Here is a 72089-nt window from a genome sequence, read left to right as displayed (position 1 = left end):
CTGAATTGCCAAAACTATTAACAAGAAATATGTGGAGTGGTTGAAAAATGAGTTTTAATGACTCCAACCTAACTGTATGTAAACTTCCAACTTCAACTGTAAATGGAGTTAGTGGAAGAGTGAGGAAGGGGATGAGGGAGAGAAAGTAGGGGTGGGTGAAGGATGAGGGAGATACAGGGATAGGAAGATGGAGGGGAAGTGAGAGAAAAACAGAGATGTGAGAGAGCAAGAGTGAAGTAGCTGGGTGAATGCAGATAAGCTGTGCTGGGATTAACTTGTCTTGAGTGTGTCTCAGGGCCTGCGTGGCTGAGGGACAGGCACTCTGCTCCAAGGTTCTGTTACTTCTCACCACCGGCCAGACGGCCTGTCTGCAGCCCTGTTCACTCACACACACACACACACACACACACACACACACACACACACACGTGCATACATGCTCACACACACAGGTTGAGCTACCTAATATTTATCAACACGTACGCCAACTGAGGCGACATGAGTCAGCAGGAAATGTTTGACGCCATAACACACGCTCTAGTCTGGGTACCTCATTTCATCTGTCTGTTGGTGTCAGTGGTGAGGTGTGAGCTGAGGAAGGTGACAGGCTCCCGTGTGAACAGGCCGATACAGAGAGCTATTCCTGAACGTTCCCACGGACGGCTCTGGACCAAAGAACGCCAGTCGGTCCGGGAACGCTGTGCCTGATGCTGACAACATGGCATGTGACAAGTGTGCCCGCTGTCACCCAACCAGGGCTGTGTAAGGATCTCAGAGAGAAACACGGGACCTACGCAGAGCAACAAACACACTCATATACAGACGTTTCTCAGGTAAAGAAGATGTGACGCATGCAACAAACAGCAGAACACTGATAGAGATATGCCCCCCACAACGTCTACATTACAGTAAGAGAACTTACGAGGACATAAACCTTGTCCTCAGTATGTCAAATGTCCTCATAAGGGTCAATGTATTCAGCTTGGCCACAGAGAAAACAGATCCTTTTCAAACGCAAACACACACGCACTTACGCACACACACACATCCTCTCAGAGAGATACAGAGAGCAGATGTGCAGGTTACAGTCAGACAGTATCCATGTGACCAGGTGATAGTGTGTGTGTGTGTGTGTGTGTGTGTGTGTGTGTGTGTGTGTGTGTGTGTGTGTGTGTGTGTGTGTGTGTGTGTGTGTGTGTGTGTGTGTGTGTGTCTGGACGTCAGTGTTAGTGTCATCTCCACAGCAGAGCAGAGCACACACGTAGTGGTGAGAGGACACAGGTCCTGCAGGGCCTTTCCAGAGACTGTCCACCCAGTATAATGCTGGTCACTCAAGTCCTTGTTTTGATTGGATACTCCTGGTCTCCCATAACTAGCTGGTGAGAGAAGTGATGGAAAGTTAAAATATGTGTGTGTATGTGTGTGTGTGTGTGTGTGTGTGTGTGTGTGTGTGTGTGTGTGTGTGTGTGCACCCTTGTTTATGTGAACTTCTATTGTGTGCAGTCAGTGTATCACGATAACGATAAGTAGAACAATCATTTTATAACATCAATGTGACCCTCAATTACTTTTTATATCACCCTTAAAAGTACTACTTCTAGTTTGAATGTCGTAGCTATCAATTGTCCCTTTAGCAATTGCCAATATAAATGACATTTCAAACGTCACATTTCTGCAGTATAGACTTCTCATCATAATTATCAATATCAGTAAAATGTCTTCGATAAGTGGTCTGTTGGATAGTCACGATCACTTTGAGTTTATGGTCCCAGCTCTACACTGTCCATGCATCTTCAAAGGATGACCAGCCTTCCCTGTAGCAGCTTCTCTGTTTGTGTCAGTCTGTGACATGTCATCCTCTCTATTCTTCCCAGTGGCTTGGCCAGGGGACAGAGAGAGATGCAGTCCTTTGTGTCTGCCTGGTGTTGAACCCTAGTGAAAACACCGGGGATGAGGGAATGAGTTAAGTGATATTTCACTCTTTGCCTGCCCCAACCCCCGCGCACACGCGCGCCCTTCCTTCTCAATACACTCAGCAGCCCTCAGAGCTGGCTCACACACACACATATGCTCGGCCCAAAGCTGACGCTGACAGCTCGCTCTTTTGTCCATCACTCAATCGCAGATGAGAGCACAAACAAGGGAGGAGAGAGAGACAGAGGGAGAAAGACAGAGAGGGAGAGATAAAAGCCCTCCCCCTGCCTGCCGTAATCCAATTACAGGGCTGCAAATTTGATTGGCGCCCCCGGAGTGTGCCTTCAGCTGTCCGTCATTAGCGGCTGGAAACAGGGTGCTAGCTCAGGGTGCTGTTAGCAGGGAAGGGTGGGGGGACCGTGTGTGTGTTTGTGTGTGAGAGAGTGTGTGAGAGTGTGCATGTGTTTGTGCCTGTGTGTGTGCGTGTGTGTGTGTGTGTGTGTGTGCGTGCGTGCGTGCGTGTGTGTGCGTGTGTGACCAGGCCGAGAGGTCCTTGTGAATGCCAGAGAGACGCCAGGGATATCAACGCAGAGCATCCTATCTCCACAAGGAAGATCAGCGAGGAAGCCACAGACAGGGGTCTTATCTTTTATTGGCTGGCTCCTCTGTGGAGCTTATCTTTTATTGGCTGGCTCCTCTCTGGAACTTATCTTTTATTGGCTGACTCCACCCAAGGACAGCCCGTAAGCCGGACCACTGCCAGCATGACTGCCCCATGGCAGATAACTCAATCACCAGTCTGGGGAGAAAGAAGACAGCCTGTTTCCACTTCTCCCTCTCTTTCTGTCATTTTCTCGCAGTCTCTCACCCTCTCTCTCTCCATCTCAGTCTCTCTCAGTCTCAGTCTGTTGAGGGCTCAGGCCTGTCGTCTTCTCTCACGTCATCTCATCATGTTCCCCCTCACTTTTTCTTCTAACCAGAGGCCCAATGCCGCTGGCTGTTTATGTGTAGTATTATACTTCCTGTATGACTGTGTACTGTGTACCAGTAGGACTCATTTGCCAACTTACATCAGAATTCAGTCATTTTTTAAGGTAAATGTGAATCTGCTACTGTATATGAATTCAAGCCATATGAATGCTGAGAGCTAAACGAATGGCAGGCCTAAGTAGAGCTTGTGGTGCTTCTTCAGGTCTAACGTCTTCCCTTTGAAGTCCCAGAGAGTAAAGAGGGTCTGTTCTAGATGTCTGTCGTTATGTTGGGAGAGATGACCATCCCATCTGTCTTCATGTCATCATCAGAGAGGATGACATTACAATATCACACACACACACACACACACACACACACACACACACACACACACACACACACACACACACACACACACACACACACACACACACACTGATACACGCACATCAGCGTACACACATCAGTTATCTATAATGAAGACAAATTTGGAAAGTGAGAGAGCACTTGAGGTCCCTTTCCTGCTCTAACAGGAGGGGGGTGGAGGGAGATAAGGTAGCCCAGGGAGAGTGCTCTGTCTGGGGGGAGGAGGCCAAGGGAGAGTCGGGTGCTTACTGGAGCTCTTGTTACTCTCCCACCATTACTTACCCTACGGTACAAAACATTATGGCCAGATTCACGTACTAAATGCAGTATTACTAAACACAAGAGAGTGTAATGTTACAAAACAAAAAACCTTCATGTGTGTGGCTTCACAAACACAGGGAGAGGAGAGGGAAGCTTGTGTAGTGTATTGTAGTCTCTGTAGCCTGCCTGTCTCCCTGTGTTATCACTGCAGTCCTCCCCTTGTCGCCTATCTCTCCCACAGTCTACTGGACACATTCTCTCCTCAAGTCTGTCTGGAAAAGTTGGCTCCGCTTTACTTCTCTCTCTACTTTCTCCACCTTTCTTTCTCTAGATGCCTAATTTTTCTCTCAATCCTTCTCTTCCTCCCAGTCAGGTTGGCATGGTTGGTCTTCCTCTTCTCTCCTCTCTCTCCTCTCCATCAGACTCAAAGTTGTAGCCCCGCCCCTTGGCTCTCAGACTCTCGTGGGATTGGTCTGGCGCTGCCTGGCGCTCCTCTCTATCAGTGTGTGATGGAGCTGTGCAGCTCTGCACAATGTCTCAGGGCTGCGAGAACACACAGAGACGCACGCATTTCCTCTTTACAGATATACAGTCATCATCTTTAGTGTTCAACAGGAAACAGAAAGAATCACTGCTTAAATATAATTACTTTTCACACTACACTACAGTGTGTAAACCTGTTTTTCCATAGTCTAAAACACACCGTCACACACACAAGTCACACAAACCCGTCACACACACACACACACACACACACACACACACACACACACACACACACACACCACACACACACACACACACACACACACACACACACACACACACACACACACACACACTGACCTACCACAGACTTGACGTGAGTCATGCCACCACTAGTCTTCCTGTGCTTCGTCACTGAGGCGAGAAAGCCTTCCGTCAGCCTATCACCTTGTTCTGTGTGTGTGTGGTTCAGGAGTCTGGCCTATCAAATAGACTACAGACATCCCCCACACACTGTCTGTTACTATCTATCTAGTTCTATGGGACACTTTTGCACTAATTCTTCCAGTATTTCCCCTTAAGTCAGCTGATGTTTGGGGGGGGGGGGGGGGGGGCTGGGTCTATCTGTCCTGTGCCACAGTGGAACGTGTCACCCAGTCACTCAGTAAGGCTAGATAGCCCCGGCTCCCCGACCCACAGTCCCGCGGACCCTCTTATCAGCCCCCCTGGCTCCAGCGTCTCCCCACCAGGCCTGAGCCCCCCACCGTCCACGTCCCCAAAACACTGATAACAGAGAGGGGAGGGGGGACACTCCCTCCTGTATGGCCCCTTACTGTCTCCATCTCCAAGTGACATCATCAGAGCTGGGAATCGGTGAGTAACCATGGCGACAGCATCCATCCCATGGGGGAGAACGTTATGCTTATCACTCAAGAGCTATTAAATGAGAAAAAAGTTGAGCTTTAGGAAGCAGAGGCTGATGGGTAAATAAGTTAACCAAGCCATATCCTCCATTACACAGTGGTTCCCGTATTTCTCCACTAATAATAGTGTGTGTGTGTGTGTGTGTGTGTGTGTGTGTGTGTGTGTGTGTGTGTGTGTGTGTGTGTGTGTGTGTGTGTGTGTGTGTGTGTGTGTGTGTGTGTGTGTGTCATCCCACAAGCCCACTATCAGAGTTCTAACTTTATGGCAACCAATTTCATAAAACCCCATTGTGTAATGCGTTTCCTGTCCGTCTTGTAAGAGGGAGTTAATTAGCCAATAACGCGCCAGAGCTGTAGAATGTCATGGCGTGCTGTCATGGCTGATTTCATTACCTGTCCGGATAAGAGACGTGAGGCGATAGGGAGGGGAGAGTCCATCATTTAGGGAGGGTATTGACAAGAGAGGAGAGCCCAGGAGTCTTACTTCCTACCCCTAATCTGGGGTAGCAGGCCATTACAGCATCCTTCAGATACACGCAAGAAACACACACCACACACACACACACACACACACACACACACACACTCACGCACACACACACACACACACACACACACACACACACACACACACACACACACACACACACACACACACACACACACACACACACACACACACACACACACAAGAGCCCTCACCATGTAGCCTAGCTCCATCCTTATCTCCTTGCCCCGGTGGCATCTTGAGACACTAACTGTCTACAAATATGGAGAGCCAGGCATTGTCAACACCATCCCTGGCATCCTGATATGGCCCTCTGCCTCGCCCCCCTCCCTGGGAAAGGGTGAGAAGACACTGGCCCATCACTGACAACATTACATACCACTCAGGGTATGGAGGAGATAAGCAGAAAGCAGCACCCTCACCCCTACTCCCACCCAGCCCTAACCAGCTGGATCTTGGGGGAGACTGGGTCTATGGAGAGACTGGGCCTGGGGGGGAGACTGGGTCTATGGAGAGACTGGGCCTGGGGGGAGACTGGGTCTATGGAGAGACTGGGCCTGGGGGGAGACTGGGTCTATGGAGAGACTGGGCCTGGGGGGAGACTGGGTCTATGGAGAGACTGGGCCTAGGGCGAGACTGGGTCTATGGAGAGACTGGGCCTGGGGGGAGACTGGGTCTATGGAGAGACTGGGCCTGGGGGGAGACTGGGTCTATGGAGAGACTGGGCCTGGGGCGAGACTGGGTCTATGGAGAGAATGGGCCTGGGGGGAGACTGGGTCTATGGAGAGACTGGGCCTGGGGGGAGACTGGGTCTATGGAGAGACTGGGCCTGGGGCGAGACTGGGTCTATGGAGAGACTGGGCCTGGGGGGAGACTGGGTCGATGGAGAGACTGGGCCTGGGGCAAGACTGGGTCTATGGAGAGACTGGGTCTGGGGGGAGACTGGGCCTGGGGGGAGACTGGGCCTGGGGGAGACTGGGTCTGGGGGGAGACTGGGCCTGGGGGAGACTGGGTGTATGGAGAGACTGGGCCTGGGGGAGACTGGGCCTGGGGGAGACTGGGTCTGGGGGGAGACTGGGCCTGGGGGAGACTGGGTGTATGGAGAGACTGGGCCTGGGGCGAGACAACGTGACCTTTGGAATTGTACATCTTAAACCTAGTTTTCCGAATGCTGCATTTACGGGTCTGGTTTGAGACATGATAAGTCTTCTAAGCCCTCTCCCCTCTCCCTACTGCTCTGCAGTCCTGGCCAGAGGAGTGTGTCTCAGGCTAGGGTCAGGGGGGAGAGATGTCAGGACCAGACCTGGGGTCAGCCTGGCTGTCTGGGGGATAATCCTGCACCCCTAACCTCCCCCGCTAGGGCAGACAGGGGAAATAGAAAAGTGTGTGTGTGCGTGCGTGCAAATGTGTGCACAAGTGAGTGTGTGTGTGTGTGTGTGTGTGTGTGTGTGTGTGTGTGTGTGTGTGTGTGTGTGTGTGTGTGTGTGTGTGTGTGTGTGTGTGTGTGTGTGCACTCTGTGAAGGAGGTACACAGGGCAAAGGGCACATTGAAATATAAGGCGCCACATCTATCCATTATCACTCAATCATTCTACACCTCCATTTTCTAAGAAGTGAAAGAAGGAATCATCAGTAAAGCAACGATCTGGCAATCAACATACTACTATTTCTCTATAGACAGCTTGTATTTCTCAGTTTACTCATGTATAAAATACTTTTTACAGGCATTATGCTACCAGTCAAATGGTTCAAAAGTTGTGAAATGTGCTCAACAGCTGCAAGGACAACATGCTGCTCTGAAGAAAGAAACAAGGACATCAATGACAGGCTGACAGATGCTCTTGGTCCAATAGAACTCTGTTGTAAGCTCTAGTACAGTGTTTCCCAACTCCAGTCCTCGAGTACCCCCAACAGTGCATATTTTTGTTGTGGCCCTGGAAAAACATACCTGATTCTACTTTTTAACTAATTATCAAGCCCTTGACAAGTTCAATCAGGTGTTTTTGTCCGGGTCTACAACTTAAATGTGTGCCGTTGGGGAACCTGAGGACTGAGGTTGGGAAACATTGCTATAGTACACAGTGCTGGTGCGTGGGTAAAATCACTGGGGAAGCAAAGTTGGAAACAAAAGCCATATTACAACCTGTGTTGTGATAATTGCGTTGTTTGCTCTATAACCTGCTAGTTCATATACAGTTGTGGCCAAAAGTTTTGAGAATGACACAAATATTAATTTTCACAAAGTCTGCTGCCTCAGTTTGTATGATGGCAATTTGCATTTACTCCAGAATGTTATGAAGAGTGATCAGATGAATGTAATTAATCGCAAAGTCCCTCTTTGCCATGCAAATGAACTGAATCCCCAAAAAACATTTACACTGCATTTCAGCCCTGCCACAAAAGGACCAGCTGACATCATGTCAGTGATTCTCTCGTTAACACAGGTGTGAGTGTTGACGAGGACAAGGCTGGAGATCACTCTGTCATGCTGATTGAGTTCGAATAACAGACTGGAAGCTTCAAAAGGAGGGTGGTGCTTGGAATCATTGTTCTTCCTCTGTCAACCATGGTTACCTGCAAGAAAACACGTGGCGTCATCATTGCTATGCACAAAAAGGGCTTCACAGGCAAGGATATTGCTGCCAGTAAGATTGCACCTAAATCAACCATTTATCGGATCATCAAGAACTTCAAGGAGAGCGGTTCAATTGTTGTGAAGAAGGCTTCAGGGCACCCAAGAAAGTCCGGCAAGCACCAGGACCGTCTCCTAAAGTTGATTCAGCTGCAGGATCGGGTCACCACCAGTACAGAGCTTGCTCAGGAATGGCAGCAGGCAGGTGTGAGTGCATCTGCACGCACAGTAAGGCGAAGACTTTTGGAGGATGGCCTGGTGTCAAGAAGGGCAGCAAAGAAGCCACTTCTCTCCAGGAAAAACATCAGGGACAGACTGATATTCTGCAAAAGGTAAAGGGATTGGACTGCTGAGGACATTTTCTCTGATGAATCCCCTTTCTGATTGTTTGGGGCATCCGGAAAAAAGCTTGTCCGGAGAAGACAAGGTGAGCGCTACCATCAGTCCTGTGTCATGCCAACAGTAAAACATCCTGAGACCATTCATGTGTGGGGTTGCTTCTCAGCCAAGGGAGTGGGCTCACTCACAATTTTGCCTAAGAACACAGCCATGAATAAAGAATGGTACCAACACATCCTCCAAGAGCAACTTCTCCCAACCATCCAGGAACAGTTTGGTGACGAACAATGCCTTTTCCAGCATGATGGAGGACCTTGCCATAAGGCAAAAGTGATAACTAAGTGGCTCGGGGAACAAAACATCGATATTTTGGGTCCTCAAGAGGCGGGTGGACAAACACAAACCCACAAATTCTGACAAACTCCAAGCATTGATTATGCAAGAATGGGCTGCCATCAGTCAGGGTGTGGCCCAGAAGTTAATTGATAGCATGCCAGGGCGGATTGCAGAGGTCTTGAATAAGAAAGGTCAACACTGCAAATATTGACTCTTAATCAACTTCATGTAATTGTCAATAAAAGCCTTTGACACTTATGAAATGCTTGTAATTATACTTCAGTATTCCATAGTAACATCTGACAAAAATATCTAAAGACACTGAAGCAGCAAACTTTGTGGAAATTAATATTTGTGTTATTCTCAAAACTTTTGGCCACAACTGTACATTGACATTGTAGTATATAGGCCTAAAGACAGAGACAATAACAAGAGACAGTGGCAGAATAAATTCAACCACACCTTCATCACAGAGCAACATCTGTCCGGTGAAGTCCAAAAAGCATATTGCATTTAACAAACAGTTACATGACCTACAGCATGGTCAAGCAAGTTCATGTTTCTGACATTTTCGGACTACTAAACAACTATTGATTTAGAATCACGGAGAGTTACCTCAAGTCGCAAAGAAAACAGGAGCTGCCAGCACCAATTCAACTTCAATATTTCAACATCATCTAATTACCTATGCTAAGTCTAATACAGTTACAACTAAAAGATAGCAAAAACGATTTAGTCCAATCAACGTAAGCTAAATACATATGATGTGGCTGTCGATGGTTCTGATTTGTGTGTGTGTGTGTGTGTGTGTGTGTGTGTGTGTGTGTGTGTGTGTGTGTGTGTGTGTGTGTGTGTGTGTGTGTGTGTGTGTGTGTGTGTGTGTGTGTGTGTGTGTGTGTGTGTGTGTGTGTGTGTGTGTGTGTGTGTGTGTGTGTCCTTTTTACATCAGCAGATGTCACAAAGTGTTTATACAGAAACGCAGCCTAAAACCCCAAAACAGCAAGCAATGCAGATGCAGAAGCACGGTGGCTAGGAAAAACTCCCTAGAAAGGCAGGAACCTAGGAAGAAACCTAGCGAAGAACCAGGCTCTGAGGGGTGGCCAGTCCTCTTCTGGCTTTGCCAGGTAGAGATTATAAGATTACAAGGCCATTAATGCCAGATCGTTCTTCAAGATGTTCAAATGTTCATAGATGACCAGCAGGGTCAAATAATAATCACAGTTGAAAAAACAGCAGGTCTGGGACAAGGTAGCACATCTGGTGAACAGGTCAGGGTTCCATAGCTGCAGGCAGAACAGTTGAAACAGGAGCAGTAGCATGACCAGGTGGACTGGGGACAGCCAGGAGTCATCAGGCCAGGTAGTCCTGAGACATGGTCCTAGGGCTCAGATCCTCAGAGAGAGAGAGAGAGAGAGAGAGAGAGAGAGAGAGAGAGAGAGAGAGAGAGAGAGAATACTTAAGTTCACACAGGACACCAGATAAGACAGGAGAATTTCACCAGACAGGACAGACTACCACCATATACTATTGCAGCATAGATACTGGAGGCTGAGACAGGGGAAGGGTTGAGGGACACTGTGGCCCTGTCCGACAATACCCCCAGACAGGACCAACCAGGCAGGATATAACCCCACCCGCTTTGCCAAAGCACAGCCCCCACACCACTAGAGGGATAGAGAGACCACCAACTTACTACCCTAAGACAAGGCTGGGTATAGCCCACGAAAATCTCCTCCACCGCACAAGCCCGTGGGGGCGCAAGACCAGACAGGAAGTTCACGTCAGTGACTCAACCAACTCAAGTAGAGTATAGCAAAAAAGCCTAGGGACGGCATGGAAGAGCACTAGTAATCCAGTGATAGGATCAGAGGCAGAGAATCCCAGTAGAGAGATGGGAGCTGGGCAGGCAGAGACAGTAAGGGTGGTTCGTCAATCCAGTGCCTTGCTGTTCACCTTCGCACCCCTGCGCCAGACTACACACAATCATAGGACCTACTGAAGAGATGAGTCTTCAGTAAAGACTTAAAGGTTGAGACCGAGTCTGCGTCTCTCACATGGATAGTCAGACCCATTCATACAAATGGAGCTCTATAGGAGAAAGCCCTGCCTCCAGCTGGTTGCTTATAAATTCTAAGGACAATAATGAGGCCTGCATCTTGTGACCGTAGCATACATGTAGGTATGTACGACAGGGCCGAATCGGAGAGATAGGTAGGAGCAAGTCCATGTAATGCTTTGTAGATTAGCAGTAAAACCTTGAAATCAGCCCTAGCCTTAACAGGAAGCCTGTGCAGAGATGCTAGCACTGGAGTGATATGATCACATTTTGGGGTTCTAGTCAAGATTCTAGCAGCCGTATTTAGCTTTGACTGAAGTTAATTTAGTGCTTTAGCCAGTTAGACGGAGAGTAGAGCATTGCAGTAGTCTAATCTAGAAATGACAAAAGCATGGATTTGTCACGTCCTGGCCAGTATAAGGTTAATTGTTTTTGTAGTTTGGTCAGGACGTGGCAGAGGGTATTTGTTTTATGTGGTTCGGGGTGGTGTGTTTGTGTAAAGGGTGTTTGATTTAGTATTTCCGGGTTTTTGGTTGATGGTCTATGTGTTTGTATTCTATGGTTAGTCTGGTGTGTGTGTTTCTATGTTTGGTTAATTGGGGTTGGGACTCTCAGTTGAAGGCAGGTGTTGTCTATCTGCCTTTGATTGAGAGTCCCATATATTAGGGTGTGTTTGTGTGTGTGATTTGTGGGTGATTGTTCTGTGTTGAGCTTTGCTTTGCCAGACTGTTTGTTAGTTGTTCGTTTTTCGGTTTTGTTATTTTGTATGTTCATTTTTGAAGATAATTAAAAATCAAGATGAGCATTCACGTACCTGCTGCGTTTTGGTCCTCCATTTCTACCAACAACAACTGTGACAGAATCACCCACCAACTATGGACCAAGCAGCAGAAGAAGGAGCAGAGGGACTTCGAGTTGGACTGGCGGGAGAAGTGGACCTGGGAGGAAGTTCTGGACGGGGCCGGACCTTGGCACCAGGCTGAGGATTATCGCCGCCCGCAGTGGGAAATTGAGGCAGCCAAGGCAGAGAGGCGGAGGTACGAGGCCAAGTACGCGCTGAGGGAGAAGCACGAGAGGCACCCCCAATAATTTTTTTGGGGGGGGGCACACGGGTAGTTTGGCTAGGCATAAGAAGAGCCGGAAGCCAGCTACCCGTGGTTATATGGAGGAGCGTATGGGGTGGAGAGTGCTATGTTTCGCTGAGGAGCGCACTATTTCACCCATACGCACGCACAGTCCGGTGCGCGTTATTCCAGCCCCTCGCAGGTGCCGTGCTAGAGCGGGCATCCAGCCTGGTAGGAGGATGCCTGCGCAGCGCATCTGGTCGCCGGTACGCCTCCGAGGACCAGGCTACCCAACTCCCGCTCTACGCACGGCTACCATCAGGCCCCTGCACAGCCCAGTCTGCCCTGTACGAGCACCCCGCTCGTACAGGGTTACTAGTTCCATCCAGCCAAGACGGGTTGTGCAGGAGGTAAGATCGAGCCCGACTGTGCGCCTCCATAGCCCTGGGTTTCCAGCTCCTGTCTCTCGTGCGGACCCAGAAGTGCGTCAACCCAGTCCGACTCGTCCTGTTCCCGCTCCCCGCACTAGCCTGGAGGTGCGTGTACATAATCTGGTAAGCCCAGTACCAGCACCACGCACCAGGCTACAAGTGCGTCAACCCAGCCACGCCAGTCAACAGTCGTCACCAGAGCTGCCCGCCAGTCAACAGTCGTCACCAGAGCTGCCCGCCAGTCAACAGTCGTCACCAGAGCTGCCCGCCAGTCAACAGTCGTCACCAGAGCTGCCCGCCAGTCAACAGTCGTCACCAGAGCTGCCCGCCAGTCAACAGTCGTCACCAGAGCTGCCCGCCAGTCAACAGTCGTCACTAGAGCTGCCCGCCAGTCAACAGTCGTCACCAGAGCTGCCCGCCAGTCAACAGTCGTCACCAGAGCTGCCCGCCAGTCAACAGTCGCCAGAGAGGTCAGACTGCGCTGAACTGCCGGAGTGGCCAGACTGCGCTGAACTGCCGGAGTGGCCAGACTGCGCTGAACTGCCGGAGTGGCCAGACTGCGCTGAACTGCCGGAGTGGCCAGACTGCGCTGAACTGCCGGAGTGGCCAGACTGCGCTGAACTGCCGGAGTGGCCAGACTGCCCTGAACTGCCGGAGTGGCCAGACTGCCCTGAACTGCTGGAGTGGCCAGACTGCCCTGAACTGCCGGAGTGGCCAGACTGCCCTGAACTGCCGGAGTGGCCAGACTGCCCTGAACTGCCGGAGTGGCCAGACTGCCCTGAACTGCCGGAGTGGCCAGACTGCCCAGACTGTCCCGAGTTGCCAGACTGCCCAGACTGTCCCGAGTTGCCAGACTGCCCAGACTGTCCCGAGTTGCCAGACTGCCCAGACTGTCCCGAGTTGCCAGACTGCCCAGACTGCCCCGAGTTGCCAGACTGCCCAGACTGCCCCGAGTTGCCAGACTGCCCAGACTGCCCCGAGTTGCCAGACTGCCCAGACTGCCCCGAGTTGCCAGACTGCCCAGACTGCCCCGAGTTGCCAGACTGACCAGACTGCCCCGAGTTGCCAGACTGCCCAGACTGCCCCGAGTTGCCAGACTGCCCAGACTGCCCCGAGCTGCCAGACTGCCCAGACTGCCCCGAGTTGCCAGACTGCCCAGACTGCCCCGAGTTGCCAGACTGCCCAGACTGCCCCGAGTTGCCAGACTGCCCAGACTGCCCCGAGCTGCCAGACTGCCCAGACTGCCCCGAGCTGCCAGACTGCCCAGACTGTCCCGAGCTGCCAGACTGCCCCGACAGCCTGGAACGGCCTGAGCCGGAGCCACCTCCAGAAATAGGTGGGTTGGGGGGGTGGGGTGTAGCACAGTGCCGTCGTTGACGGCAGCCACCCTCCCTTCCCTCCCTTTAGAAAAGGGGAATTTTTTTTGGTGTTGCTTGGGGTTATTTTTTGTTAAGGTGCTTCTGGGGTAGCACCTTTAAGGGGGGGGTACTGTCACGTCCTGGCCAGTATAAGGTTAATTGTCTTTGTAGTTTGGTCAGGACGTGGCAGAGGGTATTTGTTTTATGTGGTTCGGGGTGGTGTGTTTGTGTAAAGGGTGTTTGATTTAGTATTTCCGGGTTTTTGGTTGATGGTCTATGTGTTTGTATTCTATGGTTAGTCTGGTGTGTGTGTTTCTATGTTTGGTTAATTGGGGTTGGGACTCTCAGTTGAAGGCAGGTGTTGTCTATCTGCCTTTGATTGAGAGTCCCATATATTAGGGTGTGTTTGTGTGTGTGATTTGTGGGTGATTGTTCTGTGTTGAGCTTTGCTTTGCCAGACTGTTTGTTAGTTGTTCGTTTTTTGGTTTTGTTATTTTGTATGTTCATTTTTGAAGATAATTAAAAATCAAGATGAGCATTCACGTACCTGCTGCATTTTGGTCCTCCATTTCTACCAACAACAACTGTGACAGGATTAGCTTTTCTGCACCATTTTTGGACAAAAAGTTTCTGATTTTTGCAATGTTACTCAAATGGAAAAAAGCTGCCCTTGAAATATTCTTAATATGTTCGTTAAAAGAGAGCTCAGGGTCCAAAATAAAACTGAGGTCCTTCACAGTTTTATTTGAGATGACTATACAACCAACTATCAACATTTATTGTCAGATCAAACAGCCGTTTCTCTGTTTCTTCAGACCTAGAACGAGTATCTCTGTTTTTTCTGAGTTTAAAAGTAAAACATTTGCTGCCATCCACTTCCTTATGTCTGAAACACAGGCCTCTAGAGTAGGCAATTTTGGGGCTTCACTATGCTTCATCGAAATGTACAGCTGTGTGTCGTCAGCATAGCAGTGAAAGTTGACATTGTGTTTCCAAATTACATCTCCAAAAGGTAGAATACATAGTGAAAACAAGTGGTCCTAAAATGGGACCTTGAGGAACACCGAAACTTACAACTGATTTGTCAGAGGAAAAACCTCTGACTAACCTCCTTATGTATGTGTGTGCATCTGTTCATGCAGGTAGAAAAAACATGTTGACTCACCCTACTTGTAGAGAAACGCCAATGCCTTCCTCCTCTCTTCCATGTTGATGAAACGGTCTATGACCCTGTCATACAGTACATGCTTATATGTTTTGTTGTCCTAAGATACCTGGCTAAAATGCTTGCTCGCTAGTCTAACTTGCTTTCATGGGCAATGACGAGCTAGCTAGAAACCTTAAGGATCCGCCCCTTTCTCCGGTGAGATAAATTCGCTAGAGGCAGAAGGTAAGAACAATTCTGAAACCCAGAGAGATGAAAGATAAATCATTTTATGTCTTTCTTTTTTTTAATCAATTATTTTTCCCTTGGCATCCATGAATACACACACCTGCTAGTACATCCCATAGATTTTTATTCGCAGACATTTAGATGATAGAATATTGGCTCACAACTTGTACATATCTTATGTGTGTCTGTCAGGTGTTTAATGGATATTATCTGGTGTTTGATAGATCTCAGTTGTGTGTGCATGTGCGCATGTATGTATCCCTTAAAAGACTGGACAGTTTTGGCAGTGTGAGTGTCTCCTGTCCGTAGATAGATCTTAGCAGTGGGAGTGTCCCTCTGGAGCCTGGTGAATGTTAGCAGTGGGAGTGTCCCCGTTGGGTGCTTATTTGGCACCTCTGGCAGAGTGCTAATGCTGCAGAAGCGTTTAACAGCTAAACGACCGGCACTAGGGTCGCCTGCGACAAGCAGCCCGGTCCTCCTCTCCCCTCCTCTTGCCAAGTGGTAATGGGAGGAAGGGGGGGCGCACTGTGCCGATCCCATGCCGGCCCCCTGCCACACTGGATGAAAGCTCCCGACGGCCGTCGTCGCAGTAACTAATTTGCAGAGATTTTCTGCTCGGCTGGAGGCACGAGGAAGCCTTCGTCTATCCCCCCCTCTCTCTCTCCTCTCACTCCTTCACTCACACACACTTCCCATTCGCCTCCGTCCACTCTCTCTTTTCATAACTACAGGTCCAGCCATTTGGTTTTACCAGTATGGTTGTCATGACAATGCCATGGTAAATTGTCTTTATACAAATATGTCAATCATATGTCAATAAAATGTCTGCATAAGGTTGACTTTGGCATAACTTTATAACATTGCGCCGACCACCATCTCTCATTTTACCTCATACCACACTTCCTCCACAGTAAACAACTTCCTCTCCGTATTTCGACACCTTCAACCCCCGGCAGTGAACACGCAGGGTTATCCCACTACCACCTCCTCCCAATATTCACTAATCACTACTAGAGCACCCTTTACAGTTCAGCTGGGGTCATGGGCAGGGGGAGAGGGAGGGGTTTAATCCCCCATTTTAACCCTAACCTGCAGCAGCCGTTTAATGGGGGTAAATATGGAAACGAGGGGTCATTTCCTGACCACAGAATTGCCTCAGCTGCATGTGGACTTGAGAAAGAAAGCTTTATGCATTTCACACATCTCTGTGCTCCGACATTCCTGTCACAGTCACACACACGGTGTGTGTACGCGCAGATACACAAAATATGTCCCACAACACCACTAAAAAAGGTTGTACCTGCAGTAGATAAACATGCGGATTAAACACAGAGAATCAATATTATTGATAGGAACACAACAGGATACATGATGACTGAGCTAAGTGTGTGACACACTATCCCAACGGTCCACAGGTTCATAATGGGGAGGCAAATGCAGAACTCATTCTGTGCATAGATTAAGGTCTCACGGTCTAACAGTGAAAGTGAATTGTGCAAAAATAGCAACAGGGGTTTCGAAATGTGTGTGTGTGTGTGTGTGTGTGTGTGTGTGTGTGTGTGTGTGTGTGTGTGTGTGTGTGTGTGTGTGTGTGTGTGTTCACAAACTGATGGTGTAACCAATTGCAGCTAAGACCTTGCAATAACAACATGACAAACAATAGCTCTTTTCTTGTGGCCATTTGGCTCAGTTCCAGTTTCCTCACTGTTATTTTGGCGGTATTACTAATCCCACTTTTGCCACCAGTCAGACAATCCACTGGCCGGAGGACTAAATGTGTGTGTGGGTGTGTGTGTGTGTGTGTGTGTGTGTGCGTGCGTGTGTGTGTGCGTGCGTGGTTGAGTGAATATACTGTACATGATTAATGCTAATACCAATAACACTAATGGTTGCCATTTCCTTGTAATCCAGTGAAACCAGACATTTTTGGGGATGAAGCAAATATCTTAATTTCTAAGTTTTTTAAACATTTCTTAAGAAAGTCAGACGTGCTGAAATATTCTCCAGATGTGTTTATGCTGAGTCTGGGTAATGATATTACAGCAAAAACAGTCACTTTTAATAACACACAGAGAGCGCCTTCTGTGACTGTGCATGTTCACTCTGTACCTGTGGCTGGGAGAGCCAGGTAAACAGGCTAGCGTTGGACTGCTCTGTTCGTCACTCAGGGCTTTACGCTGACACGGTCCCTTCACACACTGGACACACAGCCAGGGCTTGTGCTGCGAGAGCCTGGGGGTGAGAGAGGAGAGAGGCCCAAGGGAGGGGAGGGTGTGTGGAGGGGGAAGGGAGGCAATTGTACGGGAGGGAGGGGGGCTTTAAGTGAATAAAGGTTAAAGTCAGCACTGCTAATAGGGGCTCTTTGCACATGCAGCGCCTTTGCCTCCTCTCGCTGGGCCGGCTGTTAGCACCCTGGCTCCACGCTCGCCTGCACTTCCACACACTCAACTCCCACCACAACCCCTACACTCACGCAGTCACACACACACCTCAAGCCCTCGGCATCTTTTACACACTCAAACATGCACCACTTATGTACGTAAAAGGGAATATATCTCACTTGTTTAGTCTTTAATTGTTAATTGACTGTAAAACTTTATGATAAAGATATTCAAAGACTATTCTAAAAACCGGTAAGTTGTCTGCTTGAAATGTGTATGCTTGGAAAATTGCACGAATTGTCTGTAATACATTCTGCCAAATTTGTGCTTGTATTCCATTTCGCTGCATTGCCAAAGACAAAAAGGCACAAGAACTGAGATAGAAAAGTTTATACACTTTTCTACTCTCATACAATTTCACTCTAAAAACTATCCAAGCCAGAACACCAGACCTTGACCAGAACTCTTCAAGTTTGTAGTTTGTGTTTGAATGAGCTTCGTCATTCAGCAGGCCCAGCAGCAGTGCTCCCAGTTCTCCCAGGCAGAGACTTCTCTCCTTGTCAAAGTGAAAATCTGTGGAGGTGAAGTGGTGAGTTCTAAAGCAGAGGTCAAACCAATGGAAGGACACCGAGGTGAACGCCACAGTCTAACATGCGTTCCGGAATCATCCCACCTCGGCCATATTTAGAGATGTGTCTCCTCGCAGGCCGGCCCCGGGGGAGCGGAGGGCGATCCAGCTCCAAGGACCAAAACACAATTAAAGCTCTCCTTAAAGAGATGTAAACTGCAGCCAATCCACAAGAGGCTAGTGTTCCAGGCTAAGCAAACACCATCCCCACTGTCAGCTTTTAGCACCATGCCCTTACTGAAAAAAAACCTGGGTGTGTGTGAGGCTGCAAAAAGGATTAGGGTGTAGCAGGGCTAGTGCCCTTGTCCCTCCTGGACGTCTGTCACAAGCCTCCTTCAAAACACACACCCTCTCTCACACACACAAGTCCCTGTAGGAGCACATTAATCCACCTCTTAACCATCAAGCTCCTTTATTATTCATGGGAATGGCAGAGTCAAACATTCCCATTTAAAGATGCTACACTTGTTTGACCAGGAGAATGTCCGATAGTCATGTATAGACAGAGGGGAAGGCTGAGAGAGGGGAGGGGGAGAGAGGACGAGTTGGCCTTTAACATAGTGGGAGTCAAGAGAAAGAGGGAGATGGAGAGAGAAATGGCGAAAGAGAGAAAAATGAAGCAAGAAAGGAAGAACGAGAGACTAAGTGAAAGAGTGAGGACGAGAATGAAAAGAGAAAGAGGGAGTCATTATTCAGACTCAGACTGAGAAAAGGGAGGAGTGAGGAGTGAGAAGGACAGCTTTGAAGCTTACCGCGCAGTCTATAGCTTGACTGTCCTGACTTTAGCGAGATGATGCCACTTCCCTGTGTCCAACACCAGAAACTCCCAAGCTGATAGTGACCATGAGCGACACCTATAGGAACATGTGGAAAAAATCTGCTCTGAAGTCTGAGAGATTAGGAATTATATTGAGACCTCTCCATGCTTTGTCCTTGGCCACCATTCGTCTGCATCACGGTCAACCATCATTGCTTCTTGTGGCCCCAGTCCACAGTGACTATGCTCCAGACAGACCCATCCACCTAGCCATGCAGGATGAGCAGGAATCAAAGTCACTCAAGGCCATGCTTCCTTTCACCAAAGCCCAACTCACCCCTCCTTCACTCTGCTTGAATGGCAACTGCTCCCCTCTCCCTCTCCCACCCCTCCCACCCCACTCCCACCCACCCTTACTCAGACACACTTCCCCTGGAAACCTTGTCCCCTCATCAAACGTTTGATCAGTTATATTCTAATTCCCCATCACCCCCTCCCCGGACCCACCCTTCATCCATCCTTCCATCCTGTTATCCCAAAGGGTCAGGGAATGGTTGGGGTTAGATGTGGGAAGAGCAAGGGGGGGTGTAGGAGTCTATGTAGGGCGGTAAAAAGGGGAGACAGGAGTGGGGAGAAGACTCAGGAGAGGGGGTTTGAGAAGGCCCTGCATTTGAACTTAACCTAGCCATGCCCTGGGACGGACGTGGCAATTAGCACCAGGGATCAGCATCAAAAGGAACAACGCAGCTTGAAGCTTCTCTAATTAGTCATATGAACGGAGGCAACCGCTCTGCCACTGCATGCCTCAGTCTTAGCCTGGGAGGGAGGGAGGGAGGGAGGGAGGGAGGGAGGGAGGGAGGGAGGGAGGGAGGGAGGGAGGGAGGGAGGGGAGGGAGCTTTCTGCTGGAACAAGAGGGAGAGGCTAACCAAAGTCTTCTCGCTGCAGTCAGGGAAAATTATATTTATTTCATTCAGGGAGGACATTACATCTATTCTGTTCTTGACATGGGACTTAGACAGGTGTTAAGGAGACCACTGATTCCTCAGTTAGACTGCAAATCACTGTGCAAGCATTGGGTTAAAGACACTCATTTTTTATGTTTCATTCTTTTGGTCACCTCTTGTAAAACAGTTTACGATTTGTGATAGGTTCAAAATATTTCATGATAAATGCACAAATGAAAATAAATGATTTGTTGAGATGCAAGATATGTCTTAGGACACTATTTAGAACATGTTTCTGTTCTGGTTTATGGATGGATAAATGTGTATGCTTTTAATACCAGTCTCATACACAGAGAGCAATCAAATTGATTTGGAAAAGTGTTACGAAAATGCTAATTCATTAATTCATCAGATATTCCAATAATAACTCAACTAAATCATATTATGATTTAGTTGAGTATGCTAAACACACAAAACATAATTGGGCTGTTATTTTCACGTTTTTGACATTATGAGAACATAGGCCACTATCAATACAGTCGGGCTAAATATTAAGCTACCGTTGTGTCCTTATCACGTTATTTCAAGTGTATTCATTAATAAGCGTTCATTTTTACCCTACAAGCTCTGTAGTTGAATATTGGGTAGTGATGTATGTAAAGGCCTGGTGTGTGATAAAAGGGATTTACATGGACATGCAAGCGCATGGATAAAAAACTACTCTTTAAATGTATTCCATCTGTAGGCAAATATTCGCCCTGTTGCAATCGTCTGTAATCTGGTAAAAATCGTGGGGGCGGTGAACGGGTCCGGTCGGGTGTTGGCCGCAACAACCCATTTCATTACTGTGGCTCTAACATCGAGGGATTCAATTCAATCAACTGGCGATTATTTTCCTCAATTCCCCTCCTCCGGGATATACTATGATTCCGTGGCCACTGACCCTTACATGTGCCCCCAGCTCTCCACCGAAATAATTGCTGAAATCTTGTAATTGTCATATCCCTTAAGTGCCAGGGTTGTATCTGTAGATATCACCCACTGGTATATTGCTATCTGGAACGACCCAGTTGGTTCCTTACCACTGTGCACAAATGTCAGTTCAATGTCTACATTTGATTTACATTTGGTTGAAATTTCAACTAATCTGAATTCAACAGGAAATCAACAAAACATGTCATTGGATTAGGTAAACAATTTGGTAAAAAATAAAAGAATAATCCCTTACATTGATTACTTTTTTTCAAATCCAATCAGTTTTCCAGGTTGATTCAACTTCATCACACATATTTTTTGTTGTTGAAATGACGTGGAAACAACGTTGATTCAACCAGTTTTTGCCCAGTGGGTTGTTGCACGCAAGAAACCCACTGGCACGGATATGGAAGCGCTCTGTGGAAGCCCTCTGTGGAAGCGCTCTGTGGAAGCCGCGATTTCTGTTTCTGAGTTGAGCGACAAACACTCATTCTCAAATAATAATGAGCTAGATGAAAATATTGATCATATTGATTATATAAACAGTATAAGGAAAAGGTACCTCACAAATGCCGTTAGATGCTTCCCTCGTGATCACTGATGCACAATTTTGGGTAGACAACTTTGCGTGCATAAAATATTACTCAATCATGGCAAATTATAAATATGTAAACGTTGAATTACGAATGGATGTCTCTTTCCACTGTGCAGGAGGATCACCGCGGATGTTTCCACCGTGCAGGAGGATCACAGCGGATGTTTCCACCGTGCAGGAGGATCACAGCTGATGTTTCCACCGTGCAGGAGGATCACAGCTGATGTTACCACCGTGCAGGAGGATCACAGCTGATGTTTCCACCGTGCAGGAGGATCACAGCTGATGTTACCACCGTGCAGGAGGATCACAGCTGACGTGTGGACGGGAGGGAGAGTGCGCACCTTCGGACCTCCATAGATTGTTGGGGAATTTGACACGTTATATTGCTTATGTTTGTATTCCTCTTCCATTCAAAACATCGAAAGGACGAATGCTTAGGCTATACAGTACATACTTCTACAATCATCAATCATACACATCGATTGTGTTGATATTCCAATTGTTATGGGGGTCATATAAACTAACCTACAAAACGGGAGAAAGGTACAACAGGTCCATCTTGGTTTCTTCTGGTAGCCTATAAGACCGTAATAACCAATGACCACCAGCTAGCTGTTGGATATGCTCTGAGGTTTGCTGTGTCTTTAAGAGTCGCCTCCAGCCACCGGTCCACCGGCCCCCAAAGTGTGAATAATATTCGGTAAGGAGTTACGCTAAGTGGGAAAGCTTTTAGCACATTATCCACTGGCAATTGCAAGGTAATCAAATTTGCGAGCACAGGTCCCTTATTAAATATCTGCAGCATCGGATTTGCATTCGGGAGACGCCTTAATGGGTTTAGTGCCCTGTGGATCTCCTACCTCAGTGTTCATGTAAGCGCCGGCCCATCTCTCCGGGAGAGTGAGTGACATTGAGGATGAGAGGTGATCCCTCCACCCCGGAAAACACTGGAGTCAGCGCTTTTGAAATATAGGCTTTATTTATAGGCGCGCAGCCGACATGCGTCAGTGAGTGCGACAAGTGGGAGAATGGATATGCGAAAATAGGATCTCAACAACGACAGGGAGGCGGGCAGAGAAGGGGATGCAGGCGAGGAAGCGTTCCATGTTTTTGTTCTAGCCTGGCTATCTTAAGAAAAAAATGTTTTTGGCTTCAGCAAAATGTTAAATGTAGGTTTAAAGCTTAAGCCAAGCCTGCACTCTTAGAAAAAAAGGTTCTGGATAAAACCAAAAAGGGTTATATTGTTTGCTTCATATATGGCCTTATTTTGTAGGGTTATTTGATCAGAACCCCAGGGGTTCTTCTTCACTGAGGTTTCTATATGGAACCAATTTCGGTTCTATATAGAACCTTAAGGGTGCCAATAATGAACCAAGCATAGAACCTTTTTTGGTTATATCCAGAACCTTTTTTTCTAAGAGTGTAGGCCTACTATACACATTTTTAGGCTACATTATTTGGGAAAACGTTACAGATTGTCTGTAGGCTATGCTATTAAAGAGCATGTGCTATTACAATATTGTACAGACCTACATGTTATACCCAGGCTATAGCTATAGTAGGCCGAATATAGGCGAGGGCATTGCCTGCTTTTTAACTATTCGATCACATGTGAAAGTGCCCATTTTCCCTTTAAACAAACGTTCTTTACGTTTTTATAGCTTTTGGTTAAAAATAGAAGGCTGCTGGGGTGATTACAGCATTGTATAAATGCTATAAAAGTATAATAACAATATTCATCCTAATAGGCTACTTATACTGCTACTACTAATAAGAAGAAGAAGAAGAAGAAGAAGAAGAAGAAGAAGGAGAAGAAGAAGAAGAAGAAGGAGAAGAAGAAGAAGGAGAAGAAGAAGAAGAAGGAGAAGAAGAAGGAGAAGAAGAAGAAGAAGAAGAAGGAGAAGAAGAAGAAGGAGAAGAAGAAGAAGGAGAAGAAGAAGAAGAAGGAGAAGAAGAAGAAGAAAAAGAAGAAGAAGAAGGAGAAGAAGAAGGAGAAGAAGAAGAAGAAGAAGAAGGAGAAGAAGAAGAAGAAGGAGAAGAAGAAGAAGAAGGAGAAGAAGAAGGAGAAGAAGAAGAAGAAGAAGAAGGAGAAGAAGAAGGAGAAGAAGAAGAAGAAGGAGAAGAAGAAGAAGAAGGAGAAGAAGAAGAAGAAGGAGAAGAAGAAGAAGAAGGAGAAGAAGAAGGAGAATAGTAGTCCTACAATACACCAGAAAATGTCCAATCAGAAGAAAACAACATCGTAAAATAAACAAATGTAGGTGCAAGTCCACGTGCATAAAGCTGAAGGCGGTGAGGGAGTAAAGGGAGAGCGGCCAGATTAGGGACGCACTGGTGTGTGTCATAGCACTGATTAAGCCTGTGCTGCCCCTGCACCCTGTAATGCTGCACATTAGTGGTCCGTCTGAGGAGGCCTATTCTCAAGAACATTGAACACATGCAGGGTCAAATAGCCTACCATGTGTCTCGAGATTCTGTATCTCTTCCCCTCTCTATTTGTAAGAAAAAAAATATTGGTTTGTATCCTAGCTATTATTATAAATCCGTTTGAGTAAATTATTAAATGTGTTGCAGAATAGATTGTTTGAGCAGATGTTAATACGCTCCCAGTTGAAATGTGAATTTATATGAGATTATGTTAATTAGCCAGCCAAAAAGTTGAAAGATCTTTTTAAAGGTATAGGCCTATGAACTCTCAAATTCTGGAGCTATGGATTTGAAGAACTGTGTCGACATATTATACACATATTCTGATGAAAGGTTTCGTTAAATTTATCGGACTCAAATTACAACAACAAAAAACACAGCCTATAGAAATCAGGATACATTATTATGTATTATGTGAGAAAGTGTGGCCTATATTGTTCAAGAATCAATGGTTAGGTATAACATTAGTGTAAATGACCACTGAACACAGGACATCTTCCATGCTTTTAAATGTATTAAATGAATGATCATTATGGGAATTTGATGGGGCGAACAAATTGAACACGATTGCTGATGCACCTCAGAAATAAAACATAATACTTTTTTTAAGGTAAAAGCTATAATATTACGAAAGTTAGAATTTAGTCCTACATGTTGACGATTATGCAAATGCGGCATTTTTTTCTCAATTAGAGATTAGATATAATCTTATCACGCAATGGGCTACAATAACTCATCGAATCAAGCAACAAGAAAAAAGTGGGTCCAGCCTATCTCTTGACGTGTGAAGTGTCGGGTCGCGGTTAGGTTTCCTCTAGATTTGGGCTAATGGTCGGAATCGGAAGAAAATGTGTTTTTAATAGGCTGTTGGGCTTCGATTCAGTTTGCAGGACAGTATGTGACGTCGAGACTGAGGAGGCGATTGGCTGCGCACGATAGCGATGGAGAGGGGAGTGGGGTTGGCTAAAATTAAGAGCAGTGCAAAGATTCAACAGTCCGAATAAGACTTTGCCACTGGAGCGGAGACGCACAACGATTAGTCGGTTTTTAACAATGTGTTCAACGAGTCAAAAAAGGAGAGTGTTTTAAGTTTGTTCTGTAGTAGACTAAGCGCATACCTGTTCAAAAAACAGTCGAAGTAACTTCCATTTTTTTTCAGCGTTTTTGTGTGCAGCCTGCCAATAAAACTACAGAGCTCACTCCGCGAGAGGTTTGTGCTTTTGGACGTTTAACTTCTACTACTCTCACCATGGAGTACACCTCTTCCCCGAAGCCACAGCTCTCCTCCAGGGCAAACGCGTTCTCGATAGCCGCTATCATGTCAAGTGGAAAAACGAAGGACAAGGAAACGGATGAAAACACCATCAAGCCACTTGGTAAGCCGATCGCGCACAGTGCCTTACATAGAATTCAAATGTTCAATATAGCCTACAATAGAGCGTGATAGTTTTCTTTTTGGCTATATTGTTTGTTAGATTGTTTAAATCAATCTTGACTTCGATTATGCTATGGGTTGTCTATAGGCCTAGGCCTACTTCTGAATGCATAATGTTCTATGGGCCTAAGGGGAAATAACTGAGAACCTTCATTTAAGATGTCTCACATGAATATGTTTGTATAACCTTTCACAAAATATTGGTCCAAAAATCAGGCAGTGCATAACCCCGTTCATAGACTCAGCAAAAGTTTCAGTTCCAGGTTTTATTAGTTGCATGTACGCGACACGCATGGATATACATTGTCCAACGAAATTCTTACTTGCAGGTTCCATCTCGACAATGCAACAACAATAATAAATAATACAATATACGAACATAAAGCAATATTGATGGATTTTACAGATGTAGGCCTACAAAAATATGTATTCAGTAGGCCTATGCTTAACTGAATAGGCTCTGAATGAACCGTTTATTGTATCCAGTGTCAACAAAAAGTGTATTGACTAATGAAACAAAGATATCAACATTATATCAGAATGTTCTCTATCCAGAAATATCATGCTGCGTTGGCTGTAGTGGTGCTTGCTGATAATTGCTAACATGTTGCTGAATATTTGATTTAATCAAGTTTACTTTTCAATTTATCCAAGAAAAGGGTAAATGTAAGGTTTTCGTCAGATAAATATTAGAATTCAGTGAATACATGGAGACATGGGTTAGTAGACTAGACCTGTATGCAATTACTGACATAGAAATATACACGGACATTGCTGTTAGCCACGTTGCTGTTAGCCAGAACTATATCATTGTGAGTAAAAAAGCGTGGCCATTTGTAGCCTACTGAAATAACCAATATGTTGTTTTTGTGATTCAGTTGCACTTTTGAAATTTGTAGTAGGCTAATTTAATGTCGTTCAATGGAAAGCAAATAGAAAAACCATTCATCTTCATTTTAATGTATATTCTTGCATTTGTCAAATACCCCTCACCTGTATTGATAATTATTAAAATTTATTTGAATACAAAACATTGTATTGGAATTTATATATATATATATATATATATATATATATATATATATATATATATATATATATATATATATATATATATATATATATATATATATATATATATATATATATAAATTATATAGGCTACTAGGCTCGTTGGGTTTAATTGATACAATAATTCGTTCGACTACTTTCTAAAGCTAAATAATAATAACCAATTTATGACATTTTTGAAACAACTATGCCTATGCGTTTGTACATTGCTATAAACGTATATTAGGATATATACATATGTTTTAGCTGGAGTAAAAATAAACAAATGAAACCAGCATTTGAACATGGTGTTTTTTCATCCATAGAACAATTCGTGGAGAAGTCCTCCTGTAACCAAGGTTTGGGAGAGCTGTCTTCTCTAGATGGGCACGGAGATTTCAGCGGGAGCGCGCCTCCAGTGTGCACAGAGCCGCTGATCCCAACCACCCCCAGTGTTCCCAGCGAGGAGATGGCCAAAATCTCCTGCAGTTTAGAGACCAAGGAACTCTGGGACAAATTCCATGATCTCGGCACTGAGATGATCATCACAAAATCTGGAAGGTAAACTTCAATTTCTCACTGCAAAAACAAAAAGTGTTACATGTTAAAGCATGTGTGTACAATATTACCGAACCACGTAGGCCTATTGGCTTACTTTTTAAATGTGAACGACAATTATACTCTAATGTAGCCTAACACGAAAACTAAAGCTACATTTTATAATCCTGTTATAAGCCTATCTGATTACCCATGTCATATTAAGCATTGGGTAATTGGATGTTCTGTTTTGTATTTTGCAGGCTCAAGGAATAACATTTTTTTATAAAATATGTAGCCTATAATAAGACTAATTTCGGCAGTTATTTATGTTTATTTTTTTTTACATATGTGTGCGATAATGTGCGATAATTGCACCTCAAATCATTGTAGCGCACCTACCATGCGTGGAAATGTTTATAGCCTAAGGCTAATTATGTCATCGATTTACAACTCCAAATGTTGAGAAATAAAAACATTTGTATAAATATTAACATCATTTAAGCAAAATACTTTTCCTCGTCATGCTCGTCAAAATATATTACAGGCAAATATTCTCCCTTCCATGAATATCTATTAAAAAATATATATAGGGAATATGCCTCAAGCTAAAAACATGTTTCATCAAATAGCCTACAGATAAAGGAAACATAAACCTCATACAAAACAGGAGCTACTGATCATATTTATGGACAAAGGAATTCAGTGAAATATGACTCTCATCATCTTATATTTTACTTGGAGCCTAGGTTTGAGTAAATATTTATCTCTCAGCGAAAATGGTTGGCCTGGGTTTGTGTAGTCGTTGTGTTTACCGTATCTCTTCCCCTCCAACAGAAGAATGTTCCCCACCATCCGTGTGTCCTTCTCCGGGGTGGACCCGGACGCCAAATACATCGTGCTGATGGACATTGTTCCCGTCGACAACAAACGCTACCGATACGCCTACCACAGGTCGTCCTGGCTCGTGGCGGGCAAAGCGGACCCTCCTCTGCCTGCACGGTGGGTGACTTTTTTTTCTTTCGTCTCTCGTCACTGCGAGGCTTTTATGCACGAGTCGTTAATGTAAAAATCATTCACAAAATGGTATGTGGTAGTAGCCAATGACGCAAATTATTGTTATATGGATAGCAAATACCCTATATGGCTTAGATAAATACACTTTGGAAGTATTTTTTAACTTGACCGACAAAGGTCTGCATTGGAACAAATCCGTCCTTTTGATTTTGAATAGCATGATACTACGTTTTTCTGTGTTTGCATGGGCCTTTTCGATGATAAAATGTATTTTAATATACATATTGTATTTATATTGCAGGTTATACGTGCACCCTGACTCTCCTTTCACTGGGGAACAGCTGCTCAAACAAATGGTGTCTTTCGAGAAAGTAAAGCTCACCAACAACGAACTGGACCAACATGGACACGTATGTTATTGATTTGTCATTGGTATTGAAACATTGATGCATATTCATGTTATTTCTGCCATGAATTGAAACATGAAATCATTAGAAGGCTGTATAGACTAACCCGAGAAAAATCCCATGCAGGCTGTCCTCATCATATAACTAACTGATTAAGGACTTGTGGAGAGTTTCCCCGTGCAATATTGGATTAAGAATTATTATCTCAAAGTGTAAACAATATTGACAAATTACAATGATAATTTGGAGGATATTTCTAAAATATGTACGGGACTTGTGTTTAGATGGCATTATAACGGTTTAAATAAATTAACATACTTGCAGGTGATTTATTAAAGAATTGCTCTTTAAACTTTCCATAAAATCTCGTGGAATTTTCCCATGGGAAATCATTTTTTCCAAATCTCTTTCACATGTTATTGGGAAATGAAATGTTCCCAACTGTAAATCAGAGACGTGTTGGATTCCAAACCCACATGTTGCTTGGTTTCACCTGTGAAGTTCCAGTTACATTTGATCATTTAAATTCATATTTTCTTGATATTCAAATCATATTTTTTTCCGTAAGGGAAATTATTACGGCCTACATTTTAACAAGAATCAGAAACACGTGCTAAACTAAAGAACTATAAGCCTATAGTTCAGAAACGAAAACAATAATGCAACACCATTCATTTACATTCTAAACATTATTAGGCTACCATCATACACTGATTAGCCTACACCATACCAAACCAACAGGTTGTGCGGAAAAACGTCTCCTTGAATTTTCAAACACGTTAAATTTCGAGGGCATGTCCGTGGTATTCGATAGATAAAAATAGTAGGCCTATCGGCGAGAGCAATGCGATATGATGACAACACCAGATAGATATTTGCTAAACAATGTGAATGATGTCATGGGATTTTGATTTTCATAAAGCTGATTGGATAGGATAAAACAAATCATTTTTCCTGTTGATCTAAAAAATATCTCTAATGGTTACCAATGCGGAATTTAAGAGAGATTCATGCATGCATTTAACCCCATCAATAATTGGCATTCAAATATAATCATTTTCGAAAACCTTGACAGTGAATGTCGTTTTGTAGGCTAGTCATTTGAAATTGCACTGACACAAAGACACATCATGTTATAATGCACCTGGCAGCTTTTAACAGGCAGCTTTCAAAAGCTCACTCTATTTCATCATTCTCAGGAACAGTAATTCTGACTCGAAATAAGCCTGCATATTTCAAACAATAAATCATTTTGTTCCCATTGCTTCCTATACATGCACAAGTTCAAGTTGAGATGTGTCAATTGTGAGCATTTTAGCTGAATGTTGATGAAGGCAGGCAGAAACTCCTAGTTCTTAGGACACCATACCACACCATGTCCTTTGCCCAGTACAGTCTCACATACAGTATACTGTATGAATCTAGATCTGAACCATAGGGATCTGAACCAGAGTATAGCAGACTAACTCCCCACAGCCACACAGTAACACAATATAACATTCTTGCTGAGCCACTGTATAGACTATGGAGTCAGATAAAGGACAAATGCTCTTCATCAAATAAAATGCTATTTGTCACATGCTTCGTAAACAGCAGGTGTAGACTAACAGTGAAAAGCTTACTTACGGGTCCTTTTCCAGCAATGCAGAGTTAAAAATAAAGATAACAAATATAAAATTAAAATATAAATACATGAATGAGGAATACTGTAAATACATGAATGAGGAATACTGTAGATACATGAATAACAATAATGAGGAAAAATAACATGGCTATATATAGGGAGTACCAGTACCGATTTGATGTGCAGGGGTACGAGGTAATTGAGGTAGATATGTAGATATACAGTGCATTGGGAAAGTATTCAGACCCCTTTACTTTTCCCACATTTTGTAACGGTACAGCTTTATTCTAAAATGTATTCAATCATTTTTCCCCCTCATCAATCTGAAATCAAATCAAATCAAATGTATTTGTCACATACACATGGTTAGCAGATGTTAATGCGAGAGTAGCGAAATGCTTGTGCTTCTAGTTCCGACAATGCAGTAATATCCAACGAGTAATCTAACCTAACAATTTCACAACAATTACCTTATACACACAAGTGTAAAGGAATGAATAAGAATATGTACATAAAAATATATGAATGAGTGATGGTATAGAACGGCATAGGCAAGCTGCAGTGGATGGTATAGAGTACAGTATATACATATGAGATGAGTAATGTAGGATATGTAAACATATAAAAATGGCATTGTTTAAAGTGGCTAGTGATACATTACATCAAGATGGCAAGACGCAGTAGATGGTATAGAGTACAGTATATACATATGAGATGAGTAATGTAGGGTATGTAAACATTATATGAAGTGGCATTGTTTAGTGGCTAGTGATACATTTATTACATCAATTTTTCCATTATTAAAGTGGCTGGAGTTGAGTCAGTATGTTGGCAGCAGCCACTCAATGTTAGTGATGGCTGTTTAACAGTCTGATGGCCTTGAGATAGAAGCTGTTTTTCAGTCTCTCGGTCCCTGCTTTGATGCACCTGTACTGACCTCGCCTTCTGGATGATAGCGGGGTGAACAGGCATTGCCTCGGGTGGTTGTTGTCCTTGATGATCTTTTTGGCCTTCCTGTGACATCGGGTGGTGTAGGTGTCCTGGAGGGCAGGTAGTTTGCCCCGGTGATGCGTTGTGCAGACCTCACTATACCCTCTGGAGAGCTTTATGGTTGTGGGCGAAGCAGTTGCCGTACCTGGCGGTGATACAGCCCGACAGGATGCTCTTGATTGTGCATCTGTAAAAGTTTGTGAGTGTTTTTGGTGACAAGCCGAATTTCTTCAGCCTCCTGAGGTTGAAGAGGCACTGCTATGCCTTCTTCACCACGCTGTCTGTGTGGTTGGACCATTTCAGTTTGTCCGTGATGTGTACGCCGAGGAACTTAAAACTTTCTACCCTCTCCACTACTGTCCCATTGATGTGGATAGGGGGGTGCTCCCTCTGCTGTTTCCTGAAGTCCACGATCATCTCCTTTGTTTTGTTGACGTTGAGTGTGAGGTTATTTTCCTGACACCACACTCCGAGGGCCCTCACCTCCTCCCTGTAGGCCATCTTGTCATTGTTGGTAATCAAGCCTACCACTGTAGTGTCATCTGCAAACGTGATGATTGAGTTGGAGGCGTGCATGGCCACGCAGTCGTGGGTGAACAAAGAGTACAGGAGAGGGCTGAGAACGCACCCTTGTGGGGCCCCAGTGTTGAGGATCAGCGGGGTGGAGATGTTGTTACCTACCCTCACCACCTGGGGGCGGCCCGTCAGGATGTCCAGAACCCAGTTGTACAAGGCGGGGTCGAGACCCAGGGTCTCGAGCTTGATGACGAGTTTGGAGGGTACTATGGTGTTAAATGCTGAGCTGTAGTCGATGAACAGCATTCTCACATAGGTATTCCTCTTGTCCAGATGGGTTAGGCCAGTGTGCAGTGTGATTGCGACTGCGTCGTCTGTGGACCTATTGGGGCGGTAAGCAAATTGGAGTGGGTCTAGGGTGTCAGGTAGGGTGGAGGTGATATAGTCTTTGACTAGTCTCTCAAAGGACTTCATGATGACGGAAGTGAGTGCTACGGGGCGCTAGTCATTTAGCTCAGTTACCTTGGCCCCCTTTAAGCTTGTGGGGACAGCAGACTGGGATAAGGATTGATTGAATATGTCCGTAAACACACCAGCCAGTTGGTCTGCGCATGCTCTGAGGACGTGGCTGGGGATGCCGTCTGGGCCTACAGCCTTGCAAGGGTTGACACGTTTAAATGTTTTGCTCACGTTGGCTGCGGTGAAGGAGAGCCTGCAGGTTTTGGTAGCGGGCCGTGTCAGTGGCACTGTATTGTCCTCAAAGCGAGCAAAGAAGTTTAGTCAGTCTGGGAGCAAGACATCCTGGTCCGCGACGGGGCTGGTTTTCCTTTTATAGTCCGTGATTGACTGTAGACCCTGCCACATACCTCTCGTGTCTGAGCCGTTGAATTGCGACTCCACTTTGACTCTATACTGACGCTTAGCTTGTTTGATTGCCTTGCGGAGGGAATAGCTACACTGTTTGTATTCTGTCATGTTTCCGGTCACCTTGCCCTGATTAAAAGCAATGGTTCCCGCTTTCAGTTTTGAGCGAATGCTGCCATCAATCCACGGTTTCTGGTTTGGGAATGTTTTAATAGATGCTGTGGGTACGACATCGCCGATGCACTTGTATATAAACCCACTCACCGACTCAGCGTATTCGTCAATGTTGTTGTTCGCCGCAATGCGGAACATATCCCTGTCCACGTGATCGAAGCAATCTTGAAGCATGGAATCCGATTGGTCGGACCAGCGTTGAACAGACCTGAGTGCGGGAGCTTCCTGTTTTAGTTTCTGTCTATAGGCTGGAAGCAGCAAAATGGAGTCATGGTCAGCTTTTCTGAAAGGAGGGTGGGGAAGGGCCTTATATGCATCGCGGAAGTTAGAGTAGCAATGATCTAGGGTTTTGCCAGCCCTGGTAGCGCAATCGATATGCTGATAGAATTTAGGGAGCCTTGTTTTCAGATTAGCCTTGTTAAAATCCCCAGCTACAATAAATGCAGCCTCAGGATATGTGGTTTCCAGTTTACATAGAGTCAAATGAAGTTCGTTCAGGGCCATCGATGTGTCTGCTTGGGGGGGATATATGCGGCTGAGATTATAATCGAAGAGAATTCTCTAGGTAAATAATGCGGTCGGCATTTGATTGTGAGGAATTCTAAATCAGGTGAACAGAAGGACTTGAGTTCCAGTATGTTGTTATGATCACACCACATCTCGTTAATCATAAGGCATACACCCCCGCCCTTCTTCTTACCAGAAAGATGCTTGTGTTCTGTCGGCGCGATGCGTGAAGAAACCAGCTGGCTGTACCAACTCCGATAGCGTGTCTCGAGTGAGCCATGTTTCCGTGAAACAAAGAACGTTACAGTCTCTGATGTCTCTCTGGAAGGCTACCCTTGCACGGATTTCGTCTACCTTGTTGTCAAGAGACTGGACATTGGCAAGTAGTATGCTCGGGAGCAGTGCGCGATGTGCCTGTCTACAGAGCCTGACCAGAAGACCGCTCCGTCTGCCCCTTCTACGGCGTCGTTGTTTTGGGTCGCCGGCTGGGATCTGATCCATTGTCCTGGGTGGTGGGCAAAACAGAGGATCCGCTTCGGGAAAGTCGTATTCCTGGTCGTAATGTTGGTGAGTTGACGTTGCTCTTATATCCAATAGTTCCTCCCGACTGTATGTAATAAAACCTAAGATTACCTGGGGTAACAATGTAAGAAATAACACATAAAAAAACAAAATACTGCATAGTTTCCTAGGAACGCGAAACGAGGCGGCCATCTCTGTCGGCGCCGGGAGTACACAATACCCCACAGAATACCCCATAACGACAAAGCAAAAATAGTTTTTTCGAAATTTTAGGAAATGTAGAAAAAAAGAAAAAAAGAAATATCACATTAACATAAGTATTCCGACCCTTTACTCAGTACTTCATCGAAGCATCTTTGGCAGCGATTACAGCATCTGGTCTTCCTGGGTATGATGCTACAAGCTTGACACACCTGCATTTAGGGAGTTTCTCCCATTCTTCTCTGCAGATCCTCTCAAGCTCTGTCATGTTGGATGGGGAGTGTCGCTGCACAGCTATTTTCAGGTATCTCCAGAGATGTTCGATCGGGTTCAAGTCCGGGCTCTGGCTGGGTCACTCAAGGACATTCAGAGACTTGTCCTGAAGCCTCTCCTGCGTTGTCTTGGTTGTGTACTTAGGGTCGTTGTTCTGTTGGAAGGTGAACCTTCGCCCCAGTCTGAGGTCCTGAGTGCTCTGGAGAAGGTTTTCATCAAGGATGGCTCTGTACTTTGTTCCCTTCATCTTTCCCTCGATCCTGACTAGTCTCTGCCGCTGAAAAACAGCGCTGAAAAACATCCCCAAAGCATGATGCTGTCACCTTCACTGTAGGGATGATGCCAGGTTTCCTCCAGACGTGACGCTTGGCATTCAGGCCAAAGAGTTCAATATTGGTTTCATAAGAACAGAGAATCTTGTTTCTCATGGTCTGAGAGTTCTTTAGGTGCTTTTGACAAACTCCAAGCGGAAGGTCATGTGCCTTTTCCTGAGGAGTGGCTTCCGTCTGGCCACTCTCAATAAAGGCCAGATTGGTTGAGTGCTGCTCTAGGAAGAGTCTTGGTGTTTCCACGCTTCTTCCATTTAAGAATGATGGAGGCCACTGTGTTCTTGGGGACCATCAATGCAGCAAAAAATGTTGGTACCCTTCCCCAGATCTGCGCCTTGACACAATCCTGTCTCGGAGCTCTACAGACAATTCCTTTGACCTCATAGCTTGGTTTTTACTCTGACATGCACTGTCAACTGTGGGACCTTTATATAGACAGGTATGTGCCTTTCCAAATCATGTCCTCTCAATTGAATTTACCACAGGTGGACTCCAATCAAGTTGTAGAAACATCTCAAGGATGATCAATGGAAACAGGATGCACCTGAGCTCAATTTCGAGTCTAATAGCAAAGGGTCTGAAACTTATTTAAATAAGGTATTTCTGTTTTTTATTTGTTACTAATTTTAAAAAATGTTTAAAAACCTGTTTTTCGCTTTGTCATTATGGGGTATTGTGTGTAGATTTATAAGGATAAAAATGACTTTCATCAATTTTAGAATCAGGCTGTAACGCAACAAAATGTGGAAAAAGTGAAGGGCTATGAATACTTTCCGAATGCTCTGTAGGTGGGGTAAAGTGACTAGCCAACAGGATAGATAATAAACTGAGCTGCAGCAGCAGCGTATGTGGTGTTTGTGTTTGTGTGTGTGTGGTGTCAGTATGCATGTGTACACGTTATGTGTGTGTGGGCATATGTAGTGTGTGTACGTGTATGTGTGTGTTGGGGTGTCAGTGTAAGTATGTGTAAGTGTGTTGGTAGAGTCCCAGGTAGATACGTCCTGTTAGTGTTTTTGCTTGTAAGCAGGAAGCAGGATGATAGAGTTATGGTCTGATTTGCCGAAGGGAGGGCCTTGTAAGCAGGAAGATGGAGTTATGGTCTGATTTGCTAAAGGGAGGGCCTTGTAAGCATTTCTGTGTGTGGAATAAAGGTCATCTAAAGTTGTCACCTCTAGTTCCACAAGTGACATGCTGGTAAAAATGTAAAAAGCATTTCAGTTTCCCTGCTGTAAAATCACCGGCCACGAGAAACTCTGCCTCTGAATGTGTATTTCTTATTTGAGTATAACTCTATGCAGCTTGTTGAGTGCTGTCTTAGTGCCAGCATCGGTTTGTGGTGGTAAATAGACAGCTATGAAAAATATAGATGAAGATATGGTCTGCAACTTATCATGAGGTATTCTAACTCAGGACAGCAAAAACTTGAGACTTCCTTAACATTAGAGAATGTGCACCAGATGTTGTTAACAAAGAGACACACCCCTCCTTCCTTCGTCTTACATGAGTCTGCCATCCAGTCTTGAAGATGCATCGAAAAACCAGCGTGATGTATATCAATGTCCTCATTCAGCCACGACTCTGAGAAATATAGGATATTACAGTTTTTCAGGTCCTGTTGATAGGATAGTCTTGAACAGAGCTCATCCAGTTTGTTCTCCAGTGATTGCATGTTCACCAATAGAATATAGGGCAATGGCGGTTTATTTGCTCGCCGACAGTCTTGTCAGGATGTCTGCTCCGCTGCCTCTCTTTTTCCGCCACTTCCTCTTTCGATTCCCGGGGAGTAGGGCCTGGTCCGTAGTAAGCAGAGTGTCCAGAGCTGACAACTCGTTGAAGTAAACATTTTTGTCCAGATTGAGATTAGTGAAAGCTGTTCTGATGTCCAGAAGCTGTTTTCGGTCATAGGAAGAGATGTCGGAGACATTATGTACAAAAAGAAATACGACCAGCTTAAAAAATAAAAAAAGATTGCTCAGGAACCCATAAGACGGCTGCTATCCACTGCAGCGCCATCTTCACAGAAGATAAAGATCAAGCAGAACAACTAAGAGCTGAGGAAAATGGTTCTCAGACTCCATAGTGTTAACATGTTAATCTTTTCACACTCCTCTCTACGATGCCACCCCAGTCATCCTCTCTCACTCTATCACCTCGCCTCTTCTATCTCCATGCTCTCTCTTTCTACTTCCTGTCATCTCTCTCCACACCTCTCTCTCTCATTCTCTCTCCTCTATCTAATCCAGTGTTTGCCCTCTCTGTGTCTCTATAGATCATACTAAACTCCATGCATAAGTACCAGCCCCGGGTCCACATCATCAAGAAGAAGGACCACACCGCCTCCCTTCTCAACCTCAAGTCAGAGGAGTTCCGCACCTTCGTTTTCACCGAGACTGTCTTTACCGCGGTCACAGCCTACCAGAACCAGCTGGTGAGCAGTAAATCACTACTCAACTGTTCTGTACTAAGGTCTTATTTATTAATGCACACAACGTAAAACCAAACAAGCGTTTTGTATTTGACTACAGTTACTCCCTCCTCCTTTCTTCCGTATTGTGCCTAGTGAACATGACCCAGGGGTCACCAGGGAGGACGTGTTCTGTTGCTGGATAGTGTTCACGGGTAGAGACAATATGTTGAATATAGGGGGTTGTGTGGCTGGTTTACAGACAACATGCATAGGGAGTGTGTTCAGCTCTGTCTAAAACCAGTTTTGCCACCCAGGTTATCCCTGACTCCCTTTGTGTGTTTAGTCTGGCTATCCCATGGAAAAAGATAGAGAGAGCGAGACAGACAGACAGAAAGGGAGAGGGATAAGAGTCTGAGACAGAGAGAAAGGAGAAAATAGCATCTAATCTGTTTGCGGGCCTCTTTCTTTCCAGATAACCAAGCTGAAGATCGACAGCAACCCGTTTGCGAAAGGCTTCCGAGACTCCTCCCGACTGACGGACATGGAGAGGTACAGGGAATTTTATGTCCTTGCCTGTTTGTTTATTTCTGTCCGGCGCGGATAAGATAAACAAGGGGAATGGAACTGGGAGAGAGGGTTGAGAGTAGTCGTGTTAGGAGCTAGCTATGGAGCGATGTACTCATTAGCAAGTGCACATGCCGTGTTGTTTATTTATTTCTGCTCATTAGGAGTGTGTGTGTATGGAGGGAGGGTATGCATGTGTGTGTGTGTGAATGTGCGTGCGTGCGTGCGTGCGTGCGTGTGTGTGTGTGTGGTACAGTTTTGCATACGTGTGTGTGTGTTACAGAGAAATTGAGAGAAAAAGGAGGAGGGGACACTGAATTTGTTTTGCAACTAGATGAAGGACTGTGTTACTGTATAGTGTTGGTTTTTATTTCAATGCCAGTAATTGTCTGAAATGTTTATTTCTATAGAAATCTTATGGTTATCTGAGTGACTTCCCAGGGTGCAATGCCAACCCACCCTACTATAAACTTTGGGCTAACACACACACACACACACACACACACACACACACACACACACACACACACACACACACACACACACGCACACGCACACGCACACGCACACGCACACGCACACACACACACACACACACACACACACACACACACACACAGAGTCCCATCCAAAGGATTTCACGACCTACAGCCAAACACACCTTTTTTTTTGATTGACCAATTCCAGTACTGTTGCCAAAATCAGCTGATAAATCAGACCATCTTAGGCCATTTCCCAACCAAACAAGCAAAGTCAAAGACTGCCAAGAGACATCCAGACAACCAACTCCCCCTTTCTGGCTGTCTCTTTTTTAAGGCTGTGAATTAGATCTGATCAATTGATCTTCAGGGAGCTGCAGAAATCACATTAGTCTGGAGTCAGCCACTGCACTAAAACACAGTGTAATTTGATTGGCTGCTGTGACTGATTGAAACCAGCCCCCTGCGTCGTGGCCTACTGTGGCCTCTGTGCCGGACAGGCCAGAGCTGATAAAAACACACGCACATTTGTACTGCACCGCTGACAGATATTGCACTTTCCTAACTTAATTGGGGAGCTAATGTGGACGCATGGCTCTTGTGATACAGACCACTCCTGTCCAACCAACCCTCCTCCTCCACCACCACCATATCTGTCCCTCTCTGTGTCACTGAGGCGCTGTCTGACAAGACTCACAGGAACTAATGCACTTTTTGTTAGAGTACACACACTAAGACTAAGACACACACACTGCTTTAATTAGGTACTTTGATACTTAGAAAAGAAGGATCTTTGCTTTTTATGCTCCAAAGAGGTATCAAAACGATTGAAAAATGTTGTTGTGTATTCTGGGCTTTTCTATCTTTATCTACATTATGTGTGATTTTGTTGCACTGGGATTTTATAGACCGTAAATTTGCCTTTATAACTAAAATGTTATGGGCTCGTTATTTTTACATACCTAATGTATACAGATATATTGACTGTGTGCAGATATGTTGTGTTTGCTGATATATTGTGTATCTATTGTCTGCATACTGTACATTCAGCATTGTCTGTCACCAGTGTAACTATAAAAGATATAATTTGGGTTATAGGTTACTGCAAAGACATGATATATCTTGGTGAGTTGTTTTGGGGTATTGGTGTGAATGCAGATACAGTATATATTGGACTGAATGTACATTTTACTTTAGAATAGGATATTTCCATATTTTGGTGTGAATGTACCAATATGTTTAAGAGTGAACATAGAGATATATTTTGGGCCTTTCTCTTTGGTTTTTGCTGCAGGGAAAGTGTTGAGAGTTTAATCCACAAGCACTCGTACGCACGGTCGCCAATACGCACCTACGCAGGTGAGGAGGAGACACTGGGGGATGACGGCCACGCCGCACACAGGGGTAAGAGAGTTGGTCACACACTGATGATGTCATCACACACGTTTCACAAGATGCACATCATGCTAATGAGCCAAATGAGGGTCGTTTGGTGTTACTACTACCACGTTATTTTACCAAATAATTCAAACAGCCGTCATTCACATAAATGGACCAATAGAAGGCTGCTGAGTCAATGTAGTGCAACATCAATGACAGTATTATAGTAAGAGGTCTCTAACAGCGTTTCTCCATCTCTCTCTAAGGTTCTGCGTTCACCGCCTCTGACAACCTCTCCCTGAGCTCCTGGGTCACCGCCACCTCTGGTTTCTCAGGCTTCCAGCACCCCCAGTCCCTCTCTGCCATGGGCTCCAGCAGTGCTTCCATGGCCAACCCCTTGACCCACCCCATGCAGGGCTCCCTGCCCCCCTACAGCCGGCTGGGCATGCCCCTGACGCACTCAGCCTTGGCGGGCACCATGCAGGGCAACGGGCCCTCCTTCCCCTCCTTCCACATGCCCCGCTACCACCACTACTTCCAGCAGGGCCCCTACGCTGCCATCCAGGGACTGCGCCACTCCTCCACCGTTATGACCCCCTTTGTATGACTCCCTCTGGGGTGACTGCCTGGCCGAGTAGCCCCTCATTAGCTACAACTACGCTTATAGACACACTTCCACACACAAGTAGATAGACTCACCGATTTGTCCGCCTCAGCATTATCACCCATCGTCACCACCATGTCCTTGTAAATAATAGCCCTCTGGCCGAGGCGATTGACTGGACGACCTGGAGAGGCTGCCTGGCTGCTGTCCTGCATGCTGACAGCTGAACCAGAGAGGAAACAGACTCCTACGGGACCTGGTGAAACAGACACAGAGACCCACAGACTGATATGAACACTAGATATGAACACTATTGACCTGCATATGAACATTTACGACCCAGATATGAAAACTGATGATCCAGGTGTAAAAAAAAAAATCAACAACAGAGATGCTGAGGAATGATGACCATGCACAGTGATGCGTTGTGGGAAATAGGTAATGGTCTGCTTGTGATGACTGTCGTTTGCCCCTGCCCTCCAACTGTTGGTCACAATATTCATGTTGCACCCATTCTCCAGAAAAGCATGGACAGGAGAACCAGTGAACTGTCTGGCTGACGGACATTAAAACCAGAGGGTGTGGTAATTGTTTGTTCTCTCACAGCTTCTGAGGTTAATGAAGAATACGGGCCTCCAAAAGTTACGGGCGTGCACAACTTCCAATCCTGGGCACCGCTTGTGGCCACAGAGGAGAACTGTCTTCACTCCAGCTGCTGGGGCATGGAGGAATGGCAGCCATTTTAGACTGAGTCAAAAGATTCCCACAGCTTGCTGACCAAAACTCACAGGGAGGGTAGAGGCAACATCTCTCCTCTCCTGCTTGAACTCAAACTCTGTTAAGCTTCCTCTGCAGGCAGAATCCTATAGCCTCCTCCAGTCAGGTTGGCTGTTGCCATGGTAGTCACATTTGTGCGCATAGATGCCCTAGAGACAGAGAGAAGCCAGTTGTTTCTTTCCCATCTAAAAAGCCAGCCATGTGTACAGTGAAGAAGTTATAGTGGAAGATGATCATGTTTGATAGCAGTACATAAATATATCCACACTACACAAACACACACACACAGGACACAAACTATAAGACGAATGTCACATTATAGTGCCATATCATAGGACGCATGCTGTTGCAACAGATAACACAGAAAACATTTGTTTAAAAAAATCCTGACCCTAACCGGGTCTCAAACTACTTTTTCAGTTTCCTTTGTCATCCAAAAAGCTTCTATTCACCTCATACCTTTTTATGTACTGCATCCAATGAGTAAAACATGTATTAGATTTGTGAGGTCAATGAAAAGGTGACGTTTGTTCATGTCTCACGTGTGAATGGGCCCTAGAAGACCTTTGGAGGACCTCTCTAGCGAAGTCACAGAGCGTTAAAATCACACTACGTCGTAACGTATCCCCAACACCAGCAGATTGTCTTCTCTAACCAATCAATGGCAAATCAGTAATGTATCAATGAAGTACCAAGAGGGGGAGAGAACCTGCAGACTCTGCAGCCCTGAAAGGCTAAGATGGACTTTCTCTTGCTGTATTGGCCTGAAGCTTGATTCACCACCTAACCAATACATAACCTCTGGCGCCACACTATAGACTGATTACTGTAGCAGGATCTATGTCTGCCTCAGGCTGTGTCAACACTACAGCACTCTGGGAGAAAGTCCACACCTGTAAATAATGACTCAGTGGTGCCTCCCCTTAGAGGGGGGTGGGCAGGGAGGGAGATCTGTTTTGGTCGTCACATCATTGGCGATTCATCAAGCTAGCCCCTTCTAACCAAAATGACACAGAAGCTGAGATAGTGACACAAAACGCATAGTGTATGCATCGGTGCCTTTGTAGTGCCACTCCTCCAAAAAAAAATGAATAATTGCAGATTGATTCATCCATTCAATGATGTCTCATACAGTTTGTTACCACAGTAAAACCAATGTTATTGTAAAATGCCGTTCCTATTTTGGCAAGAATATGACACCTAAGGCAGCGTTGTAAACCTCTAATTCACAGCTAAGATATACTGACAATTATTTTTAGTATGAAGATTTCTCTTTCGGGGCAAAATGGGACAAACTTGGATTGAAGTGAAGGTCTAATACAGTATTTCATTGTTGGTTTTGTTTTCAATGCTGAGTCTCTTGATTTTATTATGCTGAACAAACCAATCACATGGAGCCAAAAAAAATAAGCATAAATTAGGCTACAATTTGGCCATATTATTGTGGGCACTAACTCTGCATTTAGCTTACATTACTGTTCCCACTTACTCACCATTTGCATACCATGTGTCCACAAGCGGTCAGCAGGTTTGGAGTTGGAATGAGTTTTGCAGGATTTCTTTGTTGAAAACGTGTTGATGGACAACTCTCAGTAGCCTACACAATGCATGGACTTGGAGGCGTTATCGAGGTGCTATCAAACATGAAGATTACCAGTGAGGGCATTAACTCTTTCAGTTGAAAGACGCAAGTGTTTTCAATGTTAAACAATTTTGCATAAGAACTCTAACAAAGGTCTTCACATGGTGTTCTCTTCAATCTATAGCCCACATCTGGAATTCACTCCCCATCTTTCAACATGTCCTGGTGTATGCAGCTGCCAATCTCGCCATGTCTTGGTAGGAGGGGGATTGTAACTTTAAACTTTCCATTTTGAACAATGTGTATGCACACTCAAAGTATGCCATGGGAAATAGATCTGCAAGGATTTTGTCATGTTTTTGTTGTGTTTTTATTATTACTTTAAGTGTAATCTAAATATACAGGATGACATCTAACAAGATTTTGTTTCGTTGATTTTTTAAGTGCAATATATTTATTTCTGCTCTGAAAATGATCATGTGTAATGTACTATCTGACGCTTAAAAATATGCACTACCATTCAAAAGTTTGGGGTCACTTAGAAATGTCCTTGTTTTTGAAAGAAAAGCACATTTTTTGACCATTAAACAACATCAAATTGATCAGAAATACAGTGTAGACATTGTTAATGTTGTAAATGACTATTGTAGCTGGAAATGTCAGATTATTTTAATGTAATATCTACATAGACGAACAGAGGCCCATTATCAGCAACCATCACTCCTGTGTTCCAATGGCACATTGTGTTAGCTAATCCAAGTTTATCATTTTAAAAGGCTAATTGATCATTAGAAAAGTATTTTGCAATTATGTTAGCACAGCTGAAAACTGTTGTCCTGATGAAAGAAGCAATAAAACTGGCCTTCTTTACACTAGTTGAGTATCTGGAGCATCAGCATTTGTGGGTTTGATTACAGGCTCAAAATGGCCAGAAACAAATAACTTTCTTCTGAAACTCATCAGTCTATTCTTGCTCTGAGAAATGAAGGTTATTCCATGTGAGAAATTGCCAAGAAACTGAAGATCTCCCTGTGTATTACTCCCTTCAGAGAACTGTGCAAAATTGCTCTAACCAGAATAGAAAGAGGAGTGGGAGGCCCCGGTGCACAACTGAGCAAGAGGACAAGTACATTAGAGTGTCTAGTTTGAGAAGCAGATGCCTCACAGTCCTCAACAGTCCTCAACTGGCAGCTTCATTCAATAGTACCCGCAAAACACCAGTCTCAATGTCAACAATGAAGAGGCAACTCCAGGATGCTGGCCTTCTAGGCATTAACATTGTCTACACTATATTTCTGATCAATTTGATGTTATTTTAATGGACAAAAACATTTGCTTTTCTTTCAAAAACAAGGACATTTCTAACTGACCCCAAACTTTTGAACGGTAGTGTATGATATTTGTAAACCATAAGAAATATGATATTTGTAAACCATAAGAAATATGATATTTGTAAACCATAAGAAATATATATATCACCCCCAAAACGTCTCTCAGTGTTGTTTATTTTATGCAGTGAATCGCTCATCATGTATAAACTGAAGTGTCAGTGTTTCCATCACCTTCCATCATGACCATAACTAGAGTTCTACACAACTGTAACAGCTAATAAGATCAATCTTTATGTAAAGTGCATTTAAAGACATGCTCCAGAACATTGGGGACTTGCATAATCTAAGAGCAGAATTCCAGTCAATTTGACTGTTTTCTGGTAGCTCAGCTTGAAAGACTTTTGGACACTACAGTGAAAATGGTTAACTTTGTTAAAGCAAGGCCCCTGAACTCTTGTGTATTTTCTGCATTATGCAATGATATGGGCAGCGACCATGTAACGCTTGGTTATCAAGGGGCAAAGTATTGACACATTTTTTGTAATTGAGAGACGAGCTTAAAGTTTTCTTTACTGACCATAATTCTCATTTGTCTGACTGCTTGCATGATGACGAGTTTCTCACATGACTGGACTATCTGGGTGATATATTTTCTCGCCTGAATGATCTGAATCTAGGATTAAAGAGATTCTCCGCAACTATATTCAATGTGCGGAACAAAAATTGAGGCTATGATGAAGAAGTTGGAGCTTTTCTCTGTCTGCATTAGCAAGGACAACACACAGGTCTTGCCATCATTGTTTGATTTTTTGTGTGCCAATGAACTCAAGCTTACGGACAATGTCAGATGTGATATAGCGAAGCACCTGAGTGAGTTGGGGGGCGCAATTACGCAGGTACTTTCCCGAAACGGACGACACAAACAACTGGATTCGTTATCCCTTTCAGTCCACTTACCGATATCTGAACAAGAGAGCCTTATCGAAATTGCAACAAGCGGTTCTGTGAAAATTGAATTTAATCAGAAACCACTGCCAGATTTCTGGATAGGGCTGCTCTCAGAGTATCCTGCCTTGGCAAATTGCGCTGTTAAGACACTGATGCCCTTTGCAACCACGTACCTATGTGAGAGTGGATTCTCGGCCCTCACTTGCATGAAAACTAAATAAAGGCACAGACTGTGTGTGGGAAATGATTTAAGACTGAGACTCTCTCCAATACAACCCAACATTGCAGAGTTATGTGCATCCTTTCAAGCACTCCCTTCTCATTAACCTGTGGTGAGTTATTCACCGTTTTCGATGAACAAATAAGGTTTTATATGTTAGATGGTTAAATAAAGAGCAAAATTATTGATCATTATTATATTATGATTTGTGCCCTGGTCCTATAAGAGCTCTTTGTCACTTCCCACGAGCCGGGTTGTGACAAAAACTCACACTCATTCTTATGTTTAATAAATGTATCATATAGTGTGTGTGTGGCAGGCTTACAATGATGGCAAAAAACAACATTTGAAAGTGAGCTGACCCTGGTGCTAGAGGGGGTACACAGGTGGAAGTTGAATGTTTGAAGGGGTACGGGACTATAAATAGTTTGGGAACCACTGCACTAGACAGTAACACATACCCTTGACTAACTTGACTCATTCCTTTCAGCTCCTAGTGAAGCAAAGGGCCTCAACAGTACATCTCCAGCGAACTTTGCCGTTCTCTGTGTCTTCTTTGGGCGCCCAACGTTTCACCTAGCACTATAAACAATAACAGAAGAAGTTACACCTAGCACTATAAACAATAACAGAAGAAGTTACACCTAGCACTATAAACAATAACAGAAGAAGTTACACCTAGCACTATAAACAATAACAGAAGAAGTTTCACCTAGCACTATAAACAATAACAGAAGAAGTTTCACCTAGCACTATAAACAATAACAGAAGTTACACCTAGCACTATAAACAATAACAGAAGAAGTTACACCTAGCACTATAAACAATAACAGAAGAAGTTACACCTAGCACTATAAACAATAACAGAAGAAGTTACACCTAGCACTATAAACAATAACAGAATAAGTTTCACCTAGCACTATAAACAATAACAGAAGAAGTTACACCTAGCACTATAAACAATAACAGAAGAAGTTTCACCTAGCACTATAAACAATAACAGAAGAAGTTACACCTAGCACTATAAACAATAACAGAAGAAGTTACACCTAGCACTATAAACAATAACAGAAGAAGTTACACCTAGCACTATAAACAATAACAGAAGAAGTTACACCTAGCACTATAAACAATAACAGAAGAAGTTACACCGTGCACTATAAACAATAACAGAAGAAGTTACACCGTGCACTATAAACAATAACAGAAGAAGTTACACCTAGCACTATAAACAATAACAGAAGAAGTTACACCTAGCACTATAAACAATAACAGAAGAAGTTACACCGTGCACTATAAACAATAACAGAAGAAGTTACACCGTGCACTATAAACAATAACAGAAGTTACACCTAGCACTATAAACAATAACAGAAGTTACACCTAGCACTATAAACAATAACAGAAGAAGTTACACCTAGCACTATAAACAATAACAGAAGTTACACCTAGCACTATAAACAATAACAGATGAAGTTACACCTAGCACTATAAACAATAACAGAAGTTACACCGTGCACTATAAACAATAACAGAAGAAGTTACACCGTGCACTATAAACAATAACAGAAGAAGTTACACCGTGCACTATAAACAATAACAGATGAAGTTACACCGTGCACTATAAACAATAACAGATGAAGTTACACCTAGCACTATAAACAATAACAGAAGTTACACCTAGCACTATAAACAATAACAGAAGAAGTTTCACCTAGCACTATAAACAATAACAGAAGAAGTTACACCTAGCACTATAAACAATAACAGAAGAAGTTACACCTAGCACTATAAACAATAACAGAAGAAGTTACACCTAGCACTATAAACAATAACAGAAGAAGTTACACCTAGCACTATAAACAATAACAGAAGAAGTTACACCGTGCACTATAAACAATAACAGAAGAAGTTACACCATGCACTATAAACAATAACAGAAGAAGTTACACCTAGCACTATAAACAATAACAGAAGAAGTTTCACCTAGCACTATAAACAATAACAGAAGAAGTTACACCGTGCACTATAAACAATAACAGAAGTTACACCTAGCACTATAAACAATAACAGAAGAAGTTACACCATGCACTATAAACAATAACAGAAGAAGTTACACCGTGCACTATAAACAATAACAGAAGAAGTTACACGTGCACTATAAACAATAACAGAAGTTACACCGTGCACTATAAACAATAACAGAAGAAGTTTCACCTAGCACTATAAACAATAACAGAAGAAGTTTCACCTAGCACTATAAACAATAACAGAAGAAGTTTCACCTAGCACTATAAACAATAACAGAAGAAGTTACACCATGCACTATAAACAATAACAGAAGAAGTTACACCTAGCACTATAAACAATAACAGAAGAAGTTTCACCTAGCACTATAAACAATAACAGAAGTTACACCTAGCACTATAAACAATAACAGAAGAAGTTACACCGTGCACTATAAACAATAACAGAAGAAGTTACACCATGCACTATAAACAATAACAGAAGAAGTTACACCTAGCACTATAAACAATAACAGAAGAAGTTACACCTAGCACTATAAACAATAACAGAAGAAGTTACACCTAGCACTATAAACAATAACAGAAGAAGTTACACCTAGCACTATAAACAATAACAGAAGAAGTTTCACCTAGCACTATAAACAATAACAGAAGAAGTTACACCATGCACTATAAACAATAACAGAAGAAGTTACACCTAGCACTATAAACAATAACAGAAGTTACACCTAGCACTATAAACAATAACAGAAGTTACACCTAGCACTATAAACAATAACAGAAGAGACTCAAACAACATAAAAAAGAATTGTCAACAAGTTACGGTTCATTCACAAATCATTTAAGTAACTTCTATTTGGAAACTCAACACTATTTACTTCAGTGTCCTTAGCCTAGAATGTACCGGTAGTATGCACAGGTTTGTTCAAGTGTTACATTTGAAGAATGTTCAGTGTTTCTTTGAGTTGCCCTCTTGAGAATGAAGAAATTGTAGATTGTCGTCTTTGGGGTGAAAGGTCAAATGACCCCATAACATAATCATAACTCGATCCTTCACTTCTAAATATACATGTATCCATCTTCCCTTGTTGACACAAAGCCCATCTCTACTGGCTGAGACTGTTGGGGTAAGAGGAGGGAAATCCTAGAGCACCCCCCAGTGGCTGATAGAAAGACATGTTTAACTGACTCAAAAACACACCTTTCCCGACCCTGCATTGCATGTACAGAGATGGTGATTCATATGCACTCTATTCAGCTAGGCTACTGATGAGACGGACATGTATCATTATCTCCAACAACACACTACACTTGGAACACACTGGCTAGTGCCCAAGTGTAAATGGAAACACATCAAACATTTTTCATGTTGGTCCAGGTGTCTCACTCATCTAAAATGTTGGCACCAATCCCCGAGCTGACAAGGTAAAAATCTGTCGTTCTGCCCCTGAACAAGGCAGTTATCCCACTGTTCCCCAGTAGTCATTGTAAATAAGTATTTGTTCTTAACTGACTTGTCTAGTTAAATAAAGGTTACATTTTAAAAAATGAGGTAGTCATCTGGAATGCATTTCAACTAATTAACATGTATGCCTTGTTAAAAGTTAATTTGTGGAATTTCTTTCCTTCTTGATGCGGTTGAGCCATTCAGTTGTGTTGTGACAAGGTAGGGGTGGTATACAGAAGATAGCCCTATTTGGTAAAAGACCAAGTCCATATTATGGCAAGAACAGCTTAAATAAGCAAAGGGAAATGACAGTCCATCATTACTTTAAGACATGAAGGTCAGTCATTGCGGAAAATGTCAAGAATTTTGAAAGTTTCGGCAAGTGCAGCCACAAAAAACATAAAAAACCATGATGAAACTGGATCTCATGAGGACCGCCACAGGAAAGGAAGACCCAGAGTTAACTCTGTTGCAGAGGATACGTTCATTATTGTTACCAGCCTCAGAAATTGCAGCCCAAATAAATGCTTCACAGAGTTCAAGTAACAGACACATCTCAACATCAACTGTTCAGAGGAGACTGAGTGAATCAGGGCTTCATGGTCGAATTGCTGCAAAGAAACCACTACTAAAGGACACCAATAAGAAGAAGAGACTTGCTTGGGCCAAAAAACACGAGCAGTGGACATTAGACCGGTGGAAATCTGTCCTTTGGTCTGATGAGTCCAAATGTGAGATTTTTGGTTCCAAACGCCGTGTCTTTGTGAGACGCAGAGTAGGTGAACAGATGATCTCTGCATGTGTGGTTCCCACCGTGAAGCATGGAGGAGGAGGTGTAGAGGCACAGTCAACTTAGAGTATGTAAACTTCTGACCCACTGGAATTGTGATACAGTGAATTATAAATGAAATAATCTGTCTGTAAACAATTGTTGGAAAAATCACTTGTGTCATGCACAAAGTAGATGTCCTAACCGACTTACCAAAACTATAGTTTGTTAATTAACAAGACATTTGTGGATTGGTTGAAAAACAAGTTTTTTATGACTACAACCTAAGTGTATGTAAACTTCCGACTTCAACTGTATGTGGGAATTCCTTCAAGACTGTTGGATAAGCATTCCAGTTGAAGCTGGTAGAGAGAATGCTAAGAGTGTGCAAAGCAAAGTGTGGCTAGTTTGAAGAATCTCAAATAAAAAAAAATATTTCGATTTTTTTAAAACACTTTTTGGGTTACTACATGATTCCATATGTGTTATTTCATAGTTTTGATGTCTGCACTATGATTCTACAATGTAGAACATTTTTAAAATAAAGAAAAACCCTGGAATGAGTCGGTGTGTCCAAACTTTTGACTGGTACGGTATATCTATATCTCCCACCTCATAAACACACTAAACATGCCCTATGACAACCCGTCTGTCTCCTTCTGAACAAACAGCACATCCCCTGCCTCTCTCTCGCTCCAGCGCCACAACCATCAGCGCAGAAGCAGACAAACCGAGGGATCGATCACAGGACGTTAGTCACCGTTTCACCAGGAGGAAGGGGCCCACTTCTACCCCTGATAAGAATCAGTTACATCCTTTGAAAATAAATAAATAAACAAATAAATAGCATCCAGTAGGACGCTGATTGGATTAAAGGGATAGGGGAAGGGCAGGCGAACCACCGTGAGGTATGGACAAACAAATTGGAAGGAGCACTTGGGTCGGAGAGTCCATTTTAGAGCATCACTGTATAATTTACACACGGAGGGGCGCGAGACGAATCTAATGTCATTTCCATCAATTTAGCATTTTCCTTTTTTTCCTCTGTTCTTTTAGTGGTCGGTCGTTTAAAGCGTCTGGGATGGAGGACAGGCTTGCATTACAATGTGGGAGACAGACTGTTCACTGCACTGAGAGGCTGTGGTTTATGGTGTGATGACCTACAATTTATCCAATGGCCCTGTACAGCTAGAGGTGAAGTCAAGCCACTTATAACATGCTAGGCCTATATCTGCAGGAACAAGGTCTGGCCATGTCCAAATCGTGTGCAATAATAATTTCCTTGTCACATTTTCTTGGTGAGCACTGATTTGAAAGAAGCATGAATTGAAGAAAAATAGACTCCAACCTTTCTACCCTTTTGTGCTCGATTGCATAACATCTGTTCAAAGTCACAGGTTCTAGGCCCATTTATAAATACATTATGGCAGTGATATAACTTTACACAATATACTTTTACATGTTGTCAGACTTGAATAATCACTGAACCAAATAACCAAATAAACCTCATCAGCAAACTCTCAACCACACCTGAAACACTTCCTCAAAACAGCATGATCAGAAAATGGTTGTTGTCAAATAATACACAGGGCCTTCAGGACAAAAGCGCTCACCTCTACAGGTCTAAGGGGTGCTTGTATATGTTTCAGATGTTCGCCACTAATTACAGTCCTTTGGTTAACACGGTATAGTAAGCTGATCGTTACACTCAGGGTTTAACTCAGTTTAGGTCAGGGCTCTCCAACCCTGTTCCTGGAGAGCTACCGTCCGGTAAGTTTTCACTCCAGCTGGGGTTGGAGTAAACACCTGCAGGAGGGTAGCTCTCCAGGAACAGGGTTGGAGTAAAAACCTGCAGGAGGGTAGCTCTCCAGGTTTAGGTTTTACAGTTTTGTTGGTAAACAACTGTGGCCATTTTGACACAAAATTCAACATTGTTAAATATACAATGTATGGCACATATTATCTATTCAATAGTTATGGTCTCCTCTTCTTAGGTTGTGGAACTTACTTTCCCCATCAATTAAATGTTGGTTCCATCATGCCAGATTCTCCTCTCACTTTATGGCAGGTACACAAATCACCCACAGATTCTCCAGACAACAAGGCGTGATAGGAAAGAAATAGAGGGGAGCACTGCATAACAAGAGTTCTAATGATGATGAAATGTCATACAAGACCCCAAACACCCTGTATAAAATCTCCCCTCCTACTAAGGATAGTCCAACCTTGGGTGGAGGGAGGGACAGTAACTCGATTTGATCAGTGGCTTAGGGGGGGGGCATGTAAGGAAATGAAAGGCCCGTCAAGCCGCTGTCATGCATAATTAATTGTGCTTCTACAATGAACTACACAAAATCCATCGTCATTTGATTAGAGGGTTTTGGAGGACCCCGAATTGCTTTGCTGTCTAAGCAATTTCCCACTCACCTCCCTATCTGAATGTCCAGGGGAGGGATAAGGATGTAATAAGAGTGTGTGTGTGTGTGTGTGTGTGTGTGTGTGTGTGTGTGTGTGTGTGTGTGTGTGTGTGTGTGTGTGTGTGGTGTGTGTGTGTGTGTGTGTGTGTGTGTTCAGTGGAGGCTCATCAGAGGAGGAAGGGGAGGACCATCCTCCTCAGTGAATTTCCTTGAAAGAAAGTGAAATATGAACAATATCACGTCACCAAACAATTAATTAAAACACACTGTTTTGCAATGAAGGTCTACAGTAGCCTCAACAGCATTCTCTGGGGTAACATAAGGTGTAGCCGGAGGACAGCTAGTTTCCATCCTACTCTGGGTACATTGACTTCAATAAAAAACCTACGAGGCTCATGGTTCTCACCCCATTCCATAGACTTAAACAGTAATTATGACAACTTCCGGAGGACGTTCTCCAACCTATCAGAGCTCTTGCAGCAGGAACTGACATGTTGTCAACCCAATCAAAGGATCAGAAAATGAATCTAGTACTGAAAGCATAATCTACAGCTAACTAGCACTGCAGTGTAAAATGTGGTGAGTAGTTGACTCAAAGAGAAAGACAATAGTTGAACAATTTTGAACAAATACATTTCTTAAAAAATGAAGATAAGGCAAGGGAGAGAGAGAGAGAGATAGCTATATTTAGTTATATATTCTTTTCACTTTCACTTTCACTAAGCTAGTTTAACCTACTCAAACACCCAGCTCAAACAGAGGGTGATTCTATGTTAGCTAGCTGGCTATGGCAATCCAACACTGAAACTCTTCCAAGTCGAGATAAGCTTTTGGTTTTATTGCCACCGGGGCCTGCCAGTGTAACTGCTGAACTGCTTGCTGTACAGCAGTTACAAGATTTTTTAGAAATAGTGATATGAGGAATAAATACATAGTGAATAACAATAAAGAGTAAAAATAAAATGGCTACAATGCATTCAGAAAGTTCTGTCACGGGTGTCGTTGTGGTGAGATGACCAAAACGCAGCGAGAATGTGGATGCTCATCTTTATATTTATTAAATAAAGAGAACACGAAAAAAACAACAAAACAAAGAACGGCAGACGACAGTTTTACAGGCTATACGCAGCAGTGCAAAATACAACTACCCACAAAACCCCAGGTGAAAACAAGCTCCTAATATATGACTCCCAATCAGGAACAACAACGTACAGCTGTTCCTGATCGGTAGCCACACAGACAACAAAGAAATAGACAAACCAGAAAACCATAGAAAACCAAAACCAGAACATACACTAAAACCCCGGAATACATAAACCAAACACCCCTTTAATACTACACACACAACCCGAACCATATGAAACAAATACCCTTCTGCCACGTCCTGACCAAACTACAATACAAATACTCCCTCTACTGGTCAGGACGTGACAAGTTCAGACCCCTTGACTTTTTCCACATTTTGTTACTGCCTTATTCAAAAATGTATTAAATTGTTTTTTTCCCCCCTCAATCTACACACAATACTCCATAATGATAAAGCAAAAACAGTTTTTCAAAAACAAGAAAAAAAAACTGAAATATCACATTAACATAAGTATTTAGACCCTTTACTCAGTACTTTGTTGAGGCACCTTTGGCAGCAATTACAGCCGCGAGTCTTCTTGGGTATGACGCTACAAGCTTGGCACACCTGCATTTAGGGAGTTTCTCCAATTCTTCTCTGCAGATCCTTTCGTTCTGTCAGGTTGGATGGGGAGTGTCGCTGCACAGCTATTTTCAGGTCTCTCCAGAGATGTTCGATCAGGTTCAAGTCTGGGCTCTGGCTGTGCCACTCAAGGACATTCAGAGACTTGTCCCGAAGCCACTCCTGCGTTGTCTTGAATGTGTGCTTACAGTCAATGTCCTGTTGGAAGGTGAACCTTCACCCCTGTCTGAGCTCCGGAGCGCCCTGGAGCAGGGTTTCATCAAGGATCTCGCTGTAATTTGCTCTGTTCATCTTTCCCTCAATCCTGACTAGTCTCCCAGTCCCTGCCGCTGAAAAACATCCCCACAGCATGACGCTGCCACACCGTGCTTCACCGTAGGGATGGTGCCAGGTTTCCTCCAGATGTGACACTTGGCATTCAGGCCAAAGAGTTCAACCTTGATTTCATCAGACCAGAGAATCTTGTTTCTCATGGTCTGAGAGTCCTTTAACTCCAAACGGGCTGTCGTACTGAGGAGTGGCTTCCATCTGGACACTCTGCCATAAAGGCCTGATTGGTGGAGTGCTGTCGAGATGGGAGAAACTTCCGTAAGGACAACCATCTCCACAGAGGAACTCTGGACCTCTGTCAGAGTGAATCTCGGGTTCTTGGTCACCTCCCTGACCAAGGCCCTTCTCCCCCCGATTGCTCAGTTTGGCCAGGTGGCCAGCTCTAGGAAGAGTCTTTGTGGTTCCAAACTTCTTCCTTTTAAGAATGATGGAGGCCACTGTGTTCTTGGGGACCTTCAATGCTGCAGAAATCTTTTGGTAGGCTTCCCAAGATGCGTGCCATGACAAAATCCTGTCTTGACACTCTACAGACCATTCCTTCGACAACATGGCTTTTTTGTTCTGACATGCACTGTCAAATGTGGAACCTTATATAGACAGGTGTGTGACTTTCCAAATCCTGTCCAATCAATTGAGTTTACCACAGGTCGACTCCAATCAACTTGTAGAAACATCTCAAGGACGATCAATGGAAACAGGTGTAGACCTTACAGTGAAATGCTTATTTAACCAACAATGCAGTTTTAAGAAAATACCCCCAAAAAAGTAAGAGTTAAGAAAAACAAATAATTAAAGAGCAGCAGTAATTAACAATAGCGGGGCTATATACAGAATCACCTACACAATTCCTAAACATGCAAATAGGGATTTAACATTTTTCTACCTTTGTGTACCTATTCAGGATACATCACCATGAAGAGAATGACAATTATTAATTTCTGTATAGTACAGATCAGGGACCCATGATGTCATTCTGTTAATCTACTTCACGGTAGTTCAATAACCAAAATAGATTTTTTGAAACGTAAGGTGTCATATCATAGCTGACACCCACCCCATTTGTTCTGTAGACATCTTTTAATCTTTATTCAGAGTAGATATTTTGCAGTTTTTGGAAAATGTGGTTCACATAAAAAACAGGGATATTTTACCATCGTTCTGTTACCAAATTGTACATCTGCACTGTTTTTTGAGTAAATGTATTTTTGTAAAATGTTCTGTGCAAATTGTTTGTTGTGTATAGAGTTGTATGGTTTGTTTAACCTTACAATCAATGGTTCCTGTTTGGCATACTTTTAAAGTGAACAATCTGAGTCTCACTGTCATTCTGTTAGCATGGAATTGACTCTCTTTCACAAACAACCCTTATCATGGAAAGATGGCCATGTGGGAATCATGTTACGGGTGCGTGGTAATTGTATCTGTTTTATGAACATTTTTCTCAGTTACATGAAAGTTTCAAAAACCATATCGCAAGCCAGGATTATTAACGTGTAGACAGAGCGTCAGGATGGTTGCACACATTCCTGTGCTGTCATCAATTTTTCAACTGAAACCAAAGAGGGCGCTAAACTACAGCTAGTGGTCTAAAACACTGCTTCTCAGTGCAAGAAGCGTCACTGCAGTACCTGGTTCTAATCCAGGCTGCATCACATCCGGCCGTGATTGGGAGTCCCATAGGGCGGAGCACAATTGGCCCAGCGTCGTCCGGGTTTGGCCGGTGTCGGCCGTCATTGTAAATAACATTTTGTTCTTAACTGACTTGCCTGGTTAAATAAAGGTATAGTAGTCCTACCCCGATGTAATGCTGGTAGCCACCAGAAGATGGTGACAGAGGCTTATAAATGCAGGGATGGATGTCACCAACGACAATGCTGCTTATTGCCTTCGACAGCAGGGTTTCCCAAAGTCGGTCTTGGGGCCCCCCCTGGGTGAACGTTTTGTTTTTTGCCCTAGAACTACACAGCTGATTCAAATAACCAACTCATCCTCAAGCTTTGATTACCGAGTTTGGGAAACCCTATTCTGTAGGTTCTGTTTTCCAGGTCTAAATTAGTTCCTGATTAAATGTTATGAAGACCTATACAGTAGCATGTGATTCTGATACAACATACTGTTTGACAACATTAACGTGGCAGTTTAGGATAATTATGTTAAGGTTAGGAAAGGGGTTAGGGTTAGCTAAAATGCGCTCCTAACCTGCTATGAACAGTCACTTCCGGTCGTAGCTATACTCCATCTAGTCACAACCGCCTAGATGGGAATATGTACTCTTAAATACTGCGAGATTCCGGCATTTTAACAATGCTACAGTACCTGTAGACTTCTAGTCATTGCGCTAAAGCTAGTTAGCATTGTCTCACGAAACTACCGCTCACTTCCTTCATACTACACGCAGAGACATACAAATGGTATCTACGTGTTCATCTGACTCTGGGGAAGTAAATTCCAAAATGTCACAGTATCTCTTTAACTTCTACCTGGTACAGCCAGGCGACTATAGTCCTTCCCCTGAGTCTAGTTCCTCTCAAGGTTTTTTCTTTCTTAGGAGTTTTCCGATACCGTTGTGTGACAATTGATGATGTAAAAGGGCTTCATGATTAAACTTTGATTGATTCACAATTATACCTGTTATAGGAGGAAGGACAGGAGTTAGGGAACGAAGAGCTAACATCTGAAAGGAAGGCCAGCTGCAGGGAACGGCATGTAGACGGCCCTGCTACTGCTCAGTCATCAGGAGATACCGAGACAAGGAGCCAAACATTGAGGAGTGGTGTTGGTCCCCACCTGATGACCCTGCAGCTGGCCTATGGTCTGTTGGAGGTGCGATAGGCAGAGATGCCCAGCAGGTAACCGTTGATCTTTCTATATAAAGTATGTCAGCTGAAGAGAACCCATTCCCATTAACATCAATGACTTAGGGAAGAGTTGCAGGGAGAGTGGTACACACTAAAAGCTCTATTCTTGCTGCACCAGACCAAATTCAAATTGATTTCATTTCCTGTGCACGTCTTTACCATAGGAAAGTGTGCACATATATGTGTGTTGTGTGTACATGAATCTGTGGGTTAGTCTCCGTTTGAGACGGCACAGCCAAGGTAATGAAGTGGTATTTGAGCAGTCGTATCGGAGGCTGACCCTGACCCCACAGCCTCTCGCCAAACAGAAAACGTGGTCACCATTGTAAACGTCCATCACACATTAACCACATCTGCTGTGTGTGTGTGTGTGTGTGTCTGTGTGTGTGTGTGTGTGTGTGTGTGTGTGTGTGTGTGTGTGTGTGTGTGTGTGTGTGTGTGTGTGTGTGTGTGTGTGTGTGTGTGTGTGTGTGCGTGTGTGTGTTGCATGCTCTAAAGGGGCTCGCAAAAGGTCAGAGTTTATCCAATCGCCGCTGGGGTGGAGCATTTGACCCAAAGATGAGGTCAAAAGGGCGTCACCGGACCAGTACCCACAATTCACCACTCAACTAAGCAACAGTTGGTTGAACTTGAGCATAGTGTGTATGTTGGTTTCCCCTACTGCCTACCCTATTTCACAACAGCAATATTAATTTACTTCAATATTTCAATTTCACCAATTGAAGCCAAACTATTTTAGTTGGGGGACAAAATTGTATCATAAGTAACGATATATGGTAAACCATGCATATGAACTGTGTGTTTGTTGTGTGTCAATACATACATATGTGTTGGACAGCACTCATCACCTGATTGGTCCTTTTGGAAGTTCAGAGGTCACTGGATTTCCTGGAGTCTGATAAGGCTTAGCAAGGGGAGGTCATTTAACCAATTGAATTAGAAAAAAGACAATCCAATCTGGAGTGTTTGTCTTACTCTCTGGTTTCCTGGCAACCGTGTAGAACCTTGTCACGTTGTCTGTGTGTGTGTGTGTGTTTGTGTGTATGCGTGCGTGCGTGCGTGCAAAAGAGAGAGAGAAAGAGTGGTTACCCATTAACAGCCAGGTTATTTAAGATGACTTTGTCTTGCTTTATTTGAAGTAAAACCTTCGCTTCACACCATCCCTTATTTTTAATCTCTCTCTCTCTCTCTCTCTCTCTCTCTCTCTCTGTCTCTCTAGTGATTAGCACTAATCTTTGTTTGCAGAGTTATCCTCTGAGAGACGGACACAGTTAAGTGGCTATAGGAGTCAGGTGTATGTTTGCTTCTCACCTTTCTTATCGTTTCACAAGTTTGCCATCTACCCAGAGGGCCTTTGCTCTCCATTTTCTCTCTCTGTCTTTCTCCATTTCTCTCTCTGTCTCTCTCTCACGTTCAGTATGATAGGTAAGGAAGTTGTTGTGTCCGTAGGCACTGTGTGTAATAAACAGGTGAAAAGATATGTGTCGTTGCAGTTGGGCCTTGCACGTTGGCTGACAAGTTATTTTGAAATGGTGATGTGTTTGTGTTTTCTTCAACGGTTTGTGTGTGTATACTGGGGATGAGTATGCCGTTTTGTTTTGTTAGACCTTCATATCAAAGTATAGCATCTTCCCCATGTTCTATTATCATGACCCCTCTCTAATCTCTGTATGGGTCGAAGGTCACCGGACATGCTCACTACGTCTCCATATCTTATTTTACTCACTCGGGGGTGACTCCCTCTGTTTCTCCCCCGGCCATGGTTCGTCGTTCATCGCTTCTCTTTCTACCCCCTTCCCTTCCCTCTCTTCTCTGTCATCACAGATACCCTGGTGTCCCCCCCTGACCTTCTGAAACCCCCTTTGGACCCCCCCCCCCCCCCCCCCCCACACTGCTCCCCTGTCTTTCCCCCTGCCCACCCCAGTTCAGGGGCAATCAGAGTCATCACAGTTCTTCTGTCATCATCTTCATTCATCAAAAAGAGAAGAGAGTTAAGAGTCCCTCTCTCAACCAATGGCCTCTCCCCATTCGACATGTCTCCCACCCTCTTGGTTTTCTTCTGCCAATTACCTCTCTGTTCAAGTCTCCTTAGGTTGATCTCCACCAATCATGTCTCTCCATCTATGGCCTGTGTTGGTCTTAGTCTGTCCACCAATGACCTGTTTCACTTCAATATGTCTCTTACCCTTTGAATGCAACCTGTTAACATACAGTACATACACATGAGAATATGGTGACGTGTGTGTGTGTTTGGTTGAGTGCGTGAGAGCAGACCATGTCCTAGTCAAAGCATGTCTTCCCTGCACCACAACAGACATGGCGTCTAGAGAGACAGGGCAGGAGAAGAGCAAAGCGATAAATTAGATGGCCTAATGTGCCATCAAACTGTCACATATAACTGAACAACTACACACACAAATCCATTTTGAAAGAAAGGAATGAAACCCCAAATGAAGTGCAGGATGCGAAGCGTCCTCTAGTGTTACTCAATAGACGCTGGGTAACAGAAAGTATGTGTGTGTGTTTGCGTGCGTGGGTTTTGGTTGGGGTGCAGGGGGGGCTGCGGAAATGTTTATTAGGTGAGAATGAGTTAAACCTAACAAGTTTGAAGTAGCGCTCATGCATGTTATGGAAATAGCCACAGAAAACCACAAAGTTCCATGGAACAGCAGACCATTCCAAGTGTATTGACCCAGAACTAGAATTTTGCGTAATTGCGTCAGATGCTAAATTATGTTTAGGGGGAGACATATTAGGAAACAATACTAGAACGAGGAGCGGTAGCAGGGCGATAGCAAGTCTATGGGTCAAATGTCCCTTCCCTTTTAGAAATATGCAAAATCAAGATTTGTCCAAATGATCAGTCTGTCACAGGATCAAAATTCCTTGTTAATCGTCACATTCCACAGTCTGTTGACAGACACTAAGATATCAGTTATGTTACGTGCGTTTTTCCACGAGAGATTATCCATCTGGTATGGATGGAAAGGGGTGCTGACAACATCAAAGTGGTGGCTTCAGTTCCTGCATGTGCCAACCATATCTAAAAGCAGCATCAAATTGGGCCCTATGATCAGACCTGCTACAAGCATTCAATATTGCATCCTCTAATAAACCCAAGAAAACTGACGTGGAAGGATGGATGGAGGGGATCTGGTGCCACCTCTCTCTCACCTTCATCTCCCCTCTTCACTTCACCCCTCAACTTCCTGTGACCGTATCCCCTTTCTGAGGGCGTGGGGTCAGAGTTGATCTATTAGCCCCATGAAACCCCTCCCCCCATCCCCAGTTAGCCCCAATCGTGCCTGTAAGGGTTGCCCCGTGCAAGGCATCGTGGGCTGGGGGGCCGAGGGGGCAAGAGAGAGGGCAGGGCTGGGACAGCAGCTGTCATCACTCTTCAGCCCCCAAACCCATCGCCCCAGGGGAATGGGAGTCCCTTCGATGCCCCCTACTGACCCTGTACTACCCTAGATGAAACCACAGCATATACCAACACCAGGCTGGCACAGGACTTCAGAAAGTCATGTTGGCTGGCTGGTCAACTCACTGGGACACATATAAACAAACAAAGGTACACAAACATGCACACACGCATGCATGCACACACACACACACACACATACACACTCCCTACACCCCCCACAACCCCAATACAAACCCCACAATACAGAAAACCTTGGTCCTGTCCCAAAGTGCTCGTTGGACTACCGTCCGCTCTCTGATTGGTTGAGATCCCGCCTCTGCCCTGACCTTTGGGCTGTAGTTGAATCTACCCCCGGGGTCAAGGCTGGGTCACCATGGCGATGTAATGACTTCCTCCTAATAAGGTTTGATGTATGGTTGTACTGATAGGCCCCTGCGATGACCACTGTGTCACCCCGATGCTAGGTTCCGGAGTCTAATTCCCCTCCAAATACGAGGCCAGGATCTGTTTATCTCAGAAAATGAGAGAGATACACCAACTAAGTTTGTTTCCAGGGTCCATTCAGAAAATGAACTGACATTTCAATTCAAGAATAAAAAAATCCTCATAGAAGATATTTGGAATTTCAATTAATGTCCTGATTTGACTGAACTGAAATGGTATTGACCTCAATGTATTTATAATACTTTACTATTCTTTAGAAAATGATTTGATATGTTTAAAGGCTGACAACATGGAAGCATTACACAGATAGAGACAACATGTATCACAACAGCAATGTGTGTCCTCTGTAAGTATGTTGATTAATGGTGGACAATTGTGTTTTGATTTTGTGATTTTGTGCCAAAATAGCCTTGAACGTGTCAGGTTTTATGGTTGGACATTTAATCAACTTGCATGATTGGAAGAATGATTGGTCTACAGACGAACAATCCTGGCAAATAACCTGAGACTGGACACAGAGTAGATGAGCGTGCTTCTCTTAATGGATGGAACAAATTCCCTTTTGGCAGGAATGTAATTCGTTCAGTGTGATAACAACAAAGAATACAGGGCACTTTTCTTTGAACTAAACTTCAGCTCTTGGAAGAGTACCTTTTACTGGAATTGTCCAACATCCAAACATTTGTTTGGTCTGTTGATAACATCATTAAAAGGACACTGTTACCGTAAGATCAACAAGGCATATTGAGGTAGGACATTTCATAGTGCACAGCATCTTCTTGTAATGATGAACCCCACCCTTTAGGAGCTTGTCTGGAGCGACACACACACACACACACACACACACACCCACACACACACACACACACACACACACACACACACACACACACACACACACACACACACACACACACACACACACACACACACACACACACACACACATCAACAGGTATTAGACTGACATTAACACTGACACACAGATGCACTTACAGGTGTAGGATCTTAATTTGATCACCCTGTTGCAGGAGAACTTTCCTGCAAAACGTAGTGTATTTCAGGTTTGAAAAGTCTTCTGAGGTTTTGAAATATCTAACTTTTTCTCTCACGAAAAATGCATCAACCCCTACAAAAATGTCAATTCATTTGCTGTAGCAAACTGGCTCAAATGAAGATCCTACATCTGTTCACAAAGCTAGGTTACGTCCTTGTCTGGACTGTGCCGTCATGGTGATAAAGTTGGTGCTGACTCACTGCACATTATGCCTGTGGCACGAGAGAGGGACACTGGATACTAAAAAGTCATCACTATGGAATTTCCAGAGCGCACTACTCTTTAATGTAATACTGCACTGGGAGAGGGAGAGGGGGAGAGACAAACACAAAGGAAGGATGATGGCGAAAGAGAGAATAGAGAGACAAATATGAATTTGCAGAGTTAGAAGAGACAAATAGAGAGAGAAAGGGATAGAGACGTAGAGATAGATATGTAGAATGAGAGAGGAGGTGAGAGAGAGAGCTTCCAGCTTGTTGCTCTATTGAACATGGATGGCTGTAGGTGTGCTGCTGTACTGCCTCCGCCCAGTAGATGGCGATACATTGACACCCATGCAGACCAAAATGAAGCCATTACAAAACAACTCAATGCAGTAGGAGTCATAGAAGTGGTCATTAAACCTGGTCCTGGAGAACAACAGAATGTCCCTAGTTAGTACAAACAGCAAAGGAGTATAGTGCACACTACACTACACAGTTGATGGCCTGATCTTGCAGTTGCTCAAATGAAGAATTTCTATCAAAGGATCCTCTGGTTCCATGGGCAATGTTAGTTAAATCAGATTTAAAAAAATTGGTCTGGAACATGTTTGAATTTGTATGGTCGCCGATGTCTCTTCCATTGAACTTTCCGCCATCTGCTTTGCAACCATTGGTAAAGCCTGGTATCAGAGCTGTATCGTGTCTTGTATCATGAAGAGTACAAGAAAACACAAGCTGTGGCCAAAGACAGACTCTAGTGGCAGAAGATTGTTGCAGCTTTATGTGTCACCCGGGGTGAAGAGGACTAAGTAAGTATGTAAGGATGAATAGTATAGTGAATGTATGGTGCACAACTTCAAACACCACATTTTCTCCCCACTCATAATAAGGAAGTGAAGTTGATTAATAGCCCTGCTTCCCATATGCTTCCAGAAATGTTTATGGAAAAATCATAGCAAATGGGTGCATTTCGTGATATGTCTTTTCAATGAATGAGAATGGCTGGGTGCCTGTAGGGCTACATTATTTTTTCCATGGCTTCAATGTAAATTGACCAATGTAGGCAAATCACACAAACACACATACACATTGTCCTACTGGTATGTGGGAGAAAAACGGCAACATCCTCTGTCCGGCAACAATGGCCGCCGTTCTCTCAGTGAGTGGGAACAGAGAGGAGGACAGGTGTCCTTTCCACCAGCTGGACCAGGGACACAGAGAGGGAGAGAAGGAGGAAAAGATAGAGAAAGGGGACTGAGAGAGAGAGGGAGAGAGGGCATCTGTTTCCCGTCTGGGACACATCTGGAGGAAGAACAAACAAGGAGTTGAGCCGCACCGAGCCGTGAGGGGAAACGGTAGGAGTACCTGTCACATACACTTCCTGGGGAAAATAATACTGCTTCCTCTCTCTCTCTCTCTCTCTGAGTAGGAAAATCACTGCTTGGTTGCTAAGAGACAATGATGGGTGTGTGGGCTACAGAGTCCTGGTCACACAGTGTTTCAACCACAGCAGCTCTCATAACTGCACGCTTTTAGGCTAGTGGCAAGACCCTCACATTTTTTTAAGATACCCCTATCCGAGGTATAGCAAAACACAACCATGTTTTTCCGTATCTCTAAGGTCTCCCATATATGAAATGGATGGTTGTGTACAAATATTTTACTGCAAAAGTGGTTCAATTGATATATATTGTGACACACACCCTTAACTCAAAAAGTGCAGAATAATGCCTGGCTGGAGGGGGGTGGGCCACATAAACTCATGTAACCCAATATTGCAACCACTGATATTGCTAAAATTTGGAATACAAGTAGTCAATTGTCTGCCCTACATAGAGAAACAAACAACATGAGGATATCTTAAAGCGTTTTGGAAATATAGACCTGTAAACACACAGATACAATAGGCAGAAATTATTAAGATACACTTAACTCTTTGGTAGCTTTCCAAGTGAAATTTGCTCTCATTCAGTGCTATATGGTCCTGCCTGACAAAAATGCACACAGTGACACATTTCTTGATGTTGTGGCTATTGTAATTGGCTCTAAGGAAAACAAGTGGTTTTAGACATCGACATTTCCTTTTTGGGGTCCAAGGTTCCTGAAAGGATGTTGTATCTTTAGCCCCTAGTCTTGCAATTAAGTTAAAGGAGCAATCACAGATTATCTTTCTATTTTGCCTCAAATCCAATATGGCGTCAAAAATGGCTGCCATATTAACAGTTGATGAAGGTTAAATCACCTGTAAATATGAATTTTCTCAATTGAGGGATTTATTCAACACTCTATTCGGTATCCAATATGGCCAACATGATTCAACCTTAGCCTGCATATAAGTAGCACTTTTTGTGATGTGTTATTCTGTCTTTAAAATGGTTTCATAAGGCTCTTGGTATATCGAGGGTAGGAGTTGCACAGTCATGGCTCTGCTGTGTGTGGATGACCGAAGCCAACTCATTTTTCAAATGTGTGTTCATGTTTTAATCTCAGTCACACACTTACAGCATATCAACATTGGCAAATTCCACAAAATATAACAAGCCTTTCACCACACAAGCACACAGTAGTGTAACCGGATAGCAACCATAACACAACAGTCAGCTACTCTAGTAGTGTATATATACCAGGACATGAGTGAGTTCTTAAAGGGTGAAGAAACAAAGTCAGTGGTGGTTGTAGTTCTGGGACCTGACCAGGTTACACAGCTAACTGGTCATTCTGGGCAAGCTGCAGCAACCAAAGTAGTATCCTTCCTGTATGGCTGACGGGGTATTGGGGCTGTTGGGTGATCAGTTTCCATATCTACAGTTCATTATAGGCAGTCAGCTGATGCAGCTTGCATACCAAAGAGACCCATTGACTAACTGACATGTTATCCCAGCCTGAATGATGCTGGGGATAATCCAGTAGTGGAATGGTTGGTTGTCTGGTTGTGAAGGAAAGGGGTGTCACAAACAGACTTGCCTTTAGATCTTTCCAACGCCAAATTGGCCTGTGGTAGGAGTGTTTTTATGTTGAATGTGGCAAAATGTCCTGCATGTCACATCCTAGTCAGAGTGCACTGTAGCTAGGTCATAGACAATGACTAAGAAGCGTTGGCTGTAAGGGACATAGCACAGATTCACACACATACAGAGCCTTCGGAAAGTATTCAGACCTCTTCACTTTTTCCACATTTTGTTACGTTACAGCCTTACTCTAAAATGGATAAAATATTTTTTTCCCACAACAATCTACACACAATACCCCATAATGACAACGTGAAAACAGGTTTTTAAATAAGTATTCAGACCCTTTACTATGAGACTCGAAATTGAGCTCAGGTGCATCCTGTTTCCATTTATCATCCTTGAGATGTTTCTACAACTTGATTGGAGTCCACCTGTGGTAAATTCAATTGATTGGACAGGATTTGGAAAGGCACACACCTGTCTATATAAGGTTACACAGTTGACAGTGCATGTCAGGTGTTTTTTTACCCAATAAATTACTGGGTGGTTATACATATGGAGTGTGCGACTCTCTTTGTTTTTATAGGTTACAGTTTATTCACCGTTAGTCAGCACCTCTACACTAAATCATTTTCTCTGGGTGTGCGCCAGCTCATGCTTTTTAGTAGAGCAAAAACCAAGCCACGAGGTCGAAGGAATTGTCTGTAGAGCTCTGAGACAGGATTGTGTCGAGGCACAGATCTGGGGAAGGGTACCAAAAAATGTCTGCAGCATTGAAGGTCTCCAAGAACCCAGTGGCCTCCATCATTCTTAAATGGAAGAAGTTTGGAACCACCAAGACTTCCTAGAGCTGCCTGGCCAAACTGAGCAATCAGGGGAGAAGGGCCTTGGTCAGGGAGGTGACCAAGAAACCAATGGTCACTCTGACAGACCTCCAGAGTTCCTCTGTGGAGATGGGCAAACCTTCCAGAAGGACAACCATCTCTGTAGCTCTCCACCAATCAGACCTTTATGGAAGAGTGGCCAGACGGAAGCCACTCCTCAGTAAAAGACACATAACAGCCCACTTGGAGTTTGCCAAAAGGCCCCTAAAGGACTCTCAGACCATGAGAAACAAGATTCTCTGATCTGATGAAACCAAGATTGAACTCTTTGGCCTGAATGCCAAGCGTCACATCTGAAGATAAACCAGGCAACACTCATCACCTGGCCAATACCATCCTCATGGTGAAGCATGGTGGTGGCAGCATCATGAGGTGGGGATGTTTTTCAGAGGCAGGGACTGGGAGACTAGTCAAAATCGAAGGAAAGATGAACGGAGCAAAGTACAGAGAGATACTTGATAAAAAAAACCTGATCTCAGGACCTCAGACTGGGGCGAAGGTTCACCTTGAGAGAATGCCAAAGCTGACATCAAGGCAAAAAGTGGCTATTTGAAGAATCTCAAATATAAAATATATTTTGATTTGTTTAACACTTTTTTTGGTTACTACATGATTCCATATGTGTTATTTTATAGTTTTGATGTCTTCACTATTATTCTACAATGTATAAAATAGTAAAAATAAAGAAAAACCCTTGAATGAGTAGGTGTTCTAAATCTTTTGACAGGTAGTGTACTGTACATATGAGGACAATGCAATGCAATTTCAAGAGGACATTTTGGCTGTTGACATGTGGCAGTCCAGTTCCAGTGTCTCTGTCTCTAGTAAGTGCCTGAGGGGAGGACTGATGGTGGAGTTGCCTATCAAGGGAGCTTCGGGATGGCATTGACATTGGAGAGGTGAAATTCCTATGACATTTCTTGTCAATGAGTGTCAGGTTGTGTTGGTTCATTGTAGTGAACACCTGCCTTATGTGCTTGTCATGTGTGATTGCATCCTCCCCATGCACCATAACTGTCACCAAGTTACATATATGGCAACTCCAGGACAGACAGTCAGCATGGTGGACATGATTGTCTGGAAGAAGCAATGTGCCAGCTCAACCCAAATAAGATAAGAGTGCAACTGAACTTCCCAATGTGCATCACAAATGCAGTGAGCCAGCAGAAGGTCATGTTGGATTCAGACAGACATATTGGACAACCAAAAATCAAAGCTCACTTCTAAATGATAAGGAGGTGACTTAAGAGCCCAATCCTGGAAGGGCAAGTTACACCACAGCGGGGGCAAGTAGTAGTGCTTGTGAGAAAGTGTCAGAGTCCAGGGTTGGATTGTCTTTCCTTTCGTTGGAGCCTCCCAGTTGCCTCATTGATCCTCAAAGAGGCTCATGACTTGGAATACTTAGTGTTGCAATGCCAAGCAGTCTGCTGCCTTTTCATATATCCAGGCAAAGGAGTTTGAGTGTATATGGTGAGCATATTGGGTACAGGTCGTAAGTACAGTACACAAATCTGAAACATTTCTCATTTAAAACATGTGCATATACAGGTGATTAAACCATCATTTAATGGTAATGTGGCAGCCATATTGGATTTGGAGTCAAATCTAGGGAGGCCCCCTAATGTAATTGCAAGAGTAGGGGCTAAAGATACAAATACCTAAGCTCATGTAACCCAAAATGCAAGCTCTGATATTGTACAAATTTGGAATAAAAGTTGTTTATTACGTTTAGGGGGTGTTTTCCTTCGAGCAAATTACAATACCCACAACATTAAAATGTGTTACTGTATGTATTTTTGTCAGACAGGACCATACAGCACTGAATGAGAGCAGATTTGACTTGGAAAGTTGTCTATTGAAAAGCTACCAAAAAGTTAAGGGGGTGTGTCACAATTTCTATCAATTTAACCACTTTTGAAGTAAAATATTTTAATACAACTATGCATTTCATATATGGAAGACCTTAGACATTAGACACTATTAGTGTGTGTGTGTGTGTGTGTGTGTGTGTGTGTGTGTGTGTGTGTGTGTGTGTGTGTGTGTGTGTGTGTGTGTGTGTGTGTGTGTGTGTGTGTGTGTGTGTGTGTGTGTGTGTGTGTGTGTGTGTGTGTGCCTGTTTGATAGTCATATATTTGAGCTTTTATAACGGCCAAGATGAGGGTTTGAAGAGGGTGGGTGTTCAAGGACCAATTGAAAGAGCGCATAATAGATAAAGAAAGAAAGAAAGAAAGAGAGAGAGAAAGTGAGAGAGAGAGAGATGGAATTGGGCAGAAAATCATAGGGAGATATTGCATTTATGGATTTGCGAATGAGAGAGCTGGAGATGGAGAGACCGGTAGAGAGAAAAGGCCAGTTAGAGAGAGATGAGGAGAGGTTTTAGAAAAAGCGAGCGAGAGAGGTGGACAGAGATTAGACAAAAGCAGAAGGCAAAAGTGGACAAAGAGGAAAGGAGAGAGAGAGATGGAAAAGATGGGGGGAGTGGAGGATTTCCTGATTTGTTTGTTCCTCTCACACACTTTTCTTCCTGTCCGGCTGTATTTAGACTTCCTCTTCCCCTGGGGCTATTCTGAGACACCTCACTCACTGCTGTTGTTCCCCAGACAGCTCTGATTACCACTCAGCATACTGGGCTGGGGTGTGAGTACGTGTGTGTGCATGCGTACGTGTTTGTGTGTGTGTTTGAGTTTGAGCAACTGGGTGAGTATTTAGAAGTATGGGTGCTGCGACAGAATTGAGTGGGAGGATTATGGCCCCCAAACTCATTAGCGGATAATTACCTTTTTTCATTTGTGTGTGTGTTGAAAGAAGAGAGGACATCAAGAGAATGGCAGCAGGTGTGATCAAAAACAATACCCACATCACAGGTGCCACAAAACAGTGGATCTTTGAGTTTTGGGATCTAGTCTCTGTGTGGAAAATGAGGAGGCCAATGCTGAACACACAGGTGCAGAGGCCTGAGAAACAGCCCATTGACTAATACACACGAGGCACTGAGGCACAATCATAGGATGTGCTATGCTCTGAGAGGCTGTTAGCGCTCTCTCTTTCACACACACACGCACGCACGCACACAAACACACAGACACACACGCACACACACAAGCACACACACACACACACGCACACACAAACACACATGCATGTGTGTGTGTGTGTGTGCGTGTGCTTACAACAGACCTGCAGTGGGAACCCCCATCTGGAACCTTCTACCCTCTCTTCCTGTTTACCACGATTGCCTACGTACAGATCTGAAGGCCATGTCCCCCTTAACAACAACACCCTTCCTCTTCAGTCAGTCTATGTCCTTTATGTAAGTGCTTCCCAAGCCATTTTGCATTGTGATCCACCTTTTAGCATTGTGGTCCACCTAAAGCCTAGTTAATTTATGTGACCCCCAAACAGTTCCAATGTGGTCCAGTTTGAATAGCACTGAAAACACGAGTTAAATGCAGAATGTCTAATACTTCAATGTGATTGATCGAACCATTAGCTGAAAAGAAGCCGAAATTAACAAGTCCAAACATGTAGCTGTCTAGGGATTGAGCTGGTCTAAAGCAGAAGTCAGTGAAGTTGTTGATAGAGCTGCTGCTTTGATGACACTAACATTTCCCCCAGTCAGACTTCTGCTTTGGCAGACTGGGAGCTCTCTAATTGGCACACTGAATCACTGTGTTCCTCAATCTAAAGGAGGGAAGAATAGACAGGAAAGGTCAAGAATCCTTTGCTCCTAAAGTCTGAAATAGTCAAATATAGTGGAGGCGCCATATTTGCATATTACTAGTCTGAAATAACCTCCTCTCCTTGTTTCCTTTCCTTCCAGAATGCAGATCAATAAGGACTACTAAATAATTGTGCTCACCAAGGAGAAAAGGAAAAGAAGCCATTCAAGACAAATGGGACACAGTTTTGAACCTGTTGAGGAAAGAATGGCTAAGAAAGAAACCGTTTTAGAGTATTGGGACCAGGGTTGTTGTTTTTATATGTGTGCACCAAAACTACCCTGGGTTTGTCCATGCAGCAGACAGAGGGGAGAAAGCAGACAGAGGGGAGAAAGCAGACAGAGGGGAGAAAGCAGACAGACACAAACAGATGTTCATGTTAACGATCCATTTCAGCATTTCCGTCTGCCGCTTAAATAGCGTGAAAGAAGAATCATCATGTCAGAAAGGGGAAAATAATCTCCTTACCACGTCTGGACCATTAAACTGGATCCAAAAATGTTTGTGGTTTGAAAAATGAAAGCAAAACCAGGCCTCAAAACCGACCTCGCGTGGTATGTCACACAAACATTCACACATAAAGTAGTTATTTTCACCCTTTTCTGCAAACTCACTCACTGATCTACTTGCTGTGGGTACAAGTTACCCAGGCACAAATCTAGGATCAGCTCAACCTCTTCAATGTTTAACCGTTAACCATTGGAGGGGAAACCACAAAACTGAACTTAGATCAGAGTCTAGGGGCAACTTCATTTTACTTTGATTGGGCTCAGGAGGGGGGTTGGTTGAGCTGTCAGAGGGCCGGATTAACTCTTTACACTAGTACCCATACGAGTGTAAAGTGGCAGACTTGGGCACTGTTAAACGCCTAAATTGGAATGCAGTGGCTGTACAGTAACATGATATAAATGACGTCACAGCTCAGGCTCTGCGCTTCAAAGCTCTTTATGGGTTTTGACTGACAGACGTTCTCAACTTGATTACTGCATGCTACAAGAAGTTGCCCTCATTCCTCCCGCTAATTGGGAAACTTTTGCTAATTTTGTCTGGATGAGGGAAACGCTGTAAATTAAGATGACTCGATGTATTTTGAAAGATGAAACGTTGAGGATTAGAATAAATACCATTGATGTGAAGCGAGCCAAACAAATGTGAGCCCAAATGTGCACTTCACATTTCCATATCATAGAACTCATGTCATGTACAGTGTCAACGTTTATGATCGCCATGTTAGATGTACAGTTACAAGATGACATGGCGTCATACCCTGCGCTATTCTGAATAGAAGGAGCCTATATGTTCGTCTATTGTGAAGAAAATCTGGTGCGGAACACTCACCTGAATGCATGACTCCATTCTATGCGCACCAAAATGACCATCTGTTTCTCTGAATTGCCCTGTGAATGCCTGACACTGTATGCTCGTATTTTATAGCAGCTATACATGTTGGCAATTAACAAGCTTTTAAATGATGTCCACCTGACTAAGATTGGGATTTATAATGGACTGTTTTTGGATTGCTTAAACAACAACAGTAATTGTGTGATGGCGGGGATGCAGGGCCGTGTTCCAAACAAAGTGCTCTTGCTCTAGTTCCTCAACGGCAGAGCTAGGAGAGCTCAAAAAAGTACCTTATAGTTGAAGACTTCCTTAAAAGTGTAATGAAACTACTTGGGAACTGTGTGTACTTTGGAATGAACTGTGTATACTTTGGAATGAACTGTGTATACTTTGGAATGAACTGTGTATACTTTGGAATGAACTGTGTATACTTTGGAATGAACTGTGTTTATTTTGGAATGAACTGTGTATACTTTGGAATGAACTGTGTATACTTTGGAATGAACTGTGTATACTTTGGAATGAACTGTGTATACTTTGGAATGAACTGTGTATACTTTGGAATGAACTGTGTATACTTTGGAGAGGTGTGTGTCACTTGGAGACACCTCTCACTCAAACCCCTTTTTTGTCAGGAATATTCTAATCATGTTACTGAATGTATCCAGAGTATTTTCAGATTTTGTTATTAACAAATGCGGCGAAAAGTACAGTCAATGTACGTCAAATAAACAGAGTAATGTTCGGATTCAGTCTTTTGTCAGGTGAGCTGTTGTGTCCTCACCTTTGGTCTAAACATTTTCCAATAATCTCCAAACTGTTCCCATTCAATTGCTACCATGCTTATGCATTTCATATTTCTTCTGTAATAAACATTTCAATGTAGCCCTATCCATATAGGCCAAATCCCACAAGTTTAAAGAGTTAAGTCAAAATACCGGTTTCTTATTCGTCGAAAGAGACTTGTCAGTCGTCAGTGGCCACGGAGACAGTAATTACTGTTCTGGATGTCTGTGTGTCTGCAGGATCCTCCAGCGACAAAACAAAAAACCACAACAGAAACTTCTCTCCTGTTTGCTTCCTCCTGTGATGTTATTTATAGGCCTGTTTATTAGACAGAGAGCGTGTGTGTGTGTGTGTGTGTGTGTGCGTGCGTGCGTGTGTGCGTGCGTGTGTGTGTGTGTGTCTGTGTGTGTGTGTGTGTGTGTGTGTGTGTGGTGTGTGTGTGTGTGTGTGTGTGTGTGTGTGTGTGTGTGTGTGTGTGTGTGTGTGTGTGTGTGTGTGTGTGTGTGTGTGCGTGCGTGTGTGCGTGCGTGTGCGTGTATGCATGCGTGTGAGAGAGAGAGAACAGAGGGAGAGAGAAAGACAGAGATGGAGAGAGGTACCAAGCTATAAAAGAGGACAATAAAATAGTCACGATGAGCTTATAGGCCTAACACGAGTTACAGTTTGTGCATTAACATCAAGTTCCAGTAATGATTGTGAAAGTGGTATGCATACATGCACACACACACACGTCCTGATACCGTACATACACACAAAATGGGTGAGTCAAAATACTTGATTAACGAGTGTGGCCGGACACAGAGAACACACTCAATTACCTGTGGTCAAGTCACGATATCTCTGTTTGGGAAACATGCTGTAATTACCGTCATCAGCGATGTGTGTGTGTGTGTATATGTATGTGTGGGCGCTGGTTCTTCTTTCCTTGTAGGGACCTAAAATCCCCCAAATTCCTCACAAGGATAGTAAAACATTTTCTAAGTCCGCATGAGAACAAAGGCTATTTTAAGCTTAGGGGTTAGATTTAGGGTTCAAATGAAGGTTATGGTTAGGGTTAGAATTAGGGTTAGAGTAAAGGTAAGAGGATAGTGGTTAGGGTTAGAATTAGGGTTAGAGTAAAGGTAAGAGGTTAGGGTTAGGGTTAGAATTAGGGTTAGAGTAAAGGTAAGAGGTTAGGGTTAGAATTAGGGTTAGAGTAAAGGTAAGAGTATAGTGGTTAGGGTTAGAATTAGGGTTCGA

At 43.9% G+C, this 72089-nt stretch overlaps 1 protein-coding gene across 2 annotated transcripts; it reads left to right on the top strand.

Moving 5' to 3' along the window:
- The first annotated feature begins 24562 nt into the window (after window positions 1-24562).
- On the top strand, window positions 24563-43477 carry LOC106581161 (T-box transcription factor TBX20). 2 transcript variants are annotated; one of them, XR_014380708.1, is made up of 8 exons: window positions 24563-25123; window positions 26559-26793; window positions 27607-27771; window positions 28088-28196; window positions 36463-36621; window positions 37073-37149; window positions 38742-39047; window positions 39290-39328. XR_014380708.1 is itself a non-coding variant. In XM_014163056.3 (8 exons), the coding sequence occupies exons 1-8, from the start codon at window positions 24997-24999 to the stop codon at window positions 39628-39630; spliced, it is 1323 nt and encodes a 440-aa protein (XP_014018531.1). In that variant the 5' UTR covers window positions 24564-24996; the 3' UTR covers window positions 39631-43477. The 2 variants fall into 2 exon arrangements, 1 of the variants encoding a protein (XP_014018531.1); XM_014163056.3 differs by having other exon boundaries at window positions 24564-25123; window positions 38938-39047; window positions 39290-43477.
- Window positions 43478-72089: the final 28612 nt, after the last annotated feature.

This window comes from Salmo salar, chromosome 02 (assembly GCF_965601325.2).
Source record: "Salmo salar chromosome 02, fSalSal1, whole genome shotgun sequence".
NCBI classification, from domain to species: Eukaryota; Metazoa; Chordata; class Actinopteri; order Salmoniformes; family Salmonidae; genus Salmo; species Salmo salar.
This window is presented reverse-complemented; position numbering and strand designations above follow the sequence as displayed.

Coding starts and splice junctions, on each gene's coding strand:
- LOC106581161 (XM_014163056.3), top strand. CDS start 24,997: ATGGAGTACACCTCTTCCCCGAAGCCACAGCTCTCCTCCAGGGCAAAC. Junction 27,772..28,087: donor GACCCTCCTCTGCCTGCACG/GTGGGTGACTTT, acceptor TTTATATTGCAG/GTTATACGTGCACCCTGACT. Junction 36,622..37,072: donor CAGCCTACCAGAACCAGCTG/GTGAGCAGTAAA, acceptor CTTTCTTTCCAG/ATAACCAAGCTGAAGATCGA.